This window comes from Papaver somniferum, chromosome 6, assembly GCF_003573695.1.
Source record: "Papaver somniferum cultivar HN1 chromosome 6, ASM357369v1, whole genome shotgun sequence".
NCBI lineage: Eukaryota > Viridiplantae > Streptophyta > Magnoliopsida > Ranunculales > Papaveraceae > Papaver > Papaver somniferum.
Window position 1 is genome coordinate 80736163 of NC_039363.1, and position 71674 is coordinate 80807836.

A 71674-nucleotide genomic window follows, 5' to 3' on the forward strand; every position below is an offset into this window, starting at 1 on the left:
TCCCTCCTTTCTTTTCATTTTCCTCGTATGAGAAGACTCATCGTCTCTCTCAATCTCTGTTACACCACCACCACAGCGTCTCCTCATCGCCTTCTCCCACACCACCACCAAAACCACAACCATTTATTAGTCCTTCACCAACAACGTCTAATTCTCTTCTTTCCCCAACATCACCTACTCTTCTTCTTCATTTTGGTTGTTTCGTAGAATCTAGGGTTTCAAATCACTTGAAATAGAAGATGAAAATAAAAGATACTGGATGATGAACTGGTGATCATTAGTAAAACAACAACAATTCAAAAAATTATGGATCGTGGTGCCTGTGAGTAGCAATTACTGCATCAATTCTTCAATTTGGTAAACCCACTCCCCTTCGTTCAAAATACTCTCGTCCACCATTTTTCTCTAAAAACCCAATTATATTAGGGTTTACTCATCAACTTTCACTACGATGATTCTTGAAACGTTGAAGAATATGCTTGAATCCCAATCTCCTAAGGTTAGTTTATTAGACATATTTGTGATTTTTTGTGATATTTCTGTTTTTTTTCTTTTGTGAAAATTGATTCATGATTTGTTGGATATGGGTTTGAATCATTTTTGGATACTTAAGTTTGGTACTGAATTCCGTTATTTTAAACTAAGAAGTTGAATTTGATTTTGATGAAATGAAATTTTATAATTACTATTCTAGGGTTTTGAATTACATTTCTGTTGATATGTAAGATAACAAACTAACCTTAGATGATTGTCGTGGATGCTTCTAAGGATGTTGATGGATCCATCTTTGCTTGTCATTTCCTTACTAATAAGTCTTTTTGATGTAATTTTTTGTTGGCGGTACTACTGTAGAGGATTGGATTTGATTTTCCTAAAGAAAAAATCATTTGTTGTGGCATAATGGTTACCTTTTACTTCCTAATTTTTGTTGTTGAAATCTCGTCCTTTACTGCATCGTGGTTTTTTATTGTCCCGTATCTTCAATTCTTTAATATCTCATTAATTTATTCTTATACTACTTGATCAGTATATATTTTCAATCTATTTTTCTTGAACCGAAACTTTTGCTTCCTCTTTTTAGCTAAAATTGGGTTTCTAACTCTAAAGCTAGGAAATTAAATTCTTCCGGTGTCTAATTAATTGGCTGAACTGAATAACCAAGGTTGTTGCCTTGTAAAAAAAAGGTGATGCTACAACCGAGGATAATCCACCTTTGATTCTGCCCCTGATTTGGTATAACATCCTAATTTTACTATAGTTTTCTGATGGAACAGGTTTTGGTTCATCTTTTATTTTTTCAAATTTTCGTCGACAAAACCAATGTTATTGTGATGGTGGCTTTGCTGGTGGCTATGGCGGTGGTGGTGGCAGTGTTGTGGCTGCGTATTAATTGGTAAAACCAATTTTTTTTTGTGATATGGATTGTTTTAGGCTGAAACTAGTTTGGTTTCATCTAATTTTTATCGACAAAACCAATTTGTTGGTGATATAATAATGTATTTTTTTGAATCTATGATTCAGAAGTTCAAGATAAAGTTAATTGTTTGAAGCTGCTGATGGAATTATTGTTTGATTATGTTATAAGGAAGTGATGGAGTTGTTATCTGTGTCGAGCTGGTTGTAGTGGACAAATCAAGGAAGCCGGAATCATCTACCTCGTTTTAGGAATTTGATGTAAGGTAATCTTATCCTTGCTTAATTTTTTTATCAATGTTGTAGGTGGTGTGGTCTATGTTTTTAATCTCTTCAGACTAGTATCATCCTTTTGGTTCATTCAAGTTTATGTTTCCCTTCTTGTTGCTTTTATCATTGATTTGCTTTATTCTTCGTTAATTAAGATGATATGATCTTAACAACAACAATGTAACTTAACAAGTTAGAGTCTTACGTACCCGCAGTACAATGAATTACCATGGTAGTTTTACCTTCTTTTGCCTGTATGACTTACCTTTGGGATTTGGTTGTAATGAATGAATTGAATTACCCTGTTCTGAATATTGAGACCTCTGTGTGTCCATGCCTTACAATATTTGTGCGAGTATCAAGTTATTGTTTTTATAGGCCAACACAAGTTATTGCTATTGGTGTCGTCAAACAAAATGAATCATGGTTTATAATTTTTCTTGCAGACTGATGAAACCAAAATTGGTTCCATCTAATCTTATCCTTACTTAAATTGAATTTTGTTTATGAGTTTGAATTGTTGTTGTGTTTGATATTTGTGGATTAGGATTTACAATGCTAGTTGTGATGGAGATTATGTTCTTTGAATCAAAGAAGTGGTATTTGTGTTTAGGTTAAGTCTGAAGCGGAAAAAAATTGAGTTACAAAATGTTATTGGTGGGTGCTTTACAGAATGTTATGAAACTGAATTAGTTGTGATGATGCTTAGGTAGTTGTGTGGTTTGAATTCTAGCTGTAACTAATTATGTTGCTGAGGTTTGAATGAAATTTTTGTTTCATCTAATATGTGATTTTTTTTCTAGATTTGATGTCGACGAAACCAATCTTGTTGGTGTTTTAGATAAATGGGTCGTGGAGTCAGTTATGGAGGAGGTCAAAGTTCTTTAGGATATCTCTTTGCTGGTCCTGGGGAATCAAAACCATCTGCACCTGGTATCAAGTTATATACCAGGTGAAGCTGAGTAATGGGTCTTGAGACATAACTGGTGGTATTGCTGTCGAAGCGCAGAAACCAATTATGGTTTCATCTTATTTATGATGAAACCAAAATCGGTTTCATCGTATTTCAACAATGTATTTCTATGCATGAAGATGTATAATACCTCTTAAAAAATTTCTTGCAGGTGATTTCTCACGAAACCAAGATGAAACCAAAATCGGTTTCATCGTATTTTTGGGAGGTGGTGGTGGTGGGCGGTCGTGGTGCTGGTTTTGGTCGGCGGTGGTCGACAGTGGTGGTGGTGGATGGTATTGGTGGTGCAATTACGTAGTATCGGTGGTGGTGGTGGTGGTCGAAGGTGGTGGCGTTGGTGGTCGACAATGGTGGTGCTGGATGGTAGGGTGGCTGGCAGTGGTGGTGCAATTGCGCAGTATCGGTGGCGACGGCGGAGCGGTGGTGGTCGGTGGCGGCGGTGGTGGTCGGTGGTGGCGGTGGTGGCGGTGGGTGGTGGCGGCGGTGGTGGTCGGTGGGGGTGGTGGTGGTCAGTGGCGGCGGCGGCGGCGGCGGTGGTGGTCGGTGGTGGCGGCGGAGGTGGTGGTCGGAGGCGGCGGCGGTGCTTATTGGTGGTTGTTTATTTCTTGTTGGGGGTGACAATATAATAAGAATTAAAGTGTTTATATTAGACTAGAAGGGTAATATAGACAGTTTATATTAAATGAGGTTTTTGTGAACAATTTGTTTTGTTGGATTTTTTGTATATGGATCGTGACACCTTTGGGGTTATAACTCGTGGACCGAAAAAAAGTAAAAAGTAAAAATCTTTCTGTGGGTCCCACAAGTTGTGGTATATGACATTTAAAGTACATTTAAGAGGGGTTTGGAACCAGTGACTTGTTTTTTTGTTTCGGAATACTTTAAAGCAGTTTATTATTTACGAGGGAGAGTGTTTGTTAATTTTTTACAAGGGTTTTAGATGATTGAAAATTACTTACAAGGGTTTTAGATGATTGAAAACTAATCATATCATAGTGTACCGGAGAAAAAGTTGATGTAAAATCCGGGGTGGGAAGCGAAGTCGGTATTAATAGCTTGGACGGTGCAATCATCGAATAGCTGGAGAAGCTGTAATAAAAACAACAGCCTCCTTGCGGTGGTAGCAGAAACAGAGGAAGATGTGAACCAGCTGAGCTGACTTTCACATCGGAACCCAGGTAGTTTAGTTTCTACTGTATTGTGTATATACAAGGTCTCCTGACTTGCATTGAACGGAACTAATCTCGGTTATTTAATTGATGAATGGATTGCCTCGCTGAACACACAAAAATGCTAGTTAAACACGTCACCGAAGTACAATTTAATCATAAAAAAACAAAACATTATACCCCAAACCTTTAATTCTACATTCCTACTCAACTAATCATGACCCAAAGTGTTTGTTTTAAGTCCTAAGAGAAAACTATTTTATTTTGCAATTTCTTCAGTGGGTAAGGTACATTCTACCATTCTTCCTTTTGATGTAAACAAATGCATTTCGGTGTAGGTTAAACTTGGCTACACTCACTGCGCATGTTAGCCACCTGTATGATTTGTTATTCAATCAAAATCTTTTGCTTGACTGATAAAAAATCGTACTTGAGTCTTTTGATTCTTTCTCTCTCTGCATAGAGTCTAGAAAGGAAACAAATAAACCCATCTTAAACAAGGATGGAGATGTCTTTTTCATCTTCCAAAAAGAAAAATTAAATAAAAAATATAAATTAAGGAAGAGTTGTTCCTGGGTGTATATAATGTGGTTGTATACTCTTTTTTTAAGCTATAATGAATTGAAATTCGTTTTCTGTTTACATTTCCTTAAATATAAGATGATGAGTTAATGATGTAGCAGGCCATATCTCTCTCAAAATAAACAAATGATAGCTTAGACTTTGAGGGGTGTTTTGCCATTGCCAAGCAACATAGTAGTAGTAAGTCAGAGACAAGTAAAAAAGAAGTAAAAAGAGAAGAACATCTTTTTATCTTACTGTCTGATCATTCGTATTCCCAACTGGGTTCTCAGTAGAGAGAAGGTGATGGTGTTTACACAGAGGCTTAGAGAGTGAAAGAAGCTAAAAAGTAGAAAACACTACTGTGGGTGTCTATAATATCCAGCTGCATACACTACTTCACAGTGTTTATGATTTCTTGAGGGGGGTTATCTCATTCTAAAATTAGTCAAGTGTTGATGGGTTTTTGTAAAGGGACAGAGATAGATTGAGCTATTTTAAACCCATTTGTCTTCTTATAGTAAGCAAGAACACTATCTTTTCTACAAATTGGCGAGTAATTCCTCTTAAGGTTTTTATTCAATTGTCTTTTGATGCATGAGTGAAGTTTCTTCCTTGTTGAAGGTTTCTATAAAGCTTTGTTCATAGATGAGTTTTACTTGCTTTGATGGATGTCTATTAAAGCTTCCCAAACTCTGCATGAAGATTGGTCAATGGGTTTTGGTTAGAAGTATGGCTTTAAATTGCATACCTTCTAACTCTAAAACAACAAGTACCTGTAAGCTTAGGAAAGATAAGGAGGAGCTAATGCAAGGAGGAGGATCTAATAGTGTTTTGAAATGGAAGGAAAAACTTCTTATATTGTGGGTTGTCAGTGGTTTTATTTGGGTTTTGTATAGTGTTGGCAGTAACTGGGATTGGAGTGAGGTATCAGAGATATCAAATTTTTGGAATGACAAAGCTCAAAGCTTGAACCAGTTTCATTCCTTCATGCAATCAAATCAGGTTAACTTACAAATTTTTTCTTGTCATGTCTTTTTAGTATACTTCTATGGGTACCTATCCTTATGATCCATTGATTATTCAAATTCTTGACTTGTGTCAAGTAGTGGAGTTTGAGTGATAAGATTGAAAATTCAAGTTGGATTATAGAATGTGCCGTTTTTTGGTTGTGAAGTTTGAGTTATAGGGTCACCTAATTCCACTAATGTTATCCCAAAATAGTATATATTTTTCTCATCTGCTTGTTTGAGTGACATTAGTTTCTTTGTAATTTTTATGGTTGTAATTCTCCTTTTCTTTTGGATATGCTCTTTTAAAGTTGCATTTGTTTTACTGTTAGATCACTTTACTAGCAATGTTTCATTGGTATTGTTGACTGCCACAAATGATGTTTACAGTTTAGAGTTTAGCTTTACTTTCTTAGGTACTGCAAAAATGTGAAGTAGGTAACATGAGCAAAGGGTACAGTAACTAGTTAAATCTGTCTAAATTTGTTGCTACGTTGATCTCTCCTTCCTCTCTTACTGATTCATGATTTGGTATTATTGACATGGTTAGAACACATCGCCTTCCACGGAACTTTCTGAGTGCAAAGAGGAGTATACTGGGAGTCTTACAGTGTGTTGGCTTAAGATCATTTGGTGGGTTATTGTTGGCATGCTGCTGAGTTGGACGATCTCTTACATTCGTGAAAGATGGCGTGTTAAACGAGAGAGAAAGCAAGTTCATCAAATTCAGGCTCAGGCTCAGCCCCAACCCCAGTCTCTACAATATTCTCAAAATGCAGCTCATAGTAGTGGGAAGTGGAGGAGAAAATTACTGGTTGTGCTTGTCTTGGCAGGGGTATTTGGATCTTTTTGGTTGCTTTGGTCCATGAACAGTAATATAAACTTGTTGAGAACGGAAATGCTTTCCAACATGTGCGATGAGCGTACATGTATGTTGCAAGACCAGTTCAATGTGAGCATGAACCATGTTCATGCCTTGGCAATTCTCGTGTCTACGTTTCACCATGGGAAGCAACCTTCTGCCATTGATCAAGTAACATTTCTTCCTCTTCTGTGTTTTTCTTGTTCATTTGATATGGCCACTGGAGATTTTATGCTTTTATGTTGTAGTATTTGTGATGCGTAATACAGCAACACTACTCGCTAATCTCTCTCTTGTTTTGTCAGAAAACATTTGCACAATATACGGAAAGAACTGCCTTTGAAAGGCCGCTCACTAGTGGTGTAGCCTATGCTGTGAAAGTTCTCCATACAGATAGAGAGAAGTTTGAGAAGCGTCATGGGTGGACAATAAAGAAAATGGACAAGGGGGACCCATCTTCTCCTCAAGATTACATCACTGAGAAGCTTGATCCTGCACCCATCCAAGATGAATATGCACCAGTTACATTATCTCAAAAAACTGTTGCACATATTGTATCCATTGATATGATGTCCGGAGAGGTGTGTCATGTTTTCATGTAGAATTTGTTTTCATATTCATCTTTTCTTTTCTTTTTTCTTTTTCTAATTAAAAAGCTTTCATTGTGCAGGAAGACCGCGAGAACATCTTGCGAGCGAGGGCATCTGGAAAGGGAGTCCTGACTTCCCCTTTCCCTCTATTAAAATCTAATCACCTTGATGTGGTACTCACGTTTGCTGTGTACAAAACTGACCTCCCTGCAGATGCTACACCAGATCAACGTATTGAAGCAACACTTGGGTATGTTTTTGTGGTTCTACACGGGCCCTTATTATTGCAGGGATTCTTCTTTAGCTTTATTGTCATACTATTTGTGTAGTTTATCAATAAGATAAAATGTGCACACCATCTTTTGTTAATTACTCCACTAATGTATTAAGATCTGTTTATTGAACAGATATCTTGGAGCATCTTATGATGTGCCCTCATTGGTTGAGAAGCTTCTGCATCAGCTTGCTAGCAAACAAACGATCGTTGTCAACGTATATGACACTACTAATCGATCTGCTCCAATCAATATGTATGGACCCAGTGAGACAGACGTAGGACATTTACATCTTAGCAAACTTGATTTTGGGGACCCATCTCGAAGACATGAGATCATTGCAGGTTAGCTTCTTTCCGTATAACTCCGCCATGGAGTGTAGAACCATGCACTTTTCAGAATGAAAGTATATTCCCATAGTATTGCAGATTTAAGCAGAAAGCACCTCCCCCTTGGCAAGCAATTATGGCATCTGCCGGTGTCTTTGTGATAACGTTGCTTGTGGGTCATATTTTCAATGCCGCTATAAACAGAATTTCAAAGGTGGAGGACGACTACTGTGAAATGATGATGCTTAAAATACGGGCAGAAGCTGCTGATGGCTAAATCTCAGGTGATTGAAGTTTATAGTGATACAATTGATCAATTTAATTTCCTGGGATTGATTACTCAACTTCTTATTTATGTGAACTAGTTAAACTAAACATTATTTTATCTTCTGTAGTTCCTTGCAACGGTTTCTCATGAAATCAGGTTCCTGAGTGCGGCAGTGCCTTTACATTTACTGTGAATCTTAAAAAGGGACAGATACAATCTAATCTGGAAACAAACCAGAGTGAGATTGAAACATTCTTGAAGTTCCAGGGATTGAAGGGACTGGTGGTTGATGGAAAGAGTATTCGTGCCCAGCTGACCAGATATCAACTTCAAAGGCTTGGACTATGTGTGGAACTCACTGCTGATTTGGAATCTGCTTGTTCTTATGCATCAGAAGCCAGTCAATCGAGGTATATTATTTTTTATATTTGTATTAAAGTTTCGGTGATCTCTGTTCTCCTATTACTGTATTTCATTGCTTTGTACTCAACTGAATGATTTGATTCACTTCCGCAGTGCAAACTTTCAGTTTGACATAGTGGTTATTGAAGAAGATGGTTTGGAGAATCGGACAGCTTTTGTCACTGGTGATCTGCTCAAAGAGCTCCGTCGGAATGGAAGACATAAGCCCTTGGGAAAGTGCCCAAAGATATTTCTATCGGCTAGATCAAGGTCTGCCAAGTTAGATGAGTTGAAATCAAATGGCTATGTAGATGAGATAATAACAAAACCGCTCCGCCTGAGTACGCTGTCCAAGCTCATCCTCGGTACTGGGACCAACAAATACTTTTCTAAAGCCAAATCTTCAAACCTTAAAAGCCTACTATTTGGAAGGAAAATATTGGTTGTAGATGATAATAAAGTAAATCGTAGGGTAGCAGCAGGTGCACTGAGTAAATACGGAGCAGAAGTTACTTGTGTTGAGAGTGGGAAGGATGCTGTTAAAATGCTCCAGCCACCCCATGCATTCGGTGCTTGTTTTATGGATCTTCAAATGCCAGAAATGGACGGGTAAATTGACAAAATCAAACATATACTCACTGATGCATCCAGAGGATATCTTTCTTGCCTGCTTCATTTTTTGTTTTATCTGTTCAGCTTCTAATAAGACTGTCTCTCTTTAGGTTCGAGGCTACAAAACAGATCCGCAGCTTCGAGAGTAAGGTTAATCAGCAATTCAAACAGCCGAATGGGCAGAACTGGCACACACCAATACTAGCCATGACAGCTGATGTATTCCAGGCAACACATGAGAAGTGCATGGAATGGGGAATGGATGGTTATGTAGCGAAACCTTTTGAAGAAGAGCAACTTTACACAGCAGTTAAGTGTTTCTTTTTGCCTGACCTATAGACCAAAGTCACATGGATGGAGGTAGACCGTTGGTGCAGTGCCAACTGATGAATCTTGAATGCTGTTCTATAATCAATATCTATTTAGCGTGATGGGATGGAAAGTTCGTATAATCTTGATCATACTTGGTTGGGCTCGTTCATTATCTGGTAAATCCTTTAACCGCCACTCAGTCAATGTTTATTCATGCAACCTTGAATATCTACATGTACAGAGCCTTTGCTTGTTTTCCTGTGTTATCTTTTTCATCTTTGTTCCATTGAGTAACATATTTTGTCCTTTACTACTGCTGGCTTCCAAAATATCACCGTACCATATACTAAGAACTCTGTTATTGTTTGCTGACAGACCAGCTTTTTTCTTGATCTATTTTCAGGGTTGCTGGATGACTGACTATTAAGTAATAACCATATTTATCGGTCACTTAGAGAAGAAACATTTTTTGTTCAGTTAGTTTTAATCTCAAAAAGAAAAAGAAAAAAAAAATGACTAAATGGTTAATGGAAAGTGTAACACCACTTCATGATGCTTCTATGTGCAAACAAGTGCTGGAAAAGAATTTCTCAGCGGATAGCTCTGCTCAACTGCTCCCTGCTCAAATGGTCTCTTTGCTGTTAGATGTGAACTGTGGAATCTATGATGCCTTGAATCTGTTTCAGGCGTGTTGTTGAAAAAAATCCATCCGTATCTTTGGTATGGATGGTACGTGCTCTCTCTCACAACTCGGTCATGGGTTCTAAGGGTTTTTATTAACCTGATGTCCCAAAACCTCTTACTTCGTGTAAGAGTTTGTAATATACAACTCTATTATGGTATGGTTCAAGTAATGTAATATATGTAGAGACCTAAGCTTCTCATAGTAAAATTTTCTGCTTTCAACTGGTGTCTTGTTCTGCAAAGTCATAATGAGGAAATTTTTCACTTTTAACTATTAAGGTTTTTCTGAATTAGTTGTAACCCATTAAAAGACCAAATTCAGCAATTATTCAGCCTATGATTATGCTCAACTGTCTCTTGTGGTTGTGGACTCACACTCACATGCTTCACTGGTCCTACTTAAGCCGGTGCTGGATTAAAAAAGACAAATCAAGGAAAGGTGCATGTAAACACAGAGCAAGGTTTCCCATTGCTCTATTTATTGTTTCCCTTGTTGTCATTGAAAAAACATGTTAAAAGAAGGCAATTTGGGCCAGAACATTTGGTAATAATAGAATATAAGTCGGTAGACGTTGACGTAAATTTGAAGGAATACGAGCACATTATTCAACAGGATCTGAGGCCAATTCTGTCGAGTCTAGACATTATTTTTCTGAAAAAAGACGTGTAAATTATTTTCTTTTGTTGGAATATATGGCACACATATTAGCCACTGAGGTGATCGAGGTGGTGAGTTAGCTTTTGGTTCATTGAACGGACGTGTGGAGAAGATATTTACAAGACCAAGTCATGCATAAGATTACGCATTCTGGCTATTAACTCCTTTATTCTAGCTGGATAAGTTAGTTTACCTAGTCAATGTATTTTGCTACTCTAGGTTTACTTTTGATTCAATAATCCTATAAATAGGACTCGTCATGTAACTGTAATATTATCCCAGAATCATAAAACTCTGGAGATCAATAATCCAATCCACCCTACGGGGTTCTGTCAACGTAGGCGTTAGTGCCGAACCACTTTAATTCTCCTGTCTCTTTTATCTTTGATTTAGTTTTGTCTAATCGATATCCGTCTCTATGATACCCATAATTTATTATGCTATCAGAGCGGGGAGATCCGCTCAGATTGCTTCCGCTTTCTAATTATTTTGCTGTCATTTTCATCTATTTTATTTGGACTAATCTTCGATATTAGTCTATATTTCTATAGATGATTTATATTCGGTATTTCCAACAGAGTTATCATCAAATAACTCTTCCTAATGATCGTTTCTATCATCATCATGAGTTTTGTTTTTCATTATGTCTATGGGTATCGTTCTTTGGACGAAAATCTATGTTTTTCTTCCAGTATTCAAATTTTGCTTACATCTAAATTTTTCCTTTTCCTTTCTTAAGCCGTCAACAGTAAAGCAACGATAGCATTCACGACTTTACATATAAGATTCGTGGGTTCTGTTATTATCTTCATCAAGTTCCTTTTGATGTTGTCTTATTCACATTACTGTATGTATGCTTTCAAGTCTATCTGTTGTACACATGAAGATATAGCTTTTGAGTCTTTGCCGTACACATAGACGTAGCTTTTTGGTTCATCTTTTCCAGCAAGATTTCCATATTTAAGTCAATCCCGAAAATATCTCCATTTTTCGGAATTCTTGCCAAAGTCTGTTAATCGATTAATTTGAAAATATTTTCCATATTTTCAGTATATATCCTTAATAAATAATCATCTTTTCTTTCCGAAAATTTTCGGATTAGGAATTTATTTTTTATGAGAATATTTTCTCTCCTTTAATAGCATGAAACTCACTAATGGTTGCCTCTATAGCTATTGCAGTGGTTATCAAATGAAAGAATCGTGTTCATCGATAAAGCAGTCTTTTTTGTTCTCATGCAATGTATAAGAGGCTGTATAACATTCACCTTCGCGAAAATCCTTTGGTGATTGCAAAGATGTCATTTTTATCAACAACTGTTTCCGTCAGTATTCAAGGCCAAGTTTATTCCATGGCCGCTCATATGTTGAGTGTAAGTTTTGATCAAAGTAATCTCTTTGTACTTCTGTCGATATTCATCGACTCTGCTTTTATCCAAGCTAATTCTCATAATCATCTCTAATGATTCTTGCCTATCAGCTGTGGATATAGTCTGCACCGTGAGCTGTGGATATAGTCTGCACCGCCAGTCCATAGTCCATGTACTCCTTTTCTGTTAATAGACCATACTCCTTTTCTGGTTTATGGAGTTCCAAACACTACAGAGATCCTTCCTTTTATTTTGCATCACAGATCACAACTATTGTTTTTATTTTTATTCTAATCCAAGACTAAAATAATTTTTCGAGATCCTTGTTTTAAATATCATGGGTTCGAATATATTTTCTGTTTGTAATATGTCATTATCTCACACCTTTATTAAGGTTTCTTCCTAATACCTAATGACTCTTGCGGATACACAGTTTTTTGTTTTCTGTTAATAGACCATACTCCTTTTCTGGTTTAACCCTTGTCAATTGGAGGAAGAATTCATGAAACAGAAAACTCTCTAAAGCCTGTGAAGGTAACAACTACTGTTCAATACATCAAGTTAGTTTTATATATCATCATTGGTTTGCAAATTCAGGAAACTATTTGACGATCTCTCAATAATTTTATGAAGCATGCAAATGCTTATATGAGTTATCTCTAGGTTTAGCTAAGCAAACCTAATCATCATCCTATATCTTGTTTACCTTTCCGTCTGCAATATTTATTTATTTTTGCTACATACTGACACAAAAGATTTTTGGTTGGGTTATCAACAACAGTGGTACTTCCGTTTCTCAAGTACTCACTAACACCATGGAGTTTAAGTTATCTGGATATACACTCACGGCATGAAGACCGTAAAAAAAAAATGATGAAAAGAAGATCACGAAGATCATAAAGTTCAACTGCCGCGGTCTAAATACGTGAATGAAGCATCCATGCCATGGTCGAAGCACGTCATGCAGAGTTTAAATTACAAGGTTTCTTTTCAAGATATTGTCCAAGTTGCACACTTCATTTCTCTACGTGTCCAACTTGAGGGGGGTGTTGGAATATATGGCACACATATTAGCCACTGAGGTGATCGAGGTGGTGAGTTAGCTTTTGGTTCATTGAACGGACGTGTGGAGAAGATATTTACAAGACCAAGTCATGCATAAGATTACGCATTCTGGCTATTAACTCCTTTATTCTAGCTGGATAAGTTAGTTTACCTAGTCAATGTATTTTGCTATTCTAGGTTTACTTTTGATCCAATAATCCTATAAATAGGACTCGTCATGTAACTGTAATATTATCCCAGAATCATAAAACTCTGAAGATCAATAATCCAATCCACCCTACGGGGTTCTGTCAGTGGACGTAGGCGTTAGTGCCGAACCACTTTAATTCTCCTGTCTCTTTTATCTTTGATTTAGTTTTGTCTAATCCGTCTCTATGATACCCATAATTTATTATCTTTACATATTTGACATCTCTCTAAATAAAGTACGTAGTATTTTATTGGGCTTAAAATTGTTAAAGTAGATTCCTGTTTTAGTTTCTTCTAAATTCTTCTAGTTATTGAGGCCTATACAACAAGGTATAAAGTCCTAAAGAAAATATACAAATTTCATCTTTTCTGGTGTTTGTTTTTATATACAGAGAGGTTTCACACAGTCTGTGGTGGTGAATAGTTGGAGATAAACACTTCTACAAACAACTGAGGAGGATGAAGACGTCACCAATTGTGGTGCTAGCAGTTCTTTTTTCTGCTCTCCTTGTTATGGTAATCCCACAAAATTCAGGTAATGTGATCAATAACCTTGTGTTCTTTTGTTTCCTTCTACATGTTTTCAGACTAGTTATCCGCAGCCTATAAGAGTTACAATTCACAGCATATTTGTTAAGATAATCCTTTTCAGTGATATCATTCTTGAGGTTGCCGGTTAGAGTGTTCGACATCAATTCCACGAGTGAAAAAAGTGAGGCAATTAAGAAAAAATCTTTTCTGATATCAAGTCATTAAATTTTCAATGACAGCTGAAGTTGTGTTCAGATTCAATGTGTATTTTATATTAGAAATTCCAAGTTATGAGCAGCAAAACTCTTGCCACTAAGATGAAGAAACTAATCAAACTCTTTATATTTCTATGTTTTTGGTTTTGCTTGGCAACAGTTGAGGCAGACGGGGAATTAGGACAGCAATGGTGTATTGTTGATCGTCAAGCCTCTAATGAAACTATTCAAGGGGCACTAAACTGGGCGTGTTCGCAAGGGGATGATATTTGCCTTAATATACAAGAAGGAAAGCCTTGCTATCTCCCAAACACATTGGAAGACCATGCTTCCTATGCTTTCAACAGTTACTATCAAAAATTCAAGAGTCAAGGTGCCACTTGTTATTTCAATGGTGCTGCCATGGCTAATGAAGAGGACCCAAGTAAGATGTTCAATTTCTTTCACAAAAGTTCTTGAGAGAAAAATATCAAATTCTTATTGTTAATCCCACTGCATTGCTGCAAACTAACAATACAATGCCAGTGTGCCATTAACAATAGTAATCAGAACCAAGCAAATCACATATCTATACCGATCTAATTCGACGGCGTTCATTCGGTATGCCAAGATACCACAAAAATATAAAGATGCCAGTTTCAGATCTAGATAGAGTTTTCTATGCAAATTCACATGGTACTGAGTCGCTCAACGCCCAACATAAAGAAGCAAGTGCATGTGCTTCAAAACTTGGGAAATCTTTTGAATTGGAACAACCCCATATCTTTAGATAAAACAATTATTCGATACACTGTTTAAACCTTTACAGTAATCATCTCTAGTCCTAACCCTCCTCTCTTGATCTTTGATTGCAGGTTATGGTTCATGCAAGTACGAGATACTTCCCTAATCTGAAGTGAAGAACCTACTGCCTTCGATCTGATTTTTTTATTGTTTTTGATAAGCTTCGTCATTCTATTACACAGTTTTCTTTCTTTTATTCTCTTTAAAGGAAAAATTCTCAATTATTTCCAGAATGGAATTCAAATCAATAATATTCAAATTTTCAACTTTTAGTCTAAATTCATGTTATCCAATGGAGTCAACTAAGTAAACTCCCAGTAAAGTAAATTCCCTGATAACAGGGAAGGATGCCAAAAATTAACCAGTGGTCACTGTAATTGGATACCTGCAAATCCAAATGACTGAAGTCTATTGATGCAACAAACACTTATTATTTTTGTGCCCATTCAAAGTACATTTACACAATGAGATTAGTAAATCATCATATTGAAAGTAAAGTAAATTACATGAGCAGCTGTTCAGTGAAAGTAGAGTTTCAAAAGGTTTCATCTGGTAACGTTTTTCCAGAGCCATAATCTTGAGAGTTTCAATTGCTTTCTTAGAACAGAGTATATTCATGTCATACAAACCGGTTACTAGAACAGTAGGCTTGCCCATGCAGCGATAAAAGCAAAGCCACCAGCTGGAGCTAAAGTAGAAAATTTTCTGTCCTCAAGAAGTGCAACAGCGTAACACCTGCAAAATCTCTCAGAAAATCAGTTTCTTCACATTGTGACGCAAACTATATAAGTGGTTGAAATAAAAAAACACATAAAACCATGATGGCATAATTACTAAGTGAAAGCGCACAGAGCAGGCATTGTGTTATTACAAGTGTAACTGAAAGTTCTTCGTCACATTGGCTGATCCATATTAACAATAGCTAGGTTGTCATCGTACACAGCAACTAATTGTAGTTCAAGCATTAAATTGAGGAAGGACACAGAAGCTTCGATGATGTAGTGAAAAGGAGTAAGACATGGTATTGTTCGACCTTTTGCGAGAAAAAACGATCATACATGGAGAGAACAAGAAATTCATAACTTCCAACCGGACTAGATGGAGCAAGTTTGGGTCCTTGCCAGTCTCCTAATGCAAGAACTAACATGTTATATGGGAAAAAATATGAAAGACGAAGAGGCAAATTAGAACTAGGCTAGTGACCGGTAGTGTTGTAAAGCTACATATTGCGTGCTTGGGGTGGGGTTCAGGGGTATCTTCTAAATATAGTCCATCTATCTCCCGAACCTTATCCTAGTGAACCTTAGTTACCTCAAGCATCTAAAAGAGTGAGGAGGTAGCCAGAAGGTAGCAGAGACACAGTATATATATTGTATATGGGAACAAAGTTCACTAGTGAAATGATTTGAATTCACCTAGTAAACCTTACTTCCGAGTTCAACAAGTATTAACAACAATGCTTAACTATAAAAGCTCGATAAAGAAAATCAAGATACGCAACAAGCCACAAGGGTATAATGAGGGTGTAACAAATAGTTAAGAAAGCATATCTAGCAACAAAAACATAAAGTGGCTTAACATTGAAATCCCAATTTCCAAACATGCAAAAACTCCAAGCACGATAATCAAAAGATAAATCACTTCAAAAGGGTACCACAATTATAACAGGAATTCGGCACTTACGTCCCCGAGAAAGCCATAATTCCAGTCGTTAGAAGACCTCCAAACTACATCAGGAAAAACCATCAAATGAAAAGTCAAACACATGAAAAAAGAGTTGAGGTTCCTATACATTCTCATAATCCAAAAATTGACTTACTACAGTAGGGTGTTTAGTGAGAGGAGCTCCAAGCAAAGCTGCTGTATGAACCAGATGATAGACAGATGCAGTTTGCCAAACCTAAGAAATTGATCGATTTCAGGAATATCAGTACTCGATTATGATTTTCATCAGATCAAATTTAAATAAAAGAAATTGGAAATCAATAAGTAAGCATACGTACGTCTTTGTAAGCAGGGTTTTTGGGTTTAAAACCATGAGCTCCATAAGCGCCCAAACCTATAGCTGCCATTCCTGTTTTGCATATTTCCGAATTGTGAGTAAAATCCTAAAACTCAAATAGATAACAGAAACTATTATATAATAATATAGAGAATTAGATAGAGAATTAGGGCTTACCAGAGATGGCAGCAACTTTGTGCCAGTGACGAGGATCCATTACTGGGCTGAACTGAGAAATGTCTTCTTTCCTCTCGATAGCCGTCTTTATATTTAGCAGCAGAAGAAAATGTATATTTTATATAAACCCTTAAAGGTAATACATTATTGAAGAGACCCCCTCGATGGAAAATGGTTTTGTTTAATCACTACTTGCAAGGGAGGTAGGTAGGATCACCGTAACCACCAAATGCACACAAATTTTGTCACCACAATTTTTCTTGATCAAAAATACACCACGATGGCACTACCAAAGTCTGTGATCTATTCTTCTTGTTTTCATTTTATCTTCTTGATTGGGGTTCAGGGGGGAACAAATTTTAAACTTTACACAAGAAAAAGGTACACGGTGAAATAAAAGGTGGTAGTTTTACTAGGAAATTTGACCATACTTCATTGCAAAATGGATCGTGATATTAATATATATACAACAACAGTACATGGACCAGAGTTCCTAATAGAAGACTTCAATTAGGGTAGTGTGCTGTTTACTTTCTCGCAATCTTTTTCCTGTTCGGCGGTTCAACGCGGCATGGTCTTCCAAAGCCTCAACAAAGAAGTCAAGAATTGTATATTAAGGGAATTGGGTGTAGTCAGCTTTAAGTAGGATTTTGTGAAGGATCTTCTGATGCCATTGTTCTGCTATTTCGACCAATTGATTAGGTGCTTCACATGCAAATCATCACACTCTGTAGTGTGAACTATTCTTCATTCTGTTGACGCCAATCAGCAAATGATATATAAGTTGAACTTGCTGCGATAGAAGAAAAGTAAAACTTAACACTTTAGATGCCAATACATAAAAGAACTAAACAAAACGGCATCGGTGACAGTTTTTAACAGTCTCAGTAGCTAGTGATTCAGGGTCAAAAAGAGAATCCCTAACACCAATCACAAACTTACCAATCAGGAGCCTGCTAGCTTAGGCTTTAATCTTGGTGAGATCGAGAAGCTTCTTGTTCTTGATGAGGAAGCACAAAATCAGGCACCTCATCTATATCTTCAAAGGGCTGATGAAAATGCAAAGACTAAGCAAAAAAGAAGCAAAATTGGGAAGGACAAGAAAAAAACTAGCTGAAAGAACACCGAAAACAATGAATAGTGCAGGCATTACCTGCCATAGTTGTAAGAGATGCCATAACAAGAAATCTATGATCATAACCAAGCAGAAAAGTTTGCCAGCCCAAGCACCACAAGTAAGGTACCTATAATAACATGACAATTTATATAAGCCACATGTTAGGCGGCACAGTTAGTACTTGAAATTGAGCATAATTCTAAATGGAGACTACCGTGAGAGGCGTGGCAGAAGATTCTCTTCAGAACATGTCAATGCACGATCATATACAACTTCAGTCCTTCTGGCCACATCATGCCAACTATATAATTGTTTCAACTGGCAGGAAAAGCAACGGAAATATATTAATATGAAGCAAAAATGGGGACACTAAGTTCAAGATAACTAGACTCACTCACACGAAGGTGCATAGCTTGGGGGTCAATATTCGGAAGTATGTCTATTGCCTTCTTTACTGCTTGCACCATGTCGCTTGGTACCGGTTCTGCCAGAACAATCATGCCATCAGGAAGTACCTGCGTGACAGAAAAAAGGAACATTCATTTCACAGAGGAAACTATTTTCATCTACAATCAATGAAGACATTAAATAGATTTAGTAAATAAATACACAGGCAAGCTAGAGAGAGGATGTGGCAAGGTGCATGCCTCTGGGACACCTCCTACTCGTGTACTGACGGTTAACAACCCACAACTAGCAGCTTCCAATATTGCTATACAGAATGCTTCTGTCAGGGAACTGCAAAAAAAAAAAAAAAATTGTGCCTTGAAAGTTTAGATAACTTGCTCCACTGCCCCAAGTCCACTTTGATGAGTTATTGTTGAAAATGAGTAACTGCATATGCGCAAATTCCATGCGTACCTATTCAAGAAGATATGTCCAGTAATCAAGACAGACCGTACTTGAGCATGTGGAACAGCCCCTAACATTTCGAAACGATCTTGAAGTGAATGTTTTTCCCTCATTTCTTCCAGACGCACTCGTTTAGGGCCATCCCCTCCAACAATGAATCGGACCTTCAGACAGATGTTTAGCGTTAGATGAATGACATCAGAGAGTTGCGAAATAATTTACTAAGCAGGGATTCCCTTTCACTGGCAGGTAGGTTTATCAAACTATCATAGTCAACAAATTATAGTTTAATACTTTTGACACATTTAACAAGAAACTATTCAGAGCTCGACAAACTTACATTTGGGTACAAACGGCAGACTTCAGGAATGACTTCTACAAGCAAATCAGCCCCCTTCCGGTAAACTAGTCTGCTTATCACAACAATAATAATTTCATCACGACTCAATTTCTCTGGTGCAGGTGTGAACATAGCCGTGTCAACAGCATTTGGTATCATGAAGACCTTTTCTGGGGGTAATCCGGACCTCAGGACCGTATTTTCCTTGCTTGTATGAGAAACACATATTGCCTGATTCACATCTGCCAAAGTAAATTGCAATACCTTATTCATGTGAATGCTTCCTACATCAGAAAACCCATAGAGTGAGTGATCAGTAAATACGACTTTGTATCCCATGGTCCGTGCATGCATCAAAGCTTCATGACAAAGAGTTGAGAAGGCTTGATGTCCATGCACCAAGGAAATTTTCTCCCGAACAAGGATTGTCCGTACAATTGGAAGTGTCCCATAGAAGGTTGGCAATGTATTCTGCATGAGAAATGGTTTCCACGGTATATAGTAGACTTTCAGACCACCAGTCATATACCGCACCCCAGAACGATTTCCATAAGCATGAGTCATAACAACTACCTAGAGAAGCCATGATCAGAATTGCGTAAATACCAAAAGAAAAACATAATGTAGTGATTCACTGTCATAGGACGAACAAAAAGGAGAGCTCCTTAAGATACTAAATTCTCACCTTGTGACCAAGCTTAAGAAGACATTGGGAGAGCAGATAAATGTGATTCTCCACACCACCAAAGTTAGGGTAAAAAAAATCAGATACCATCAATATTCTTAGGCGTCTCTTTTGATCCATTGTGTTTGATGGCATCAAGCAACTGTAGCAACAGAAAACTCGTTAGCAAAAACATCAGACTACTAGCAGTCTAGCACATTACGATGTATTCATGAATCAGCTTGCAATAATACCAGCATTTAAACCATCTTGGACTCACTAACAAATTGACGCAACTGAATTGATGAACTGATACAAGTCTCGAAAAAGGAGATGGTACAGTACTAAGATTCGAGACTCGGCTAAAACCCAAAATTCCATAAAGCTATCTAGAAGACCCCTCCAGTCACTTATTTTATTGGTATCTTTGAATGAATGAAGCAGGGCATAAACAGGTGGGTACACAATCTTGCTCCTTAAGCCACTTAATTTATTGCACAAGTCTAACATTTTGTAAGAAAAGATACCTCCATACAACTGCAAGAGCCACATTTTTTGTTGCGCAAGTTAATGGTTGCCTAAACAAACTTTTCATTTCGCTAATCAGCAGCAATTGATATTTTTTTAATCCATTTGGGTAGAGTCATACATAAAAACAAACTGAGGCCTTGCTCAAGATGTTGCTGTCAGCTACTGAAGTATCCTTTCTTCCTCAAACTGTTTAGTTACAAGTTCATTTATTCTTTTCCTTTTTGCATTTTCTGATATTTTTCCAGATTGCCATTATGAATTAGTCGGAGTTTGAAGTTTATGGTATGAAATTTAAAAATTCGGTGCATATACTAAGGCACATAAGTGAATAAGATAGGAAAATAATTCTACCATGCAAGTAGCCGCTGCTCAAAATTTAGAACTCAAAAAGTTGCAACAAAAAAAAGTTACACACAAAATGAGTACAAAGTGGGGTCTTAGAGTCTTCACCAATCGACATCTGGATAAGCTGAGCTGATCAGATCTCTACATAAAGAAAAGTCAGCAAGAATATCTAGAACTTATTCAGTTTCTAGTTGTGTTAGTAAAATGCTCATACCACACCTCATGCTAAAATTTCTCTTAGAAAGCATTAACCTTGCTCTTGCTCTTATACAAGTGCACTGAAAATGTTTAGTTGGTCTATACCTGAAGATAAATATATGTGTTACATTTAACCTATCGTATGGGAACATGATCTTCGGTCCTATCAGTAACCCATGTGAGTAATGAACCTAAGTGTCCTAGTTGTCTCCAGTTAAGTATCTTATGTATCACGTCACTCCAAACTCGTAATTACCTTCGAATCCCAATTGCAGGTACACATGTAAGCCCTGACGAAATAAAATCTCCAATTAATCAATATTTCCAATTTGATTTTAAGAACACAAATGCAAAGTAAAATCAATCGAGTTTTTGTTGAAATGCTCACAAACACACAGAATTGCAACATGATGGAGATTTAGCATCTCAATAAATATTCTAAATGGCACTAATTTAAAGTAAAGAAAAACTAACCCTAAACTGCTTATGCAAATTCATACCTTGAACAATTGATATTTAGGAGCATCAACGAGTGATACAATTTGGAGTAGGTGACCCTAATTACCAAAATCCGTCCGTAGACTAAGATTCAAGTTCTTTTCTGAACTTCAAAGCTGATCAAATCAGGGTTTTTTTTTTCTCAAGAACAGAACAAATCTAATTGGGTAACAATCTAAATTAACTAGATGACTGCTGTCACGGCGGGGGGCCGACGAAGAAGTCCTGATTTAAAAACTTCCATTATGGAGAGTGATTCTGATCATTGTGTTTTTTCGTAACTTGGAATATGGAACTACACATGCTGCAATATGGAACATGCTGGCTACACATGATGGCATTGTAACTGATAAAGCATTACCACTAGTCAACTTTCTTTTGTCCAAATGGAATACACGACTATGAAGATTAGTCATAAAATCTTCTTCTATGGTTTGATTTTTTCTTGGCCATAAATCAAACCAAGACAGTTCTATGCCATATATGCATTTAGGGGAATGTCATTCTAGCATTCTATGAGTTTGTCGGTACACATCAGTAAAAGAAAGGGGGATAATGGAGAAACAAAACAAAAAAATCATATACTTATTACAGGATATAAACTAGTGGGAGTCCAGTCTGCAGCTTATGTGACCGCTAAATGATCAATACCTTTATCTTTCTAAAGGTTGATTACCACATTCTCTGTTGTTAAATTTCCTAAATCTACTATCACTTCTGTATTTCTACACTACCATGTTCCTGTAATTGTTCAAGTGGGTGACATTTATTTGACAATATTAACAAACAAAAGACCACCTTTATAGTATATTGAAAGAGCTAAACTATGAACTTCAAGTCAGACCTCACTCTCATCCTGGAGGAGAACCCAATGTCTGGTAGGTTAGAATTCGAGTGGCACCTCGTTATATAAACAGGAACTCATGGCAAATTAAACACAAGTAGCTCTGCGAATGCTACAACTACTGCAACATAACCGAAGCAAATAAGCATACATAAATTTTAAGAAAGATACCTTACAAAGCTTTGGCTGTAAGCTCGCGTACTTCTCTGTGCTCGCCAGGACTTTGCTTTTGTGAATTGAAAAACCATATTATGTTTAGTACAACAGCATTTGTAGATATCATAATGTTACATGAAACTGTATCTGGATGAGCAATTTTCTCAATCAGTATTCGTGCAATCCAAATATTACAAAAGAATCAAAATTTCAAATACCCTTAACGATAACTAATGTTAAATCCCTTAAAAGACAAAACAATAGATGATTGCGATGGCATCCATACCCAACATTAAACCATTTCTAATAACCATTCACCAACACGTATAAATCCAGAGTTTCTAACATACAATAAATCCAGTCTTACACTCATCCTATCGAAAAACAGACGATGACGAAACTACGCAAACACAAAGAAACCAAAACTCAAGGATTCAAGCAAAAGTAAACAACCTTGCTTCTTTAAACAACCCTTTTGAACATTTCATTGAACATCTTTCGAGCATTCAAAAAAATACCCACATTAACAACACATTTTCTACAGAAAATTCCAAATAAACACCAGATGATAATTGCACAGACTTCACAAATATTTTATGAATCTTCTTTTTTTTTAATAAATATTTCATCTTTCAAAAACACACTCATAGGATTGAGTATTAACTGAGAAAGCAACATTAGCAAAACCAATAATAAATGTAACAGAAAAAACTATCTACCCAAATTTTGAAGCTTACTTGAATTTCTTGTTCCAATCAAGATCAAGCACAGAATCTGTGTGACTACCGTTTTCGTACACCCCTTTCTGTATTCTGGGTTGGTAAATGAACACAAGACCAAGAAACCCCCCCTGGCGGTAATAAAATTGTGGAGATTGAATTGCTGAAGATCAGTAAGAATCAAGATAACAAAGAGTAAAATTATAACCTTGCAAATTCACTTGATGTTTTAGATAAATCTCTTCTGAAGCAGCTCAGATCAGTTTTGCAAATGTGAAAACGAATAGGTCATTTTGATTAGCAATAGCCAATAGCCGTAGGTCGGTATGAGGGCCGACACAAATCCCTGTACTCGGTGAAGAAGATTTTTTTCCGTGCCAGTTACGTACTCTCGTTTCGATGACCCGTTTAATGGTTGGTCCGCCCATGATATTGGTTTTAACCGGTGGACCGGTGGCCCTTTTTCATGATTTTGGATCAAAAATCATATGGACAGGTGACAGGTCCAAAGCAGTGTGAAGCTTGCAAAATTTATTGGTTAAATGCCAAAACTACCCTTCATATTTCATATTAGGACTCCGGTAGTGATGAGACTCATGAAGCGAGCGAGCGAGTGACAAAGAAAAACCTAAATCCCTAAATAGTTTTCTTCTTCGATCTTTGTTTTTATCTTCTTTTTTTATAAAAAAAAATTATTTCGGTTGATAATACTCAAAAAAGAGGAATACATTTCAATCTACAGTAAAAGAACAAGAGTTTTGAAAGTGATTGTGAATACAATAAGCAGAAGAAGATTCAAGAATGGATCAGGATATTTGAAGAAGAAGACTCGAGAATGGATCGGGATATGTAAAGAAGAAGAAAGTTTCTGATTCAAGCTATTCGATAATGAATCTAAGTTTATAAATCTATTGTGTTGTTTTCGCTTAAGTATATATTTTGATTCAAGATATTCGACTGATTTGATTATTATATTTTACAGGTAATAAATAAAAGGGTTTCTTTATTGAAATAAAAGTGTTTTTATAGGAAGTTGGTTGGAAGCCTAGCAACAAAGTGGGCTCCAACCTCTTCTGAATAGCAAGTCATATTCTATGAAATAACAAACTTCGTACTTTAACATTGGCATCATAAATAGCTAAACAATGCTTTAGTCTCTTCAAGAAGATCTTTATATCTTCGCTGAGTTCACCCAAGATAGAAAGGCCAAGATACCAAAACCGTAGCTATGAGAGGTGCACTTATCGAGATATTTGTTATGCTTGTAGGTGATTGCGGACTTGTCAAGGGAAGTTTCCAAAGCCCCGGAGAAGCTGGTTCTGCATGGGGGTGATATACTCGCAACAGTTGGTACTTAATTATGTAGAATTTGGTCGAGGAGATCAAGTAAGAGACATTGTGAAACATCTTGCACCACTTCATTATCTGAAACCTCATCTGCAGTGTATGATATTCGTTTATCTATATCATAAATTAGAAAATCAGCGTCTACGCTATTGAAGGGACAAGCAGTTATGTCTCCTACATGGTCTCGACATGGTCATTTTCCAAGTGCGGAGTCGCATACACTTACCACATAACCGTATCTGTAATTGGTTCAATACTTCCTCCTGCTGCATAAACATCTCTGATATTGTTAATTCGATATCTGCAAGTAGATTTTCTAGTCCTACATGGTCGTGCAAATTTATTTTTGTATTTCTAAAATACAAAACAAAGCTTGGCTAAGTTAGGCTAGATAAAGAACGGACGAGATTTGTCTAGGAGGGATAAATCTACGGCGGTGGTTTTTTCAACTAACCATTATAGATACTTTAATAGTTAGTTTCCCATTAATTGTTCATGATGAATAAGTAATTAATATTTCATGATAAATGTTCATTTAATGAATCTAATAAATACATATTTTTTTTAATAAATAAGTTTATTAAAAACTATAAAGATTATCCACATAAATGAGGATGTCCGACTTCCTACACTCTCTCTAAAGATTATCCACATGAATGATATTCAAACTAAACATATACGAAGACTAAGGCAGACGTCTGGGTCATGACGACGGTAGCGGTGCCGGTGAAATATAAAACTTCCAAATGGGATTAAAGTTATTTTGACTATGAATGTAAAAATTTTACACGACTCAAATAAATATTTGTAATCAATCTTATTAATGGATCAATTGCGACTTTTATTCTCAAGAATTTGGTGCTGGCGAGTTTCGAACTCAGGTAACTGGTATCATCACCTAATATCTTTACTACTGTACTATGGTGACCCCACTTAAAAATTATATTAATAATTTTTAATGGTGGTAGTGAAAGAAGTTGTGGGTGGTGGAAACAGTGGCGGGTGTTGTGAGTGATGGAGGTGGTAACATTAAATGTTCATTTAATGAATCTAATAAATATATTTTTTTATTTATAAATAAGTTTATTAAAAACTATATATATATATATTAATTGGTAAAGAATTTGGTGCTGGCGAGTTTCGAACTCAGGTAACCGGTATCATCACCTAATGACTTTACCACTGTACTACAATGACCCCGGTTAACAATTATACTAATAATTTGTAATGGTGGTAGTGAAAGAAGCAGTGGGTGGTGGAAACAGTGGAGGTGGTAACATTACTGGTGGTGGAAAAAATAGTGGGCGTGGCTGGTTTTTATGTACGGTGGTGGATGTTAGTGAATAGTAGTGGACAATGATAGTTTTGTTTCTTCACAAAATAGGAACATTTTATTGTGATAGATGTAGTTGGATGTTTTTAGCACAACTGGTAAGGACAAAACACAAATATTTTGAGGAGGATACTAAATCATATAAGACAGTATGATCATGACCGCTGGATCACCCAAATGAAATCCCAGCTATTTATAGTACCCGATCGAATAAATCATGGTTTTTAGTATTAAAATAAAATTGATTACATTTCCAGAATACAAAACAAAGTTTGGACAAGCTAGGCTAGATAAAGAACGACCAATTTATACTTGCAGGACATAAATCTACCGCTATAAATGATAACGTTTAATTATAATTTAATAATAAATGTTCAATTGATATTTCATAATAAATGTTTCTTTAATTAATCAAATGAATATATTTTTGTCGATACATAGTAAATTTATTTGATATTAACCATATCAGTACGCATTAATGGTGGTTGTGATAGTGGGCAGTGGTGGGGATAATGATGGCGGGTATTGGTGAGACTGGTGGAGTGCTGGCAATAATGTGGTGGTGGAATAAGTAGTGGTAGTAGGGTGAGAAAAGGGGTCCTAAGATAGGTAAATTAAGCACCAATGGTGTTTTTCATGGTGGGTGGTGGTGGAGGATCGGTGGTGGGGATAATGGTGGTGGGTATTGGTGAGACTAGTGGAGTGGTGACGATAATGTGGTGGTGGAAGAAGTTGGTGAGAAAAGGTGTCCAAAGATAGGTAAATTATTTAGTCACCCTTTTAATTTTTCTTTGTTTTGTTTTAATTTGATTTTAGTTTTCAAATTACTTTTTTTATTATTTTTTAAAATTAAAACAATTTTTAAAGGCCAGGTTTTTCCAAAAAAGAAGATGTTGTGATTTTAAGATTTGCCGAGTAGGGGGCAGGAAGAAAAATGAAACCTATAAAAAAAATTGAGCAAACACAAGGTACACGCGAATTATTTGTAATCGGTTCAGTTTCTCGCATCTCTCTTTATTCCCATTTTTTGTCATGGTTTCTGATTGTGTCATTATTTCTCCCCTACTTCATGGGATTATACAAGGCTACGCGTGAATTAATTGTAATCGATTCAGTTTCTCACATCTCTCTTTATTCCCCTTTTTTGTCATGATTTCTGTTTTTGTCATTTCTCCCCAACTTCGTGTAATTATGCATGCTTGAGAAATAGTTCATGATAATAGATAAAGAGACAAGAAAAGAAATGGATCAAGAATTAAATATTACTCCCCCCGTTTCTGGAAAAGTGTTACTTTCACTTTTTCAATTTGGTCTATTTTTAGGCTAAAATGAAAAAGTGAAAGTAACACTTTTCCAGAAACGGAGGGAGTATTATAAATTTTAGGAAAATGAATAAACACAAATCTATGTAAATTGGGAAACCCAACAATTTATATCAAAGAGAAAAATTAAATTCTAATGCTAACATATTTTGCAAGATTAATCTAATTGATTTCAAAGTAATTTTAGGTGTTTTTAGTTTTGTTACAAGTTTGGTGAATGATCTTTGATGATATTTTTTGAAGTAGTGAACAAAGTAATGTTCTACTACCCATAGGATTTGCTCTAACGATTAACTTAGTTTGTCCCAAAGGGTTGTATAACTTACATACATAATATTAAAAGATTCGAGGAGAAGAACACGTTTATTAACCAACTCCTCAAAACATTTATACCTGGATTGATTGGTTCGATTCTTCTCAGACAATTATGACATGTATGAATCGATGGATACATCTGAAACACATATGCTTGCTTGTGCCGTTACGGCACGGGTTGATACCTAATTTCCAAATATGCCAGATGATGCAAGCTATTTTAGGACAAAAATCCCTAAGCCTGTTATCATTCATCCAGAAAGTAAACTACTATATTACGTCATTGATATGGTTATAATTCAAAACAAAAGCAAACGTTATTGCAAACCAAATAGTTTTAACAAAATTGTATTATACAAATAAGTGAATTTCATCCTCATGAAAATCAGAATTACAAACTAATTCATTTTTCTAGAGGCAGAACTCTAGACACAACTTTCCATTCAAACATTTATATCTTTAGTATAAAACTGAGTTTCCAAAGTTTTTTTTTCCAGAATCTCGCATCATTCTGATTATAAATATACCCAGAGATGTACTTATAAGCAGAGCTAATTGTAACTTCTCCTATAGGATTAGACTTCCATTTGATTTTGTCTTTCCTGGTGATATTAGGTGTTGTCAAAAAGATTTTATTAACAATAGATTGATCAATGTATTTGTTTATAAAGTATAAGTTCCAATTGTTGTTACTATCAATCAGATGGAAAACAAGATCAGAGGTGTTGTCATCAATTATTTTTGGGATTAGAAGAGTTTCTTGCTTTCGTAACCAGAAATCAGACTAATTCTCAATATTTTCGCCATTGTTAACTTGCCAAATATGGTTCTCACGTATGGTTTTTAGACCTTTCATGAAACTATCCCAAATCCAAAACAAATTACTTTTTTGTTTTTAATCATGGGTTAGTATTAGGATAATATTTTGGTTTGAGAGTTTTAACCCATAACATATCCTCGTTATTAATCATTTTGTATGCCAACTTGGTGAGAAGGGCTTGGTTTTGATTAGGAGGGTTATGGATTCCCAAACTACCTTGATCATTTTCAACACATACATTGTTCCAAGCCTCAGTGTAGATTCTTTTTTTTAAGGTTGTTTTTGTTCCACCAGTTTTATCTATAATTTTTTTTGGAAAAGCCAGGCATTGTATTTGATAAGTTGGATAATAAGATATAGCATTCTTAGTAAACATTGTTCACCTGTTTGGTTGAGAATTTTAGACTTCCAACCCTGAACAGAGTTGTAGTATTTACCCAACAATGGTCTAAAGTTATTGGTTTAGTTTTTATCAAAAAAATAGAGGAGTACCTAAGTACTTATCATTTTTTGATATTTTCTTAATTTTTAGAATTTTGGATATATGATTTAGTGTGTTAATTTGGAATCTTAGCAGAAAAATAAACCCTTGATTTCTGAAGATTGACAATTTTAAGGATTTCTATTAGGTTTTTAGAATTTGACATGCTTACTTTAGAAAAAAGAAAGCAGTCCTTGGTGAAGAAAAGATGAAATACAATTGGTACATTCTTAGCAATTTTGATTCCAGCTATATCTCCTTTTGATTCAGCCTTTATAAGTAATCTAGATAGAATTTACATGGTTAGAATGAAAATATAAAGGGAGAGGAGGTCACCTTCGCGAATACCCCTCTCCACCATGAATTGTTCCCCTGGAGAGCCATTAAGTAATACCTAAAATGAAGTAGTGGTAATGCATAATATTACTAATTGATAATAATCCTTACAAAACTCAAAGGCTAAGAGGATATTTCTATCAATTTTAATTCGACTTTGTCAAAAGCTTTTGATAGGTTAATCTTAATGGCCATGTATCCCTTTTCATTTTTTGTAGTTTTCATAATGTGAAGAATTCATGACCTACAATAATATTGTCAGTGACCAACCTTCCAGATATGAAGGCAGATTGATTTGGAGCTATTATCCTATCAAGAAGGGGCTTTAACCTGTTAGCGAAATTTTTTAAATTATTTTGTAAGTTGTATTACTTAATCTGATTGGTCTAAAATCCCTTTTGGAATTAAAGTTATTTAATAGATCGTGGTGGGTATTCATCTGGACTCGGGGATCTTGATTTATAGTCTACAATTAGTTAAGTCTCGGACTAGGATAGAAATGTAGTTGAGAAATAGAGGATCACGACAATCATCATTGCATTCTACCGTTTAAAGGAGAATATCAATCGAAGCTTTTGGAGAACTTCATCAACAAAATGTAAGTGAAGACTGAACCACCTATTTCTCAGGTTATATTCATTTTTCTATTAGTTGAGACGATGTCGCATAACTAATTAGACTATATGCATAGACAAGAATTTCGAGCCGAGAACTAATTATAAAGTTAGCGGACTTCTCGAAATATAATGATTAAGCTTAATGAACATTTGTTCATGATTGATGAATTTCGGTTAAGGACAATTTATTGTTCGCAATCAAAATCATGATTCAAGTTTTATCATTCGAAAATATCCTGTAACAATGATATGTATCATTGATGCTATTCATGAATGTTTTAAATCGATTTAGAGAGAAATATAGAACTATTATACATTTAGATACAAGACGATATTATCAGTCTTACAAACTGGGAAAATTATTATAAGTCTGAACCCGTATTACATGTATTCGTATACAGAGAGGAGTAGCTATATATCGACTTACAGATTTGTGGTATGCATATCTTTATGCACATCATGTGAAAATCTGTTTAACTCGTGAACCGTATCGGTATGCATACTCGTATGCAGACCATTTTTGATATGCGGTTACGGAACTGGGATTAGTTTCCAAACTGGTGCGCAACCTAAAATAGTTGTGTGTTTAGTAAATCATCTAACCAGAACGTATATCTTGCTTATGTAAATCATATTCAAAGATTCATCTAAAGGTGGATATTGATTACTTGGTTCCAAAGTTATCTTAGCTTAAACCTAAAGCAACCTATGCTTTGAATGTCTGTAAAAGGGGAATTTCAAAACTAGAGTCGTCCTTGTTAGAGCATTGCTCGGTCGAACTCGCATGCGTTGCTATCTCAAGCATGTTTGTCAATGTTAGTGATCAAAACTATAAGTCTTGATTTCTAGTATATTATAGCTAAGTCTCGGACTAGGATAAAAAGTGTAGTTGAGCTCAAGGACTTCATGGCGATTCATCATACAAGTAAAAGAACTACTCAAGGAAACGGTGGAACTTCTCGACAAAAAGGTATGTGAAGACTTGAACTTATCTATCACTCAAAAGTCTATCTACTATATCTCATACTCTTTGAGACAAGAAGTCGTATGCTATATATATAGACTTTGATTATACACATTTGGTATTTCGAGCCGAGTATACCTTGCCTATCTATATCTCGAAATATGTGTTGGTAAGCTTTTCGCTTCGATCAAGTTTATCTTTACCATGTGACGAAAGTCATGATATGTTTCAATCATCTTGAAAATTGCTTTGACGAGAAATGGTGTGACAACTATATAAGGTCCTCTAAGAATGTTTCAATGATTGAAATGAGAGTTTATATTACATAACCAATGGTGGACATAAGCATTGTTTTGGAAACACATTTATGTATAAGTCCTATTCCTTGAACCAAAGTTTGCGAACTTTGTTGATCAAGAGAACCGGAAGAATGGCGTGAGCCAAGTCCACGAACTTCCGAAGTTCTCAAACCCGAGAATTTATGCTGGAATTGACAAACTACTTGCGTCAAGCTAAGTCCGCGAACACGAACTCAGTCCGCGAACAGGCGAAGTTCTCATACCCGAGAATTTCTGCTGGAGTTTGTAAACTCTGCCCGGTAACTTAAGTCCGCGAACCTAGTCTGCGAACTTGAGAAGGTTATATATCTGAAAATGATTTATGAAGTTAAACTTAAAAAGACTAAGGAATGGAGTTTGCAAACCGTGGCTATAAAAGTTCATGAACCGATTCAAGATAATCAAATCATCTTTGCTTCAATTGTGTCTTGTGTAGTACATAAGATTTTCTTGCAATTGCACAACTCTCTAACTAGTTCATTTGAAGTCATTTGAACTAGTTATGGTGAAGAAGAACGTGGTTGATATGAAATGCTCATATGGCTAACCTTTTGGTTAACTATTGTTGAACCAACAAGTGCATACGTTTGGGTACGGTTAACAAACTAGAAGCGTGCATTGTCAAGTGTGTGTAACAAGCTAAGTTTTCGATCTAACGGTTGAGAAATATTAGCTTGAATCTAAATCAGGTTTTCATATAACAGTGAATATTAAATGCTTTGTTACTAAGATAACATTGATTGCAAACCCTGATTTGAAAGACTATATAAAGGAGACATCTAGTATTGTGCAAAACTAATCCCCACACCTTACGTGTGATACTAGTTTGCGTGCTAGAGTTGATTCTCCTTTAACCTTTGGTTTTCTTCTTCTAAAACCAGGTTAACGACTTAAAAACTTCATTTGGATTGTGAAGCCAGACCGATACTACTTTTATCGTAGTTGTGTGATCTGATCTTGCATCTTCTATCGTACGAGTACAATCAGATTGATTGGCTTGAGATTGATATGTCTAATAGGCAAGATATAAAAAGTAATCACAAACATCTTCGTCTCATTGTTTGTGATTCCGCAACATCTTGTTTCACTACAATACGATTAAGATTTTTGTGAGGTGATTGATAACTCTAGGATGTTCTTCGGGAATATAAGACAGGATTATCAATTGGTTCCTGTTCACCTTGATTATTATCAAAAGACGGAACAAAACCTTTAGGATTTATCTGTGGGAGACAGATTGATCCTTTGATAGACTTGTCTGTGTGAGACATATTTGTTTATTGTCAAAGCCTGCAATTTTGGGTCGTAGCAACTCTTAGTTGTGGGTGAGATCAGCAAAGGGAATCAAGTGCGTAGTATCCTGCTGGGATCAGAGGCGTGGGAGCATAACTGTACCTTGGATCAGTGGGAGATTGATTGGGGTTCAACTACAGTCCAGTCCGAAGTTAGCTTGGAGTAGGCTAATGTCTGCAGCGGCTTAATACAGTGTGTGTTCAATCTGGACTAGGTCCCGGGGGTTTTCTGCATTTGCGGTTTCCTCGTTAACAAAATTTCTGGTGTCTGTTTTATTTCATTTTCCGCATTATATTGTTTTATTCTTATAATTTACATAATACATGTTGTTCGTTAGATCATGAATTAGAGTAATCCAACCTTTGGTTGTTGATTGTCAATGATTGATCCTTGGATATTGGTCTTTGGTACCATCCTAGTTATTCCTTGTGTTTAATTAAATACTCGCGGATTTCTATTAGCTCGAGTAAATCAAAACAAGAGAGAGATATTAACTCCTTGATATACTTTAAGCTAGATTGAATCTGACTGTCTAGTTGATTCTCTAGCAAAGTATATTGGAGTTAGTCCATACATATTTCTAAGCGAAATATTGGGTGTTGTTGTTAGACCCCCGCTTTTTCAATTGGTATCAGAGAAGGCAAACACGTTCAAGACCTTACAAGTCTGTGTTTGTAGCGATATGACTCTATGGACAGAGGTGTTATCTCTATTAACGTACCACCAGTCTTCGATGTCTCTAATTACTTATGGTGGAAAATTGATATGCGAGATTTTCTTCAAGCACGTGATTTTCAATCATGGGTTTATGTTGTTAATGGCTATGAGGTTCCCGTCGTTATAGTTGAAAATGGTACCATGCCTAAAAACATCGGCACATATACTGCTATCGAGTCACTTGCTGCAAAGCAGAACTCCGACGGTTTGAATTCCATCATGCATGCCATTACCCCAGATTTTCGACACTATGTGGCTTCATGCTCCATGTCTAAAGATGCTTGAGATACTTTAAAAACTGTATTTGAAGGTAACTCCGACGAAAAGGAAGCTAGGCTTCAAAACCTTAACTCCGAATGGGAAAACCTTCATATGGCAGAAGAAGATTCATTTGATGAATTTTATCACAAAATTTCTGAAATTGTTAATGTATTATGTGCATTGGGTAGGACCGTTCCTGAAAGGGAAATTGTGATGAAGATTCTCAGATCGCTGCCATCTAAATACGAATCTAAAAAAGGCGCCATCATTGAGGGAAATAACCTTGATACTCTTTCGTGAAATACGCTTGTCGGGAAGCTTAAAATTTTCGATCGCGAACTTAAATCAAGAGATAAACATCACTTGTCTAGTAATCATGTTACTACTCCTGATGGAAAATCTCACCGTTCTAAATTGATTGATAAGAAAAGTGAGAATTGCTTTATTTCTACGTTGTCTCTGTTTATACAACAACTTAAGAAAATTCTTAGATAAAGTAAAATAAAGTCTCAAAAAGAAGTTCGATCAATCAAAAAGGAAGATAAGAAAAAAAATGTACTAGCGAAACTGGTCTCGTGTGCTGTAAAAGTATTCATACTTCCAAAGGTCCAGATAATAAGGTAAATAAGATAACTAAAGCATGGATGAATACTCTTGATTACTGTCCTGAGGATGAAATCTGTGATTGTTCTCTTAATCTCTTTGATGAAAATCACAATCGTGATCCTTATACAACATGTCGAATAACTCCGACTGTGTCTCATAAGTGGTGTCAGTAAATGTCACCTGGTTATGTGTCATTCTCCAGTCATCTTGACAACAAGAATGATACAGGAAAACACAAGATGCTACCAAAACCCTAGGTTTCCATGTGTAAAAATCAGGATCATCTTAGCACGAATGATCAAAAGCAGTCCTGCTCTGCTAAACGCTGTGTGCAGAAAAAGAAGAAGAAATATCCAGGGAAATCATTTTTCCCTCCAAAAGTGATTTCTAGAACGGTGCAGGATTTACGCAAATCAGCAATCAAGTTCTTCAAAACTGTTATTAAAAGAGAAAAGAATGATGTGCATAACTCTTCTTCACTAAAGAATAAGCAAAAACTTGGATTAACAAGTTCTTCCTCCCCTCACGAAATATATCCCAGTCCTATATTGGATTGGAATGATTATGATCTTTAATCTTGTTGTTCATGATTCTTTCGTCTATCCCTCTTAGGCAAGAATCATGATTTTCGAGAGGGTTGTGTTGGAATGTGTCTGTTAATTCGGTTTTTGTTTATTCTCCTCTTGTACCGTTATTGTTCATGTACGGTTTTTGACTCTTTAAAAGTCTTTTTCTGGAGAAAACCAAATTCTGTTAGGGTTTGGTAAAAGGTCATTTTTGGAAAATTCTTCATCTTCATTCCTTTAATATGAAGTTTCTCCTCTTCTGTATGATCATTTCATTTACCTTCTCTTCATGTACTCCTCTAGTCTTTCTAGCAAAGAAAGTGATGTATGGACTGTTTTGTTTCCCTCTAAGAATATTCGTTTTGATTCCTCTAACAATGAGATGCGTTATGACAAGTGTATCTCCTCTTTTGATGAGAATTCTTCTGTCTCACAATTTGATAAGCTCTCGTTAACCATGAATCTAGTCTTGGAACAAGTACATGCCCTGAAAAGTGAACTCGAAGCCTCTTCCAAAAGACTTGAAGAAAAGATGGATAGTCTTGAATCTAGGACTGATCTAATCGAAGATGAGCTTGATGAATACAGGGAATATGAGAAGAATGTTCAAAGTAAGTGAAATACTTCATAGAGGTTTAGTTGCCTAAAATGTCTTCTTTTTGATTTAGTCGGAAGAATAACTAGTGCTTGAATAACAATGATTGTGACTACACATAGCTATTATGTTTCATCTTCTTGTTCTTTTTTTTTTTAGGTTTATTGGTTTTAAATTCTAAAAATATTTGGAGGATGATGTTTTGCAGTATTAATCTTTATGATTTGATATATTGCAATTTTTTATGGGATATTGGTGTTTACGTCCGTGAACTATGTTTGTCCCATACTCTGTCAAAAGTAAAGTCGTTTGTGACCGGTATTCACGTACTGGTAAAAGAATGAGTAGACTTTTGACGAATACAAAAGTTAAGCCTATATTATCAAACATTTGATGTAAGATAGGTTAAAATCTTTTGTTTTCAAGGATTATGTCTATTAATTTTCGTTATGCAAATAATGATTGAAGATATAATGAATCCTTGTGTATTATGCAGTATTGATCATCCCTGATCCATATTTTATGTGTTATTGTGAGGCTCTGTAATGTATCTTGTGTTGAGCACTATACAACCAAGTTGATCTTTTATCTTAGTTGGTGTTTCGTGAGATATGTTATGTCGAGCATTTTAAACTAAATTAATCATCTTGTTTGGTTATTTAGTTATTGCTCCGTAAGTTTCTTATGTCGAGCAAAACAAATGACAATTAAATTGATTACTTTTGTGATTAGTTTGGTTGTGTATTCCAATTAGATTAATTATGGGTTCTCTTATAATTAATCTATTTGAGTATTTTCGTGTCTCCATAAGTTCTCTTATGTTGAGCATAATCAATTGAATTGATCATCTCTTGTGTTTAATTTGATTGTATATTCCGATTAAATTAATCATGGGTTTACTTGTGATTAATTTGATTTGAGTTCTTTGGATATAGAAAATCGTTCTCATGGTTTTTGGTGTCCAATAAAATCATTCTTTTCTTTTGAAATTAAGGTCGCTCTTGTTGCTCTTTCGGGAATGACATCTAATGAGGGAGAGTTCTTTTGAACTTGTGCTTAATGGTCATATATTGAGGGGTGTGTGGATGTGGAATTTTAGAGGGGTTATCTTGTATCTTTAGACTCCTTGATGAATGCATTTAGCTTCGGCTTTATGATTGCATCTAAATTAGTTGGTATGTATTTTTTTTCCCTTTTGTCATGAAATGTCTCTCTCGGAAATTTCATTATGATCCCGTTCTTGTACCTTTGCCAATTTTATTGACAAAAAGGGGGATAATTAATATGTAGTTCATACTAAAAATACATATGGTTTTCGGATCATTATGTAAGGGGGAGTGATTTCCATGTGAGATGGAGTATTGACTAAGGGGGAGTAGTTCATACTACAATTTTATATTTTTTTTACCCTAAACATACCCTTGTCTTTATCTTGGTTTGACTGGAACTCATGGTTAAACATCTTTATTTTCCCTACTAGAGAAAATCTAGAGAGTTTGAAAAGATCATTTGCTTCTATGATTGGGTGCTTCTTAGACTCGTAACTGGATAGTAATGATCTGAGAATTTTATACACCATCTCCTTGTATGAAATTGTTTTACCATGAGAGAGAGGCATTTACTATCTCAGAAAGTTTAAGGTGAAAAGTGAGGATTCAAAGTCTAGCTTCCTTTTATGATATGTTATCTCCAAATACAGTTTCAAGCGTATCCCAATACTTTTTGGATTTTTTGCACGTGGATACATGATGCTGGTATCTCGGCTTACTGCATATACCATTCAAACCATCTGAGTTCTTCTTAGCGAGATGTTCTACTTTTCCAAATCCTTTAATTCGGAAGTTAAAGTTTTCAACCTTTGGACATACATAACCATTGGAAACTAATAACGAAGTATTAAAGCAACGGGATTGAATAAAGACCTCGTAGCAGACTTCCGCTACAGAGAGTTAGGACCATCAAATATTGGTGTATGTTTATTGCAATCAAACACATATTATTAGATATTTATCGTGTTTGCATGCTCTGGTACCAATTACAAAATAGGAGGGTATCAAGTACACCATCAATTATTTATTTTTTTAACCTATTTAGACAAACCATATGTAATCTTTTCGAATATGTAAAGATGAACTAGACAAGGCTACCTTGGATATAATCTACAATCCAACCAAGTAATAGATTAACATGGTAGTAAATGATTACTTTGTTGAATCCACCAAAGGTTGGTATGTCAAGTTTGGTTGTTAAGCTTAGTTTCAAACCTATCACCGCTTAGATATATGTTTGGATGGTAAAATATTTTCACCTTCAAACTCGAATATGATGATGTTGATATTGATTGAACTACTTCCTTTCTCTTCACATGAACAGTGTTGGTGTGTGTGTGTGGGGGGGGGGGGGGGGGTAGGTACCTTCAAAAAAACCTCCGATGCTTAAGTTACCTAGAGTTTTTCACGAGAGTTTTAGTAGAGAAGATTGCATACCTTTTAGGGTTGTAAACCCATATATATATATATATATATATATATATCTTGAAAATTTAGGTCTTACTCTAATTTCGAGGTAAACATAAATTGTATTAACTTTCACTACATGCCTCCTAGCATAAATTGTATTCATTTTCCCTGCATGCCTCCTGGCTTGGATTGTATTAATTTGCCCTGCATGCCTCTTAGAATATTCCTTGTTGGAATTAGTCAAAAAATTTTCTAGACATTTCCAGAACCTTCTTCTAGGGTTATGGAATTGCCATGCAAGAGGTTCCATGTAGCTAAAGCCAAAAAATAGGTGTCTTAAGGCAAGCCCACAAAATAGGGCGAAAACGTCCTCATGCCAACTGAACTGGGGCTGATAAATCCACCGAATCACTAGCTCGGATCGTCTGGTGAATTGGATCGACTGAGTTGACTCAGATGGGGCGTAAATATCCAGCAGCTCAAAGTAGTGGGGTTAAAACATCCAGGGGCCACAGAATTAAGTTACGCCGAGAAGGACAGGAATCCACTCTCTGATGTCGGACGAAATCGGACCGGCCGCCGGACTGCTGATGTTGTCGCTGGAGAAGATGACCGGTGACGGAGTAGACGACCGATGCTGGTACAGATACCGGCAAACGGTGATGTCATGCTGATGTTGTTGACGGTAACGGCGTTATCTCTGAGCGATCTGATTCGCTGAAGTACTAACGGCGTTAGAGTAAACTGACGACGTTAAGAATATGTCAACGACGTCAGGAATATGCTAATGACGTCAAGAATATGCCTACGATAACGAAATATTCTGTATAGAAACAGTATTGCTGACCGTGACTCGTCGACTAGACCATCTGCTAACGTGGCAGTCGCTGTTTGGTCATCATTGTTGACGTGGCACGCTGACGTGACAGTTTTAGTGCTGACGCGACAGCCGCTGGTTGGTCATTATTGCTGACGTGGAAGCCACTGGTTGGTTATTATTGCTGACGTGGAATTTCATTGCTGATGTGGCATTGATGATGTATGCTCTTCTTGCCCTGACATGGATCTTTGCACATAGACTTATATGTGTAGTGTTTGTGAAGCCTAGTGAGCCATACTTGACTAATAAGAAGAGCATATTTGGCCCAAGTAAGCCTATTTCTAGTGTAAATTATTAAGGTACAAACATCGCCCCCTCTTAATCCATAACTTGTCATGGGTTAAGAAATTCGGGTTTCCCAATTCTGTCTGCGACTGAACTTCGCATTGTTCTGGAGTGTTGCATAACTCGCCCCCAAGCGCGTTATGGAGTGTATGCAACTCGCCCCCAGGTATTGTCTTGTTTGTGAGCTGAGGTGTTACATATCTCGCCCCCAAGTAATTGAGGTGATATGAAACTCGCCCCCAGTATGTAATTGTGTCATGCTGCTCAATGCTCGCGCAAGGGTGCACTTCCTTACTGTATTTTGCTCGCAAATGGAATGAAAATTTGTTTTTCTACTATCTTGAATTTGCGCAAGGGGCCAATCCTACTATTCAAGATCAACGCAAAGTTGAGATGTGTATACTTTCCCATGCCTGGACAGGAGAAAATGTTCGCTACATTTTTTGATGTCCCATATGATGGGGGTATGTTTGGAATAGGGTAAAAATGCTCGAACTGTGCATTTTCCCTATTTGAAAGGTGTTGGAGAAGTTGTTGACAACAGGATCGAAGTGCACTGCTTTTCCATTAGGGACTGACTGCGGATTCGAACCGTCTACAACAGCTTATAATTAAACATGAACAATTCTAACAGAGCGTGTAGTACCAAAATAATGTTGAATTAACTGTCTGAATAGGAATAACAAGATAAGTACCTATTGCCCGACCACAACTGTCTCGTTAAAACCTTTGCGTGGAAAACCCAGTGGGATAAAACCACCATAAAGGAAAAAGAGTGCAGTATACCAGGATTTGAACGAAACTACTCCTATGAGAATTTATCTAATGATAAAACTTCTTCAAGTGGAACGAATTCCATGGATTCCATGGTTTTGAATCTTGAGTACCATCGAGGTTCCTTAGGTAGTATGAGCGACAAGATGCGGGTCTGTCTACTATGTATGGGCCTTCCCAATTTTCTCCGAGCTTTCCGCAGTTTGGCTCCATTGTGGATGCTCGAGTTTTCTTCAACACAAATTCCCCTGGATTAAATGCTCGTTCTTTGACATTTCGGTTGTAACTCAGTTTGATTGCCTGCTGATATTGAACCAATTGCTGCAAGGCTGTTTCTCTTTGCTCTTCCAGCAGCTCTTTATCTAAAGCCAGTATGCTTTCATTGTTTCCAGATTCGACAGCACGGGTCTTGGTAGTCTTCAGGTGTACCTCAATGGGTATGACTGCCTCTGTTCCATGAGCCAGCGTGAATGGGGAGAATCCAGTGGATATTTTTGGGGTAGTCCGGTAAAACCATAAGACTCCATGGGACTCCTCTGTCCACTTTCCCTTCGCCTTATCCGGCCTTTTCTTGAGGTTGTCCATAATAACACGATTTGTTGATTCTGCCTGCCCATTGCTTTGAGCATAATATGGAGCAGAAAAGTTATGGCGAATGCTCATATTTCTGGCAGAATTCTTTGATCACTCTGGAATTAAACTGCTTTCCATTGTCTGACACCAACTCGTGTGGGATTCCAAATTGAAAAGGCGAGGGTACCCAAATATACCTCAAGCTAAAACTTTTCCGACCTATAAGTCATTTCTCTGAAAGTGACTGTCTATGGACTGAGTCGAGACAATACAACTAATCGGTTCACACTTTGTGTGATCATCTATGGATACGAGATCGAGACAATACAACAACGAAGTATGTTACTTGATAAAAAGGTCCGGACTTAACCAAACACAATAGGATTCACTTATCAAGTAAATAGGAATTAACGTTCGTGTAATTTACTTTAATTATAATAAAACAATTATAATGCGGAAATATAAAGTAAATGACACAGCAAGGATTTGTTATCGAGGAAACCGCAAATGTAGAAAAACCCTGTTACCTTGTCTATAATTGAATACTCCCAGGATTAAGCCGCTACACAAAATTACACTAACTTCGTATAGTTGAAACCAAACAACTAAACCTATAGTTCACCTAGTTCCGTCTGTATTCCCACGCCTCCAACTTATAAATAAGTCACGTACTTGGAACAATTCCTTTGGTTCGTATTCGAAATAGTAAAGGAGCAACAAATATGTTTGGTATCAACTCTCTTCAACCAAGTGATATGAGTCGGACAAAGGCTCTTCCGTTTATCTTAAACATAAACTCCTTCGTCAGATCCTTAGATCTATCTTATGTTCAATTACTGAAGTAAGCGTTTAAGATTAAGCCAACAACACTCTTAATCCAAAGAATTGTGTTGATGCTGATCTACTCAATTAATCAATCCAATCTACCACAAGGATAAACTGATTATTAATTGGATCCTCTTTTACCAAAACAAGTATTGTGCACACTAAAGATTATAAACCCAAGTCAGATCTTCAATATCTTCTTTGTCTTCAAATCTTCTTAAATCTTCAATAAAAACCTGCACACAATCACTTGAATCTCTTGTGATCAATCACGCACAGAACGGAATCTGTTAACAATGGATTATCACAAGATCGTCTTTAGAACTAACAACAGTCTAAAGATCCCTGTCGAAACTCTGAACTAGTTTGAGTGAATCTTATATCAGAAGAGAAGATCCTCAAGCATAAACAAACTAGGTGCAATCAGATTTCAACCACCGTTAGTCAATCAAATCAATCAAAAACAAAAGATAAACCGCAATTATCTAGTTTCCCACCAACGGTACACGCTAGAGCTTCTCAATCCCAAATAAGACTTTAAACTGAGCGGTCGTAAGAGATTTCACCTAATTAGGTTACTATCCTCTCCGAATAGGCGGCTACATCAGTAAGAACAACAAAAGAGGAAGTCTGTTGTTACGAAGGATTAGTTTGTTAGAAAGGCAAACTTCAAGTATTTATAGACAAGGAAGTTTGGACACCAAGGAATTTACAAAATCGAAAATATTCTCAACATATTCATTAAAGCACAAATTCGGTTTCCATAATTCCTGGAAATGCTTTGTCCAAAAATAACGATCGAAATCTCTCGGAAAATCTAATTAGTAAATGCACATTACTAATTCTGGAATTTCCCTACAAAATGAAATTAACAACCTTAATTAAAAGATTCTTAACTTACTTATGTTTCGATCCTGGGATTCTCTTCCCTTAGCTGTTAAGGAATATCTTTGAACAATTAATGTTAAACATTCATAGCACGTGTTCAAAGTATGTCGACATCCTATCTTTGTAAGTTCTGTTTCACACTTACAACCTTGAAACCGATTTGCCACACTTTCAAAGAATTTTAGAATTGGTTCATATGACTTTCAAGAACTATGTTATTGATCAAACAAACATTCAATCACAATCATGAGTTTAACGGTTCTACCAAAACAAGTTTCGGTTCTAGCTCAATGTGAGTACTGTGCATAGTGATACTATCTAGCTTTCCAAAATTCGGTTGAATAGGTACAAGGATCGGTTCCCCACATATATATGGTATCTAACTTATATGTGTTGCACATGTCCGTAGGATCGGTTCCCCTTTCTGCTATAAACCATGTTGCACCCCATACAAGGATCGGTTCCCCTTTGTGATGTACTGCACCTCTTACTAGGATCGGTTCCCCTTTCCTAAATTTGGTCAGACAAAACACAAACCCGATCATACCATCTCAGGTGATTACTTAAGATTGGTTTCACTAATAAAAGTCATACCAATACATAAGTCAGGCCTTTGTGAATAGTTCTACCAAGAACACAAACAAGTTGTGAGCGGTTATACTCAATCACACATATTGGTTGTTCATAAGATATGCAATGAATAACAAAACCAATAACACCTGGCAATTTCCTTTTCGGTTCACAAACAAGTTTATGAACTTACTTCCTTATAACACATGTAAAACATTGTTCCCTAGGATGAAATCTTCACCTCATACCCATACATAATCACAATAACATTCAAATGATTATGGCGATGTCTTATCTACAAAGTTTAATGGTAAAGAAATAAACCTCGCATTGTATTCCTTAATACTATGTCTATCTAGAGTTCAAATAAGCTTCGCAGTTATTTCAATATGCACGACTTGAAATATACGTTAGGGAATGAAACAGTTCAAGTCAAATATCACTAACCTCAAGTGGAAGGATGATTATTGTCGTTGTAGCTCCTTGCTTCTTCACATCTTCAAGACTTCGCAATACTTGTAATGTCTCATATCATAATACTTTCAAGCTAACCTATACGAAGTTGACTCTAGTACATAATCAAGCGACTCTTAACATGATTTTGATTCACTAAAATATGACAACCAATCTTGACATACCAACGCTTGGTGGGTTCAACCGAGCTATGCTCTAACACAAATCTGTAGACGATGTTCTCCCATATGAACCTTTTTACATCGTATCTGGTAACATGTACCAATGCCACTGCATCAACCCATTTTATAAAATAATCAGAGCGACCAGTACATATTTCACTCTTCCAGGAGATCGGGGGAGTAGTCCGACGACATCTAGTCCCCACTTAGTGAATGGCCAGGGACTTAAAACTAGATGCAATTCGTTGGCGGGCCTTTTAGAAATTCGAGCGTGCTCTTGGGATGGCACACATTTCTGAGCGTATTTTTTAGCATCTTTTTGTATGTATGTCCAGAAGTACCCCTGGGTAAGTATCAAGTGCGAGAGACTGCGCTCTCCAGAATGGTTGCCACATATTCATTCATGAGCCTCCGCCAATATCTGTTGTCCTTCTTCGGCTGATATGCATCGCAAAATTGGCTCCAAACCTACATGTTTGCAATATACTGTCCCTCGATCATTGAATATATCCATGCATTTTTTTCCACTTTTGAAGCGAGTTGCTCATCTTCTGGGAGTTCACTGGTTGTCAAATACCGGATATAAGGTTGACGCCAGTCTGAAGCGTTTTCAGCAGGGTTGCCTGAATCGTCTATCATTGGACTGTCAACATCCATATTGTTGTCAATGTTTTCGTCATATTCTTGTGATGATGTAGTTACCCTTTCTCCCCCATTAGAGTGTTCGAGAGCCAGAACAAAGTGGCTGTCGGAGATGCTAGGTAGCTCTTGGAAATCCACTACAACAAAATGGGTGGTATCAGTATCGACTGCAGAAGACAGATTCGCTAAAGCGTCTGCGTGTCTGTTTTCCAACCGTGGTCGCTGCCCAATGGAGAATTGTTTGAATTCATTTACCAGCTCTCACATACGATCTAAATATAAGGCCATCCTCTCTTCCTTGGCTCTGTAGGTCCCCAGAAACTGGTTAACTACTAGCATAGAATCAATTATCAGCTTCACGTTCTTCACATCTAACTGTTTGACAGCTTTTAAACCGATAATTGCTGCTTCATATTCAGCTTCATTTTTTGATGCTCGAAAGCCTAATCTAGTCGCTTTCTCGATCCTTGAACCTTCGGGAGTAAGGATGACACATCCAACTCCAGCTCCACCAACATTTAATGACCCATCAGTAAATACAGTTCATAGTGGCTCAGGTGTATCAACCTCCATTGTGGACTTTCCCCCAGTCTGATTAGTGGTTGACTCTATGGGTTTGTTCAACAACTCATCTTCTTCTTCGATAACCGTTTCTATGTACCCCACAGGAAAATATGCTAACAGTGCATCCAGAGCGTGTCCCTTCTCTACAGTTCTAGTTTCGTACTTGATTTCATACGCCTCCAGGAAATTTGACCATACGGCTAGTCGGCTGGAATCATCAGCACGTTCAAGGATTCTCTTCAGCGGATATTCAGAGTAGACTACGATCTGTCTCCCTTGGAAATATGGTTTGAGGCGACGAGATGCATGCAACAATTCAAGTGTTATCTTCTCAATTTTTTTGTACCATGTTTCTGCCCCTGTCAAAGATTTATTGACGAAGTAAATAAGCTTTTCATGTGGATCCGTAACAAATAGCACTGCACTTACAGCGTTCTCCGTTGCAGCCAGATAAACTACGACAGGTTGTCCAGTTTTTGGACTCACCAATACTGGGGGAGTTTACAAATATTGTTTGATCTCATCGAATGCTCTTTCACACTCATCCGTCCAATCAAAATTTACTGCTTTCTTCAAAACGTCAAAGAATGGTTTGAATCGATCCGACGAGCGTGAAATGAAACAATTTAAAGCTGTTAATCTCCCCTAGCTTCTAGACCTCCTTCTTCGTTCTTGGGGATGACATCTCTCTGATGGCTCTGATTTGCTCCGGATTTGCCTCGATTCCTCTGTGCGCCATCAAGTATCCAAGGAACTTTCCCGAGGATAGCCCGAATAAACATTTTGCTGGAATGAGCTTCATACAATATCGCCTCAAGATATTGAACGTCTTCTGTAGATCGAGAAAATGCAACTCCTTTTGCTCAGATTTTACTACCATATCGTCGGTATATACTTCCACTGTTCCCAATCAAATCTTTGAACATATGGTCTACCAAATGCTGGTTGGTCTCCCCTGCGTTCTTTATCCCGAACGGCATTACAGTATAGCAGTAAACTCCTATGTCAGTCACAAAGGAAGTATGCTCTTGATCTCCCTTGAACAAAGGTATTTGGTTATACCCCGAAAAACCGTCCATGAATGACATTCTCCCATACCCTGAGGTTGCATCCACCAAATCTCTGATCCGCGGAAGTGGGTACGGATCACTTGGACATGCTTTATTCAAATCAGTAAAATCAATACAGACACGAATTTTATCATTCTTCTTTGGAACGGGAACGACATTGGACAACCATCGAGGTTACTGTATCGATCGAATAAAGCCTGCTTCCAACAGCTTCTCGATTTATGCAGCAACTCCATCTTTTTTGCTTTGTGCCATATTCCTATTTTTTCGACGAACTGGATGGAACTTCTCATCGATATTTATCCCGTGGCAGGCTACGTTCGGATCTATACCAGGCATTTCAGCAAAACTCCATGCGAAAACGTTAGCGTTTTCCCTTAACAGTGTAATCAAACCACCGCGTTCGTCCGCGGGTAGATCTGCCCCTACGAACGTGGTTTTGTGCTTCCCATCCCCAACCTGGACCCTGATAAGTTTCTCGACTGTTGGGGGTTCAGCCGCGTCCTCTCCCATATATGATTCTGGAGGGAGAGGGTTCTGTAATTGTTATTTTTGTTCGACTCGCAGGATATGGTTCCCGCCAACTTCTGATTTCCTGTATTCATCCATAGGGAGATCGATAATCCAGCAACAAGAAATTTCCTAGAACGGAATTGCCAGCCGCTGTTATAGGCATCTTTACTTTCCCAATAGCCTTTGTAACTTCACCACTGAAGCCGATAATTGGATTTTCGTCCTCCTCGATCAAGTCGTGTGAGAGATTCATATAGGAATAGGCTCCTGAAAACAGCACGCTCACTGAGCCTCCCGTATCCACTAGAATACGGTGTACACGGAATATGCCAATCCAAGTTGTTATAACGATAACATCATTGTGGGGAGAATATACACCTATCATGTTTGCTTCATAGAACTCGATCTTTGTGCATCCAAGCTCCAGAATTTCTGCTCCATCTCCATTGACAAAATCGATGTGATTGTCACGTACCATTCCTTTAATTGCCTGAGCTTTCTCCTAGTCTCATCTTCCGATGCCCGTCTGGTCGTTGAATGGATCCTGGTGTGACTAACATTAATAACATGTGCATTAATCACATGTGTTGTGCCAAATTATCCCGAACCTTTCCCAAATCCTTTTTCACGTACTCTTGTAGCTTTCCAGCGTCTATCATTTGTTGGACTTCGATCTGTAAGGAGCGATAATTCTCAGTCTTGTGACCAATGTCTTTATGATAATTGCAGTATTTGCTTTTATCACGTGTCTCCGCTGGCAAAGGATGTGGAGGGATCAAATCCTTCCTTATTTTCTCATACAACTTTGTAAGTCGTATGTTCAATGGTATCAGCTTCATATCATGATGTTTCTAATATCCAGTTTCCATTCATTCCCATGGTTTTTCTCTCGAACTTGACCTCGATCATTATGCCGCTCACTCGAACGGTTCTTCGAATTGTCTTTCTTCCTATCATTTGGATGATTGGGTGATCTTTTAACTTCTCTTGTTTCTCGATCTTTTGAATCATCCTTAACTCGAGCGTATTCTTCTGCTCGATCATATTGTTCTTCCAGAGTCTTTGGTGCTCTCTTAACCAAGGAACCGTACACACCTCTTTGATCATACTGGTATGCCTGTTTGTAAGATGCGATGATGACTTGATAATTAGCACCATCCACATCGGCCAACTCTTGCTTGAAGCGCCGAGTAAACTGTCTGATGCTTTCCTCCTTCCGAATTACCAGAAGGAACAATGCGTGTTGGCATCCCTTCCGATCACGTCTGTTGTATTTTTAGTGAGAGTAGAATTCGCCAACCAGCTCGTGGTAAGTGCCGATCGACTGTTCCCAGAGCTGATTGAACCACATTATTGCTCCACCAGTCAGTGACTGTGGAAACATCTTGCACATCAACTCATTGTTGTACCGCCACAGAGTTATGACAGTTTCATAGTGTAAAACATGCTGATCTGGATCATCTATTTTCTCATCGAATTCTGGCATCTTGAGAACTTGAAAATTCATTGGAGGCCGGAATTCTCTGATATTCAGTTTGAAGGGATCTCCTGCGGCTCGATGCAATTTGTTTATCTTTTCCTCAATGGAGTGCTTTTTCGACATTACTTTCTCGATCATCTTGCAGAGGTGAGCATCCGTTATTGCGTTTACATCGCCATCAGAGAAACTGTCTTTCAGCTCATAGTCCTCATCCTCTGGAATATCAACTTTGGATTTTATTCTTTTCCTTTGGGTTCGAGTGGACTCTCTTCCAACTATGCCTTGCTCCGACCGAGCGTAGTAATCATGCGAAAATTCTCTCTCATGGTGCCAATCTCGAAACTCATCTTCATCATTCCTGAGACGTTTTGAACGGGCGGTGGTTCTGGCCGTACTCTGCTGAGTTGTAGTTGGTCGTGCTTGGGTTCCTTCTTGCCGATCTCTTACACTCCTTCGTCTAGGTAGATCTCCAGTGACCAACAAATTTTTCTCTGGTCTATCAAGATCGATTACCTCTCTATTTTGGTCTACATCTCGCGGGAAAACTCGACTTCCAAGATGCTCCCATACAGACCGACCCTTCTGGTTGTTCAGATTAATAGTCATTGGTCGAGACTGATTCCCACGTTCTAATCTCAGAAGAGCATTCTCTTTCTCCACCTCGTTCAGATGACGACGCAACAGTTTTTCCTTCATACTAGGAGTCGCGGTTCATCCATCACGCAGATCATGTCGATCGTTATTCCTCCTTGACGGGATGCCGAATACAAGCCCTCTGTCTGCTCGAACCCGTGGGTTTTCTCCATCAGGTATGGAATTAACATCCATTCCTTTGTCTTCGATCATCGGTCGTTTTTATTTTCTCCGATTATTCAGATCTTGGGTTCTGTCACGAACACGATCTCGATCGCGTCCACGATCTGGGGTTTTGTCATGAACACGATATCGATCTCAACCACGATCTAGAATTCTGTCATGAACACGATCTCGACCCTGTCTGTTTCTGGTAGTCATTGCAAGTACTGATTGAACTGAGTGTCGAGAATTGCCAGCAGAAATGATCTTTCGTGCAGTCTGTCTTACTTTTGCCATAATCTCGATTCGGGAAAAACACGATCTCTTTTCTCGAATCCCCTTGGGTCGGCGCCAATATTTGAATGGTAAAATATTTTCACCTCCAAACACGAATCTGATGATGATGTTGATATTGATTGAAATGATTCCTTTCTCTTCACGTGAACAGTGTTTGGGGATACCTGCAAAAAACGCTCCGATGCTTAAGTTAGCTAGAGTTTTTCGCATGAGTTTTAGCAGAGAAGATTGCATACCTTTTATGGTTATAAACCCATGTATATATATCTTGCAAATTTAGGTCTTACTCTAATTTCGAGGTAAACATAAAATTGTATTAACTTTCCCTGCATGCCTCCTGGCATAAATTGTATTCATTTTCACTGCATGTCTCCTGGCATGATTTGTATTAATTTTCCCTGCATGCCTCCTGGAATATTCCAGAATATTCCCCCTAGGAATTGGTCAACAAATTTTCTAGACATTTCCAGCACGATTTATAAAGGGTGATATCAGACCTATTAAGTGTTGATACCATTTCATCGATCCAACGGCCATGATCGGTGGGTTCTTTTTGTCCTATATGAAATGGTATCAACACTTAGTAGAACTGGTATCCCCTTTATAAATCATAATTTCCAGAATCTTCTTTTAGGGTTATGGAATTGGCCATGCAAGTAGCTAAAGCCCAAAAATAGGTGTCCTAGGCCAAGCCCACGAAATAGGGCGAAAACATCCTCATTCCAACTGAACTTGGGTTGATAAATCCACCGAATCACTAGCTCGGCTCGGCTGGTGAGTTGGCTCGACTGAGTTGACTCGGATGGGGCGTAAATATCCAGCAGTTCAAAGTAGTGGGGTGAAAACATCCAGGGGCCACATAATTAAGTTACGCCGAGAAGGACATGAATCTACTCGCTGCTGTCAGACGGAATGGGACTGGCTACCGTGTATGGCCACCGGACTGCTGATGTTGTCGCTTGAGAAGATGACCGGTGACGGAGTAGACGATCGGTGCTGGAACAGATATAGGCGAACGGTGACGTCATGCTGACATTGTTGACGGTAACGCTAACGACATTATCTCTGAGCGATCTGATTCGCTGAAGTATTAACGACGTTAGAGTAAACTGACGGCGTCAAGAATATGCCAATGACGTCAGGAATATGCTAACGATGTCAAGAATATGCCGGCGGTAACAGAATATTCTGTACGGAAAAGTATTGCTGACCGTGACTCGCCGAATGGACCATCTGCTGACGTGGCAGTCGCTGGTTGGTCAGCATTGTTGACGTGGCAGTTTCAATGCTAATGTGGAAGCCGTTGGTTGGTCATTATTGCTGACTTGGCATTTCAGTGATGATGTGGTGAGCTGACGCGACAGCCGCTGGTTGGTCATTATTGCTGACGTGGCATTGATGTTGTGGGCCCTCCTTGCCCTAACTTGGATGTTTGCACATGGGCTTCTATGTGTAGTGCTTGTGAGGCCTAGTGAACCATACTTGGCTAATAAGAAGAGCATATTAGGCCCAAATAAGCCTATTTCTAGTGTAAATTATTAGGGTAATATTTTCTACAAATTCAAATTTTTTTAGTCGAAGTTGGTCTTAGTAACATTTTCATACTTCACCTCACCTTCCAGGAAATTAAAGTTTGACATGTCAAGTGGTCTTTAGATGAATGTCCTACTTCTGCCCAGAGGAAGAGATTGAATGTGAATCAATGAAATCCTGTCGAACGTCTTAAATTTCAACTCCCAACGACTACTTTTCTCTACAATTGCTCTTTCTTTGGCGATCAAGTGTCTTAAAGTTGAAAAACATGCATGATTGCATTTCACTGTCAATCCTAAAGATAGAATCACAGAGCGGGTCTTAATAAATTCCACCAAACTCTCTTCCATGGCATATCTCTTAACCCCGATCCCATCCTCCGGGATCCACACACTGCTTCCATCCTAATATCAGCAGTTACTCAGTGTCCACTCTTTCCTGGCCCTGTGCTTGGTGTAGCAATTAGAACCACTTGTAGATGGCCTGCAATTGCATGAATGGCCAATATCAAACGTAAAAATATTTCAAACATCTCAATAAAATCATGAGCCGGTCTTAATAAATTCCCCCATACTCCTCTTCAATGGCATCCGCATATCTCTATCCAATCCTTCTGGGATCCACATTGTTTGGTTTCCAATTATTCCCATGAACATAATGGATTACGGGTTCAAATCACGCTTCCACAACAACAATAACAGTTCTTTTGGGACCTAATAATACATTGAAACGTCAATCTAGAGTCCACCCAAGCCAAAGTGTTTGGACCTAGGAGAAGCTATAATACCATATTGCTTATGTAAACATCAACTGAATTATGTAATATATAACCGAAAAAACAATTTTCACATGTAGATTTTTGTTCTTTACCAACCTATCCAAGGAGATTAAAAAAAAGTATGCTATGGTAATGGTATTCACCAAATAGGAAATAGCTTACCTCATCATGTTGCAAACATGATTCACTAAGATACAATAGGTGAGTTGTGCATAAAATTACATCAGATGTCTTACCTTACCAACCACACCCAAAAGATAACCCAGTTTGCTTATACAACATTGCTGTTGGATATTCTAGTAGTCATGACTAAATTTATCAAAAGACAGTGCTTAATCAGCACCAAACTACACAGAAACCCCACCACTTGAAAAGTGTAAATTCTCAAAATGAAAGTAAAGTTATCAACTGATCATTATCACTTCCACTACCAAAACTATCATCATTTCATTATCTTTACCATTTCTTTAATTTTTTTTTCTATTCTATATCAATTTTCAAAGTTCTGTCTCACTGAGACACCTATTAAAAAACATGCAATTCTTTTTTTGGTTGCAGACTCAATCCAAGATAGAATCAATGGGTGACAATAAATTACATTCAATGGCAAATTTATGACAAACAGTGTTGCCATCAAAATCAATATCCCTCTCTTCTTGGGCCTGGTAATAACATTTATATATAAAATTCTTGCCCATATGATATCTAATCTCTAATCTCATCTTATCTCTCTCTTCTGCATCTGTCTCTCTAGATCTCTGTGTTATGTTATCCAACCCTTAAATGCAAGAAGAGTGAAGCAAAAGGATGACTAACTGGTGGTGAGGGTAATGTGGCCATTGCTCCTTTCAACACAGTCATTTTCCGTACAGGTTGTGTGTGTCTTGTAGGGCCACTTGGCAGGTTTTACACAACGCATTGGTTCGTAGGAGGAAAAAAAAAAGTGAACACAAAAGTATCTATAAATAGTGGGCGTTTGTGAGTTCTGTTCATATTGTACTAGTATTTCTGTTTTGAGGGAGTGTGAGTATATTTTTGTTTGCTTCCCTCAGAAAAGAATATCTTTGTGTGGAGAAGAAAATGAGTTCTACTGCACCTGTCTTTGGAGTTAGTCCAGGAAATGTTCCAGTGTTTCATGGAAGTGATCTGAAAGTGGTTGACAGAAGAGTAAGGATAACAGAGTTGGTATTGAGGTGTGTGATATTTGGACTAGGTGTTCTTGCAGCTTCTCTTGTTGGGTTTGATGTACAGGTTAAAAAGATCTTCTCTATTGAGAAGAAGGCTCAGTTTACTGATATGAAAGCTCTTGTGTAAGCACTTCTTTCTCCTCTGTTTAGATTGGTTATGATTTTGATGAAACCCATTTAGAAATGGATGTTATGATAATCTAATTGAAAAAATTTCCATATTTTGCGAAACAGGTTCTTGGTGATTGCAAATGTGATAGTTGCAACATATTCATTGCTTCAAGGGTTAAGATGTGTTGTGAGTATGCTCAGAGGAAATTTGCTCTTCAACAAGCCTTTAGCTTGGGCCATCTTCTCCGGTGATCAGGTACAGACTTTTACTGTCTTCCTCCACTTGTAAAACATGTATTGAAATTTTAGGAAGGGAACAATTAAACACGTAAACCTTAGACCCATGAATCTGTAGTGTACATGTCTGCCACATGGCTCCCAGAAACACTAGATCTACGGTGAACATTGGAGCTATTAAACGTTGGTCCCAACAACCCAATCTTGCATGTAGCCGTTGGTAATATGTACTGCAAGAAATAAATAAACTTGAGAAAAGTCCGAGAAGGATAAATGAGTCGTTGGGTGGAGCATTCAATAGAGTATTAACTATGGTGGGTAAAACCTATATCTTGTGAAGCAAACCCTATATGAAGGCATCACACAGGCTCTTGACAGGTCTTATTGGATGGTTATAGTTATGGGTCTCAGTTAATTTCCCTAGGGTAGCCTTAAATTTGACAGAACTGACCCAGGAGGATGGATGAATTCCTCTACTTTCAGAAAAAGGCAGATAATGTTTCATTGTTTGCATATATAAAAATAAAGAAGAAATTAGATGGCTGATAACTTTTGATCAATGACGCAGATGATGGCTTACTTGATATTTGCTGCGGTGGCGGCTGCTGGACAATCTGCAGTGTTTGCCGAGTTGGGTCAACCAGAATTGCAATGGATGAAGATATGCAACATGTATGATAAATTTTGTACTCAAGTAGGGGAAGGAGTGGCAAGTTCCCTTATTGTTAGTCTTAGTATGCTGACTCTGTCTTGTATATCAGCTTTTAACCTGTTCCGCTTGTATGGAGATAATAAAGGCAAAAGCAATGGAAGATGGTAGATAATCATAATCCAGCTTTGTAACTTGGTTGGGAGTTTTAACATACAGCATAAGTATGCTTTTGTTAACTATTTTGAATGTAATAATAAAGGGATGTTTTCTGATGAAATGTAGTTGATTTTATGATTAATGAATCTCCTGGAATGTAATTTGCCAAAAATGTCCATCTTTTTTTTAATGTATTTTGTTGGGGAAATCTCTTTCTCATCAACTGGTCAAGGAGTTTCTCTGTTTAATTTCAACTCACATTAGAAGGCAATGGATTTTGCTAAGAGAAAAAAAATTGATCAGTAAAGAGGTGCTGCCGTGTTTTGAGTAGCTGACATTACCACTGTACTAGAATGACATCGGCTACGATCTGGTTTTAACGAAATGAACTTTCTATAGGAATTTTACAAAACAAAACTGTAAAATGGTTAAGTAGTACTCATCAATCATCATTTAAAAGGAATGGAATACTAGCATTGGAAGATCAGAGAAAAAGTAAAGCATCAAATCCCATTTATGAACTTATTTCTAACAGGAACCAGGGTACAACAATTGATCTCATTTTCAGTTGATAAACTGATCTGAATGACAGTCACGTCCCAATATAACATGTGGGACTATATATTTGTACATTTTCGTAATCTAATTGTCTCAAATACTACAGATTTGATGTCATGAAAGTAATCTAATGTTTAATTGGAATAGAAGTGAAGTCAGTTTTTATTACCCTATGATATAGTTTGAAGCAGCTCTTCTGGAATCGCTGCTGGGTCAAGGTCACAGCACCCATCTGGCAAATTAGCTTTCCCTTCGATCAACCACGACGGTACTTGATGCGAAAATTGTAGAATCTCTTTACTCGGAATCCATCGAATAATGTCTTTGTCTGTCCTCCTTTGATATACAGTCCTGAACCCGTCCAGCTTAACAAGTGGGTTAACACAAACCCCTAGATTTTCAGTGTAATCATCAAGAACTTCCACCATTTCATATTTGTTTGTTGTTTTCTCTGTAGTTATATTATTCCAGTCCGATGACCAATTCATATACACGGCCCATATTTCACCTCTTTTAGGGACAATTTGGATGACTCCCCCCTTTCCAGTCTTCTCCCCACAAACAACATGAGAGAAAATATTGACCGTGCCAATAACATCAGAGTTACCTGCCTTGAAATATCCACATGCTTTGGCCCCTTGCCCATGTTCAGCTTCACTCTGGAAATTCAAGTAGCTTACACGAATTTTGAATGGTTTCAAGGAAATTACCTGCCGGGTCAAACAATACAAGCGTGGCATGCCATCTTCCTCATCATACAAAGCCCATATCTGTTTCGCCTTGAAGCAACCCTCGGATCGTTCCATGTCAAAATCATGGAAGTCGGGGTCAGGAACCACTATTGAGATTGTACCAGGTATTGCTGATTGATCAGTAGAGACACCCAGGTCTGCCGTTGTAGTTACTAGCTCTGTTGTGGTCATTAGCTCTTCAGACTTGCCAACTACTTGTAGAGCCTTTGCCTTCTCCACAGCGTCAGCCAATTTCATCTCCTCCAACTTCTCCCTGATTGCTTTGCTTGCCTTGTCAATTAATAATTGACGAGCATCAAATGCTGGCACAATAGTGGAATGTCTAGCAGGCGCCACATTTGCTTTCCGTGCTTTGGCACTACACTCGGCCTTTCCATTCCCATTGACCAATCTGACATCTGGATTCATAGATTCTGGACCTATTTCAACATTGGCATTTTTACCAGTATATTTTCCATCAACCTTCCTTTTCTTCTCAGGTCTTTCAGGCTTCGGAACACTGGCTATCGCGACATTCTTCTTAACCATAAGATTTTTACCGTTGGTTGCCGTCTTCTCACCAGTTACTCTTCGTTTCTGCTTGGGTTTATGTAATACACCAGAAGTAGTCATGGATGCCTGACCACCTACAACCTCACCAGACGTTTCGCTGAATGAGTTCCATTGAAAAGTCTGATTCACGGTAGTCAATCCAGAATGAAATCCAGCACTGGCCCCTGTTAAAACAAAACTATCTGTTGGGATGTATGTGACCTGGTTACCATGCCCATATTCTGTGTAAACAAATTGCACCGATCCGTTTAAACAAGGCTCTGTTTCTGTAGCCAAAAAGGTCTTCCGGCAATTCTTACAAGTGAGTCTGTTATTCACGTACTTACGAAGATACTCATACTGAACACTGCATGAAGTGCAGATTGTCCAGAAAGTAGTCGATTTTGCTATGTTATGAGAATTCAGTGGGCTAGAATAATGGTTCAAACCTTGAAAAACAGAAGTTTGAACGGCATAATAAGCTGGATGGAAAAATGAGGCTACTGTTGCTTCACTTCTCCTCAGATCATAAGAAGCTCTTTTGTTACTATCGGATAGCAATGCCCAAGCTTCAGACACAAGTTTGAAAGCTCCATCTGCTCCTACAGTCTTGTTCTTATCAGGGTGAAGAATCAAAGCCAATTTCTTAAACTGTTTCTTAACCATACTGTCATCTGCCAATGGAGTCAATCCAAGAACCGCATAGAAATCAACCTCTCCATGAATGTCGACCTTAGTAGAAGCTAGATGCACGTCAAACGTGGTGAGCATTTGAGAAATGCCTTTGAGTTTCGGATACAGTTTTTGAGCTTTGGCAGCATACTTCTTTGCACCAACGAAGTCTTGCTTAGTAAATCGCCTTTCCGCAATTCCTTTAGCCCTTAATGCATCCTCTTTGCTGGTATCCATATATAAATCTCATACACTTAAAACAACACTAGAAAATGAAAACCCAGTTAAGCACACCAAAAAACCTGGATCAGCAAAGCTTTGTTAGCAACACAAAATAAATTGTCTAGGGATTTTACAAGTTCCAATTTACAAACATAACAGAAATGTCAGCATCATAGTAAAAGTTTCAATTTTTTCAGAACCTGAAATTGGGGTTTCCAATTGGTCAAAGAACTTCATTGAAAGATGACAAACAAGAAAATTGTTTTCTAGGGTTGATGATATGCAAACAGAAAGACCCAGAGTTCAAAAATGAAAACCCATTTCACACTGACCAAATAACACACATTACCAAACAAAAAATTCCAAACTTTACCAAAAATTACTGTATAAACAGAATAATTAAGCTTAACTTAAACAAAAACATCAAGAATTAACCAAAAAGAAAACACTTACAGAGGACAAATTCAAGTGAAGGTGGTCAGGAAGATGAAAACCCAGATCTTGAAATCTTCATTGATGTGGTTTCTGCTTTCATAATTGCTCACTCTCTTTGTCTATAACTTTCTGTCTCTACTCTCTAGTGTTAAAAGAAACTGACATGAAAACGGAAAACACAGAAAATCATGTAAGCGTTTACCATGTCAAACACAAAAGTGGAATAAGAAAAGAAAATGGGACGACTCTATTTTTGTTTCTGGAGAAAATGTGGGTCAGATCCCGATGACCGTCTGGTGGAATGTGACAAAGATTCCGTTCATTGTCAAAACGAAACCTTGTTCTTTTAGTGAAAGAAAGACGCTGAAATTAAAGAAAGTTTGTTACTTTAACGGATTATTATTGGATTGGGTTTTCCCAAATTGCGAGGCAGTAGTATCCAAGGACCAAGTTATACTGTTTCCAGATTGTATTGATATGACTTGGGGGAGTTAGCCCATACCGAACCGGTCCGGACTTCTGACAAACTCCATCACTATTGGGGACTGACACCACTTGACTACTACAGGACAACAACGTGTTTGGTACTGGTAGATTCCCGTCCGATCCAATGCTCCAATGTTGTTCATTACTTGCTAGATTATGGAAGTGCTTTGAATGACTTCTTCTCTTTTCATAGTGGTATGGTATTGTTAGAATAAGTTCATTGGCATTTGCGAGAGAGAAATACAATGGAATCATCAACTAGCTTAAATTTCATTGCTCACAAACAATGCCTACTTTAAACTTTAGGAGAAATGATAGTAAAAGGTGGAACACTAAAATTCTCCAATTTAAGAATCGGTTATGTACATTTTGACTTTATTCTTCCTCTTTAGATGATTTGTGTTATGCGGGACAATGAGAGAATTGAAAACCAGAAAGGGAGGAATAAAGATAGATACTTTTGGTGTAATAAAAGAAAGGGAGGAATCTGTGACCAATTTGATCCATATAAAAGATAAAAAGAGAGATCTACCGTGGTCCAACAATGTCATGTCCCGTTTTAATGCCTTTTCACCAAGTTGAAAGTGGATCAAGGCCTGGTAAGCAATCTTTATTTAGGTGTAGAATAAGGTAATACAAGTACGATGCTTCAGGACGTCACGCTGCTCGTTGTTCCCTGATTATACACCCCCTTCGGAACGAGTATGATGTTTCAATTATCTCATATCTCAATTCTGTAAATAGATTAATTCTAGCGCGTCATTCATCAACTGAATTCATAGAAAATAATCTATTTTATCTCATTACTCTGTTTCATGACTAATCCTCAGCTGGATTCCATGGATTAGTAATAGATGCTCAACTCATTTTATTACTCTGTTTCATGAATTATTCTCAGATGAATTTCATGAATTAGTAATAAATATTCACTGATCGGGCATCTGGGCCACCACCGAGTAAACCCCGAGAAAACGGTGCGAGTGTATCTAGCAATAACGCACAATCGAGCGCCCGAATGCACCAACGAGTATTCAAAAATATGGACAAACGAGGAAACCTTTGCAAAATAGGGAGGAAATAACATCAATAAAATAATAAAAAGGCACCTAAGGGGACCGGGCCCACCGGCTGGCCGGTCCCGCACCTTTTTAAATTATTTTGTTATTTTTCCTCATCTCATGAAGACTCCTTCATATGAGCAAACTCCCTCGTTTGAGCGAAACTCTTAGTTTCTCCATACTTTCCATCAAACGATGAAAAAATAGTGAAAATAGGGAAAGGTGTCATGGGATCGGGCCACCTAGCCGTGTCCGGTCCCACACCTTGCAATTCCTTATTTTCTCATATTATTATTTCCTTAATCTCATGAAACTCCATCGTTTGAGCGAAAACCCTAGCTTTTCAATATTTTCTCAAATATTGCTCAAACCATGAAAAAGCCAAAAAGTCAAATGGTAACATGACCGACTAGGCTTCTCACATCAAAAATTAAAATATTATTATTTTAATATTTCCAAAATATTGGTCACGCGAGCAAAGTTCTACTTGCTCATTTGAGCAAAATTGAGAGTTTCAGTCAAGATCAAACTCTTCTGAAAATCCAAAATATTGCTCAAACGTGCACCAAAAAATACCAAAACTCTTACGACCGAGACGCGGGAAGTATGGTGACACGGGCATGCCACCTTGACCGACCAAAGTCGTCCCTTAGGCTTGCAAGGAGCCGGTCCCACATTCTTTCATAATTTTGACCTAATTATCTCTCAACAGTTCATATTGGGTCCAAACTCTGTCCAACCAACTTGGGATTTGCTCAATTGACCATCAGCTGGTCCCACGACCACCAAGGGCTGGTCCCGTAACCCCTTGGTCGGTCCCTCATCTCTCCATGACTAGGTTTTATTACCTAACGCTCAGACGAGCATTATTTTAATAAATGATTAAACCAGCATTTGATCATCCTTTCACCAACTGGTCAACAAAGGACTTTGGTGCATGCTCACTCGAGCACTTGGGCGCTACATGGTTGACCATCATCCCATGTAGCTGGTCCCTCCTTCACTCAGTGGCTTATTTTCAGTAAATCATCAATTGATCAACAATTAGGGTTTCAAACAAATACTCTGCAAATCATATTTCTGAGCAAGTTCAAACACTAATAATTTTATGTTGATCCAGCAATCAACATCTGGGTTAATATATAATATTCCGTCCAGCTACCATTATTTTAATTAATATTTTATTTGTCCACGATACCAATAATTCATCGAATGAGCAATATTTTCTCAATTCGAATATTAATTCAACTATCAATATTCAATAATTCATCGAATGAGCAATATTTGTGTTTGTACCATAATATTTGGGCGTCAATATCGACTGACGCAAGCCTTATTAGTAATCCAACATGTTCTTGATGCTCCACTTTATCCCGTAGTAATTGGGTCTAAATCTTTTAAACCGACTTAAGTATCCTCCAAATAGATTTGACACACGCAAGTGGGTAATCAACTTGCATACAACTATGAAGGAAGAGCGGACCTCACCTCCATAGTAAAGAAAATAAACTTATTATAGTGTCCCCAAATATTTGGTTTTGAGGGCTCACAAGATGAAAGTATCGGGTCATCAAATATTTATCAACAAAACCCCTATCCCAATAATTTTTTTAATGGTTACAGTGCCCTTGATTAATTAGTGTTGATGATTATATTAACTTAACTAAGGAAGGTTATTGATTGAAAACGCGGGGGTACCAAAATACACCAAGAAATTTTTCTTAGGCAATCTCTATGGACAAACTTAATACAATTCTGAGAGTTCAATTTAATGAATCTCAATCAAGAAATAGTATCTAGAGTTATATCTCTATCTCTCACAATCAGAAAGTTTACAGAGACTAATCCGTAAACCTGATTTACGTGTGAGAATACTTGGCTGATTCCAAAGATCAAGATCCAAGTAATCAATCAAGTCGTATCCGACAAACAAGGTCGGACTTTTCTACTATGATTGATTTACGTACAACCTGTGATAGTTCAATTATAAATATAAACAATATAATGCGACAAAATAATAACACTGACACCAGAAATTTGGTTAATGAGGAGACCGCAAATGCAGAATAACCCCGGGACCTAGTCCAGATTGAACACCAAACTATATTAAGCCGCTACAAACACTAGCATACTACCAATTAACTTCGGACTGAAATGTAGTTGAGACCGAATTAAACCCCCCAAGAAATTCAGTTATAGTCGCATTTCTTACGCCTCTTGAATCCTAGCAGGACTCCACGCAATTGATTCCCTTAGTTGATGTCACACCAACTAAGAGTTGCTTCAACTCAATTAAAGACTTTAAACCAATCTGCCTCCTACAGATAAGCCTATATATGTGATTTCCTAATTGATTGTAGATCAAGGTAATGAAAATCGGTAACAAAAAACGAAGTCTAGCTAACCTCAAAACCAGGACTTATGCAACTCGAAGTGCATCCTAGATTACTATTCACCTCACAAGTATAAAAATTGTGGAATCAACAAAGTCTGAGACGAAAAGAACTTTGATGATTACTATCTATCTTGATCAATTGAGCATCTCAACAATCGATCAAGATCAGGATACTCGAGTTATCAGATAAACAATGGCTGGACCTGGCTTCACGAATCCATGTAGTCGCTAAACCCTAAAAGGTTTCTGGAAAGGACGACTCTAGTTATAACTAGGACGCACCGAAAAGTAATGTCGGGATTCAAAGATCCCAGTTGTTTGAGGTTCCCATTATATAGACATTCAAAACATAGGTTGCTTTAGGTTTAATCTAAGATAACTTTGGAACCAAGCAAACAATATCCACCGTTAGATGAACCTTTGAATTTTTTACATAATCAAGATATACACTCTGGTTAGGATGATTTGTAACCGAACTGATAGACACATTTTTGTGTCTAATTTGTCCTCAATGTTCTGTATTGTTGGTACTCGATTCCGTACTTATTATGGTGTTTTATGTGTTTGTAGGTATTTTTGGGAAATAAACATTTTTGGAAAATTCGGCTCGAAAAGTTGCTCGGGGAACCCCCTGGAAAAGTACTAAAGGCACCCTCATTTTGGATAAGGGCACCCCCAGGCACCCCCACTGTTAAAGGCGCCCATACTCTGGATAGGGGGCAACCATCATCTTTCTCATTTGAAACTGAATTTTGGCGGGAAACTTGTTTCTCACCTGCAAAATTTTTTGTTCGAGATTTGAGGACATTTTAGAGAGACTCAATGGCTGAGAATTGTTGGGATGATGTGACTGATCTTAACAGACATGGTATGGCTTATGTTGTCGGATAAAATTGGATAGATTCTCGTGTTGAAGAAGACAGAGGCGTACGTGCATGGGAAGATATTCTCCATTAAACTCATGGATATTTGGTCGGATTTTCTCTTGTTTTGGGTATATACCAGCATGTTATACTACAACAGGGTTGGAAAGTGCTTTCAATTCGATCAAAGAGGAAGATAAACGGAATCTCGTGAAACAGGGGAAGAAAATATTCCCGAGAATATTTTTCTTCAATAATGAGTAATGGAAGATTTGTTGGAGTTATGGAGGATTATTTTCGGTTCTGGAAGGCTATTTAAGGTGTACGTAGAGAAGCAGAGGCAGATATGGAGTGATAGGGGAGCGAACAGAGGGTTGAGGATGGAGAAAAATCAAGTTGCAGAGATGAATCAGTTTTGCTGGTGAAGAAGAACACGAAGAACATTAGACCACAGAAGACAGTCGTATTGCTACAGTGCCAGCGACATTTCATATTTATCGTTCTCTGTAACAGTTTGGTTTGTAACAAATATAATTGTTACAAACCCGGTTTTAATTATTTCTCACCTTTTCCATCATTTGTAAACACCTTTTTGAGCAATGAAAAATTCCTTGAGTGTGTTTTCACCATGCGGAGCTAGACCCATCATTGGGACGACGGAGGAGGCTGTGTTTCGTTCATGTGGTAATTAAAATAATTCTTTTATAACTATTTGCATAGAATTTAATTGTTTTATGATTTCTATTAATTATTTATTATTTTGTTTGATGTCGCATGCTTGGTTTTAATTACTTTTGATGCGTCATGCTCACAATTTACAACTAATGTTTTATGAAATCTACTCTGGCAAAGAATAGAGTTATTGTTTCTTTTGTTTTGAGCTATAAATGTCTAGGATTAATTTATGAACCCCATGAACATGAAAATCAGTGGAATCCCGAGTCCCAGTAAATTCTTCACCCCGTGACATATTTTGTATATAATTTATTATTTTTAGTATTTTTATATCTAAGCCTAGAATCAATTCAACAAAGTCCGAGAGAACGACAACCTTCTTACCACTATACAAAATCGATCACGAACCGTGTATAAGACCACGCTCATGAATGGTTAGCCGAAGCTAGCCAACTGAACCATAAGTTTGAACATTTACATAAACAGTTAAGACTTAAATCGAAACACAATCAAGTGATCAAATATGTCTATGGTTTTTTATAAATATAAATAGAGCTATTCAAATGCTAATTATCTCGGAGAAATAATTTTATGTGCATAAAAATTTAATCGACATGGTAAGTAAGCGTACAAAGTACAAGTACCTAACCTGTTTGTGAAAAATTATGTCATGGTACGTGTACCGGTATGTATTCTTTATTATAACATAACCGAGTTCCGGAGCTCATGGAACTTTTCCAGAACGTGTACCTGTATGTAAACCATTTAAACATAACCGAGTTCCGGAGTTAACACAGAACTATTTAGGTATGCGTACTAGTATGGATACCATTTAAACATAACCAATTTTCGGAGTCCACAAAACTTTTCTGGTACGTGTACCTGCATGGATACCAAACCGGTTCCTTAACCAACGGTTCCTTTCTAGTACGCGTATTGGTTTGCGTACCTATCTGGATTCACGAGTTCCAGACTTTTAAAGGTGTGCATACTAATATGCGTACCAAAAATATGTTTGTCGATATATAGCTACCCCGCTACGTGTACTTAGTACATTATCACGGCTTCAGACTTATAACAGTTTTCCCAGTTTGTAAGACTGATATGCACACTGTGTTATATCTAAATCGATTTGAAACATTCCTGAATAACATCAATGACACGTATCACTGTTCCAGTATATTTTCGAATGATAATATTGAATCATGATTTTGATTGCGAATAATAAATTGTTCTTAACCGAAATTCATCAAGTATGAAATGTTCATTAAGCTTAGTCATATTTCGAGGACTAATTACAAGAAGAATCTTTACTCAAAATTCTTGATATGATTAAGATAGTCTAATTAGTTATATGACGACGTCTCAAAGATAGAAAGGTGAATATAAATTTAGAAATAGGTGTTCAGTCTTCACTTACCTTTTGTCGAAGAAGTTCTCCAAAAGCTTCGGTTGATCTTCGCCTTCAAACGGTAAAACACAATGATGACTGTCGTGATGTCCGTTTCTCAACTACATCTTCTAGCCTAATCCGAGAATTAACTAATTTTAGACTAGAAATCAAGATAAAGTTTCGACAACTAAATTTGACAACAAGCTTGAGATAGCAACACTTGTGAGTTCGACCGAGCAATGCTCTAACAGTGATTAAATTAGACTAATAATTTGATTTATAGTTAGTGTTTGAAAATAAAAAATCAACAATTTTTTTTTTATTTTTTTCTGAAAATTTTTCATACCTAACCGTAAATAAAATAGATGGTTGGGTTCCCAACTGTAGACAAAGTCAGGGTAATGTACTGCTGGGATTGATTCCCTTTTTATTGAAAATTTTACATATCGGTTAGGTTTCCTAACCGAAAACAATAAATATGGTTGAGAGATTTCTACGTTTGGGAATTTATATTTTCCCAACCGTATAATTGGTTTAGGGTTATGAATATTTCCCAAATGTATGTAGTTCTGAAAATAATTTCTAAATCCTTAATTTAATGAAATCTAACATATTCATGCAATCAAAAAACAAAAAAATCATAGTTTTTTTTATTTTTCCCTATATGAAGTCATTGCTGGCTGAAAATCGACGATTAATTGTTGTTGGCATTGGCGGAGAAGAAGAGAGGAAGAAGAAAAACCAATTAGTTTCTCTTCGGTTTAGGTCTAAATTTTAGTTTTTATTTTGAAATGACGAGAGTACTATGTACGCCACAATATTTTCGGTATCAACCTACAAGTTCTATAACTTGTGTGATTGTCTATGGACAAAGAAGTCAAGACGAATAAACAACAAGATAATCATTTGATAATAGTTAATGTACAAGACCAATTTAACTATAGGATTAATATCAAGTACTTGGACAACGTACAAGTGTCATTTAATTTATTATAACTAAACAATTATAATGCAGAATTAATGACATAATAAGATATTGTTAACGAGGAAATCGCAAATGCAAATGCAAATGCAAATGCAAAAAAAAAAAACGGGACCTAGTCCAGTTTTGAATACTCTCAGAATTAGGCCACTATAAAAAGACACTACCAACTTCGTATAGTTGAGACCAAGTAAACTATCCCTAGATACCTAGTTTCCTCAGTATCCCTGCACCTACAACCAATTTATCTGACCAACACAACTGAATCCTAAGATAGATTCCACTATCTTAAGTTGCTTCAACCTCTCTGAAGATTTTCCAAACAGTAAATGACTAATATGTTTGGTAACCACTCTTCTGTCTTAGGAAATCAATCAAAGATATGTACGTTGAGTGTGATAAAGGCTTTTCTGTTTAAAATCAATTAATCTCCTTTGTCGGGTTTTAGATTTTCCAAGATTTAGATTAAACAAGTTAACCAAATCGAGTCAAACAGAACTACCATATTCGGATACTGAAGAGTACCACCAAATGATAGTTTGTTGATCTGAATTATGACTAGCAATGATAAGTCTATCAAAAGATAAACCGATCTAGTCGGATCCCAGCCGACCAAGTTTGTGCATGAAGCAAATCACGGAGATACAAAACCAACAAGAAAAATATCGATGTCTTCAATCTTCAATAGTCTTCTGTACCTGCACAATAACAAACTTGATTCATGACTTATGATCGATCACGCACATAATAAAGTCTGTTAACAATGGATGATCACAAATGAATGTTAATCCTTTGATCTAGTTTGAGTGAACTTATGTAAGAAGAGATGGCTCTCAAAAATAATCAAACTAGGTGCAATCAAGGGTTAACAACCGTTAGTCAATAAAATCAATAATCGAAAACTAAAATAACAATACGATTTTATTTTCCCACCAATGCTACTAGTAGACACTTCTTGATCCCAAAGAAGTCTTTAAACGAGCGGACATAAGAGATTTCACCTAATTAGGTTGCTCTCCTCTCCAAGATAGTATTACAAGAATATTATTAGTTGGCTACACTAAAAATAACAAAAATGAAGTTTGCCTGGTGCAGGATAAGTTTATAAGAAGAACAAACTTCACTATTTATTGACCAAGGTAGTTTGGACAGTAAGGAATTTCCATAACCGAAGATATTCTTAAGATATGCAATGAAACCCTAATTTCGAAAATCTCAAAAATATTTTACACTATTTCGGTTTGGGATCTCACCTCGAGTATCAAGGAATATCTTTGGACAATTAAAAAAATAAGATTTTAGCACATGTTCAAATTACTCATTACATCCCAATTTCAAAAATCACACAAACCCTAAAGTGTACGTGACTTATGTAAATCGGTTTTTCCTATTGGAACCATTTCTACCTTGACTCCTAAAACAAGTTAGGATCGGTTCAACTTTAACTCCAGATATAGGTAGGGATCGGTTCTACCTTGAATCCCAACATAATCTAGGATTGGTTCTACCTTGATTCCCTATATAGGTTAGGATCGGACTAACCCTAATATCTTCAATGAACATAGGACCACCAATCCTTTTGATTTCCTTTCGACTACGGAACAAGTTTGTACGTGTACTTCCTTAAACTCATGTAATTAAACATAATTTTCCAGATATGAAATCAAACCTATGTTCACTACGCAATCTAATTACGAGTTACAAAGATTATGTTGATGTCACAATTACGAAGTTCAAAAGATAAGCATTATTCTTCATAATTCAATATACCAATATAAAACACTTATCACTATTGATATATTGTTCCATGACACTTTTGATCACACTATGATGATCAAGTTTATTATATTAGAGTTTCACATATATAACTTGTATGTTATGTTTTCAATCAGAAACGACTTGAAAGCTTACTATATAGAAATGGAAACAAGTCAAGTCATGTATAACTAACCTCAAGTGGAAGGATGATGCTATCGTCGATGTCGATACGTCTTCAGAGTAATACTTCTATGTCTCAACATTTCTAGACTTCCCAGTCTAACCTAACAAAGTTGACTCTAGTAATCTAATCAAGCGACTTATGAGTTTTCATATGAAAATATGACAACCAACCTTGACATACCAACGCTTGGTGGGTTCAACCGAGCAATGCTTTAACAATCTCCCATTTTGTCAATTTTAGTAACAAAACTCTATTACATATGGATAATACACGAATTAAAATATACAGATGTTACATTTCATAACATTTTCTTAACTCGTTCTTCATACGCCTTATTCCAAGTTTCAACATCTCAATAGCATGCACATATTCAAAATAAATGTTTCTGTTGACGCATTTGAATAACAAAAGCTTTACTCACCCTAAAGGAAAGCTAGGTAGGTATTCAAACCGAATCTATTTGATGTTCCTCTGTTATAGTATAAAATACTACACAACAAGATGATATGATTCTCCGCCTTAGTCTATGCTTTACTCTCTCGTTAGATATACACTTTCAGCACATATATCCTTTCTCGGTGATTGTAAATCACCAGTTGTTGATGGTGGTTTTTAGTTCAGCGCCAAAATTGTAAAACCCTGTATTTAATGTGTTGTCATTCTGCAAAGAAATTGAGCCATTTTAAGTGATGAGTGCCTACGCCTCTTTACTTACATATGTATTAAGAAATTCAGTATACTTATATATGAAATTTACTTAAGAACAATGTTGGTTGCAAAAATACCAGATATTCTGTAAATTTTATTAATCTCCCGCTTGCATTATTCACTAATGTATGGCTTGCTGAGAATTTTTCCTATGCTATGTTCTCTAGATGAACTATTAATGTTGACATGACATGACGATTAATGTTCGATCGCAGCTGAGTAGCATGAATTTTCCGAAGTGTCGGGATTAAGATCCGCATGAAAGTACTCAATCGGAAGCACGCAAACTACGCTGCTCTCTGAGAATAAAATTAGTAATTTTGTGTCAACACATAGAATTCATCAAATTTGATCAATTTTGTGTCAGCTCACAAAATTCAATTTTTTAATCTAATTTTACCAATTTACAAAAATTAGGTTTTTGCAGCCTGCGCAATATCTCGAACCCTATTGGTCGAGACTAAACCTAGGCAAACAAGGAAATTAGTCCATCATGGAGCTAGTAGGAGCAAAATCCTATTAAAAGTTGGAAAACAAGAAATAAAGGCAAACCGCGGCACATAAAGGCAGTAGCAAAAGGGGCGCAGCCGCGCCACTTGGCCGTCCAGTTTGCCCTAGCCGGCGCCTCCCATGGCCGACCAACGATACCCTATCTTGATGCCTCCCGACCCCTCTTTCCCACCGACAAATCAAATTGTTCTAAATGCGCAGCCTACACTTTTAATTAAAAATGGCAGTTGGATGGTCGACACACTTAATTGCTTAAGGAATCGAATATAAGCTGCCTATGTCGGTCTTAAAACGATCACGGCCGCACGTTTTGGCCGGTTGATTTGTCAAGCTTAGTTGCCTCCTGACGCGACCGGACAAGCTCTGTGGTATATACCGGCGGGCCTACTCATACTTCAGCCAATCGAAACCCTCATAGCTTGCAAGCGAGCCTCAAACTGATTGTTCAAAGTGGGTTGGCTGTGCGGCATACAAAACCCTAATTTATGTTAGCGGCAGCACGTTACTGTCGCAAAACGATCTCGGCCGTCCAAATTAGCTAGCCAAGTCGACCGGCCCAGATCCGATTTTAGGCATCTAATGAGGTACCATTGTAATCACCGGCCGCCCCCCTCTTATGGGAACCGATCGACCCATCTTCAACTTATTTGAATGGTTCCTGGCAGCTGCGCAAAGATGGCTAGCCGCGCTGCCTACATGGGCCTTAAATGGATTCAACGGCAGCCAATAACTGCCGAAAATGATCTCAGCCAATTAATTGGCTAGCCAATTTAACCGGTCTAGATCTAATTTAGGCTAACCAATAGGATGTCAAAATGGTTACCAGCCATCACCCTCCTATAAGGACCGACCGACTCGTCTTTAATATACGTGGATAACTCCTGGAAGCTTCCTGAAGATGGCCGGTCATGCTCCTTTTAAGACATTAAGCTCCGCGACTAATTTAAACAAGATTTATACAACGATGCTTAATGAGCATCGATTATTTTGAGCTGATTGTTTAAAAGCGATGCTTTATATGTATCGATCACAAACGATGTTTTACAAACATCGATTTCAAAAAAAACTTAGTTATTCGACCTAAAAGCATTTTATGTGCTATTTTTTGTGGCAAGTCTCACAACTTTACTTGTCACAAATGTCTACCTGCCGCCTAGCTTGCGTGTGATTGGTCAAAATAATTAGGTCTTGCAAGCAAGACCCACTCAGCATCCTGCTGCATATTTTTCTACAAAAATACTCGAGACATCGAACATGTCACAAACTGGGGATGTTCATCAGGTTATTGGTCTGGTAATTTACAGCGTGCGGCGTGCAATACGCCCATTATGAGAAAGTGTCAGGAAAGGCGGACAGTTAGTGATAGTAGAGAATTAGTGGGAATGAAACCAACCAGTCTTCCCCTCATAATAGGGACATGGTTTTCACTATTCTACACGATCTCCACTTCTCCATCACTCAACTACTTCCACTTCCTATGAGATCAGGGTGTGTTCAACCATGACTTGTGTAAATATGTTTTCAACCTATTTCAATAGACAACAATGTTATTAACACAAGTATCCAGAAAACACTAAGAACTTACAGCTTACATTCTGTAAGAAAGTTCCACATTCTGATACAAGTCATAAAATAATCACACCTTAATAATTCACCATTGTGATCTCAACACCTTCTTCGCTTCCCTCCTAAGATCAACCCTTTTCCTTTATTTTGTGACGAAGCAAGATTGGAACGACCATTTCTTGGTTTAGGCCAGAATTTTACGGATTGATCTCTCGAATCTAAAGTACCCATGTGCAGTACATTTGTTTAGGGTTTAGATTCGTTTCTCGGCGGCACACCCAATTTACCGTTTCCAGCAGAATCATTGTTTACCCCAAAACAACTGGCGGCCACAGTGGGAGATTAATCTCTCGGTTGAAAAATCAATTTCTCAATTTTCATTTATATTTTCTCAATTTCAAAAGGCTCGACCTCAAGTCTAAATTCAGTCATTAACCAGAACTCACTTTAACCACCAATCCCAACTTACCGCTTTAGCATGTACCTCGGCCATCCAAACTCTTCCAAGGCCGCGAACGCTCGGAGTCCGATCACCATGTAAGGCATAGAAAAAGTACTAGAAGATGTTGTCGTAAATCAAGCCGATATCGTCAAGCTACAAAATGAGACGTTTTGTCTCCTAAAGAGTATGGAAAACTGGATGTGGCAAGAACCAACAAACATTCACTCGGGGAACGCCACCAATTTTAGAGATAACACAAAAATTATTGAATCCTTGTTCGAAGTCTGTGCCACCGCCAACGACAATGTAGGAAAATTACGTATCTGTATCCAACTAGAGCGGAAAAAAAACGACCAACTGAGTCTAGCTAACAACAAGGATCTGGAGCAGTTTCCCAAAGCTAAGAGAAGAGATACACCAGGTGTATCACAATATCTGTATAACAAAGGTAAAGAGCCGGCTTCTGAAGCTTTGTTGGAAAACCTATATCTTCAGACTCTCGCGGAAGTTCAGAGAGTTGTCCAACAATCTGTAACCGCGATCGGTATAACCTTTCCAAAAAGAGGAGCACTTGAAGAAGGGGAGATCTACCAAGGCATTCAGGAAGACGAGAACTGCATCAACGAACATAATTCGGTTCACCCACCTCATATCGTTGTCACTGATGCAGGCGTTCAAGAGAAGTTGAACTCCAACAAAATTGCCGAGCTAAACGGTCCGTTCCTGTATCAATACTCGCTCAAGTCTCGACCCCACCCTCAAAACGAGCTTCTTGCCAAAACCTACGAGATTTTTCACAGAAGTAACTGCAAACTCGAGAAAAACCATACTCGAGGTACCCATGTTTCCTACTCCTAATAAGAAAAATTCTAGAGTTACTAGAAGCTTGGGTACGAGAAGGGGTTATTCTACTACCTCCCGTATGGCATCCCCCAACTGACCAGGAGATGTTAGACTCGAGATATTTCCACTATCACAGATTCATCCATCATCCTACCAGTGAATGCAATGGTCTGAGACGCATTGTCCAAGAAAAGATCAACTCGGGAGAATTACATCTAGGAACCAGAGATTCTCCACATTTACGCAGATCAACGTAAAGATATTATCACGTCCCTCAATCATGACGTCTCCCGCGGGCGCCTTTTATTTACTGAGAGGTAACAACTCCGTCTGAGCCGATCCCAGACGTTACAGTCAACAAGAATAATTGGAAACTGATTGGGGACTTCTCACTAATGCCTGCTGTAGATGGGGAAAAACGGTTCGCTGGTTTTTTAGGAAAGTGAAGAGACGACCGTGCGGACGAGACTCCTCAATCGAGCAAACTTCTTAACCTCAAACAGATGCACTGCACGGGAGTGCTTTTAAGTTCGAGAGATCAATCTGTAGGACTCCGGCCTAAACCAAGTCAATGGACGTTCCAGAGACAATTCGGTCACAAAGAGGGAGATGGGTTGATCTGTAAGAGGGAAGATGAGAATTGTGGGGATCAATGATGATCAAGGATTGTGGATGCGTTGTGGGTTTCTGCAAATGATGAATAAGTTTGAATGTTTGAGAGAGTGTTGTTCACACGATGATTCTTGGTTAGACAATGGATTGTATGTTCAATGTCTCGTGGATTTTCTGTGTCTTGTTCAATCATGTATTCAGAGAGTTATTTATATTGTCAGAGTAATGAACACATTGATCCCTGTAAGTGTGACGGTTTCTGGAGTGAAAGAGTGGGAAAGTGGGAGATCGTGGTAAAATCAGTTCCATGTCGTGCGGAGACTTAATTGATCATGCACCCACCACTTTGCTAACTCCTTCAACAGTTTGCATGACTTAGTCACGTTTCTCATCGTAGATGAACACACGTGCCGTAGGCCGCCAAACCAAAACCCTAATTGATACCCCCCCCATGTGACGTGATTGATGTCTCACGAATGTGGAGTTTGCAAGGTAGACGTGTATTAGGTCAGTTGTTGACTTTTAAACAATGAGTCTAAGTTTTGTTGAATTGAGCATGAGTGACGAATGCTCAGTGATTCATGAATTGAAAACATGTATAGTTCTTATGTTGATAGTGCTCGTCTGAGCAAATATTGTAAATTCGAGCAACTGAGCAAGTATTGCACGATTCGACGAATTATTTAATATTGATAGTTGGATCAATATTCGAGCAACTGAGCAAGTATTGCTCAATTCGACGAATTATTGAATATCGGTAAATTACTGAATATTGATAAATTACTGAATATTGATAGTTGGATAAATATTCGAGCAACTGAGCAAGTATTGCTTAATTCGACAAATTACTTAATATTGACAGATCAATATTTGATCAACTGAGCAAGTATTGCTCAATTCGACAAATTATTTATTGGTAACGTGACCCAATAAATATTAATTAAAATATTGGTAGACTACCAAATATTATATGACTAATCTAGATGTTGGATCAACATAAATTTATTAGTGTTTGAACTTTCCCAGGATGAAGATTTGTGGAGCGTTTGTTCGAAACCCTAATTTTTGATCAATTGTTTGTCAATTGATGATTGCTAAAAATAGGTCATGAGTGAGGGAAGGACCGACCACATGGGATGATGGACGTCCATGTGGTTCCCAAGTGCTCAAGTGAGCGTGCTCCAGGGTTCTTAGTTGAACGGTTGGTGAAAGAATGATGAAATGTTGGTGT

The 71674-nt window shown here is 37.4% G+C and overlaps 5 protein-coding genes and 1 pseudogene across 9 annotated transcripts; 3 read left to right on the forward strand and 3 right to left on the reverse strand.

Moving 5' to 3' along the window:
* Positions 1–4387: 4387 nt before the first annotated feature.
* LOC113290978 lies at positions 4388–9952 on the forward strand (annotated as a pseudogene).
* A 1617-nt stretch (positions 9953–11569) lies between these two features.
* On the forward strand, positions 11570–14815 carry LOC113288138 (glucan endo-1,3-beta-glucosidase 4-like). Of its 2 annotated transcripts, XM_026537094.1 has the most exons (5): positions 11570–12291; positions 12539–13247; positions 13404–13546; positions 13918–14181; positions 14612–14815. In XM_026537094.1, the coding sequence occupies exons 3-5, from the start codon at positions 13471–13473 to the stop codon at positions 14644–14646; spliced, it is 375 nt and encodes a 124-aa protein (XP_026392879.1). In that variant the 5' UTR covers positions 11570–12291; positions 12539–13247; positions 13404–13470; the 3' UTR covers positions 14647–14815. The 2 variants fall into 2 exon arrangements, with proteins under 2 accessions (XP_026392879.1, XP_026392878.1); XM_026537093.1 differs by lacking the exons at positions 11570–12291; positions 12539–13247 and having other exon boundaries at positions 13314–13546.
* A 114-nt stretch (positions 14816–14929) lies between these two features.
* LOC113288139 (transmembrane protein 256 homolog) lies at positions 14930–16863 on the reverse strand. Its single transcript, XM_026537095.1, has 5 exons — positions 16720–16863; positions 16544–16614; positions 16360–16440; positions 16224–16267; positions 14930–15275 (listed from the first exon to the last, which is right to left on the reverse strand). The coding sequence occupies exons 1-5, from the start codon at positions 16757–16759 to the stop codon at positions 15176–15178; spliced, it is 336 nt and encodes a 111-aa protein (XP_026392880.1). The 5' UTR covers positions 16760–16863; the 3' UTR covers positions 14930–15175.
* Positions 16864–17108: 245 nt separating this feature from the next.
* On the reverse strand, positions 17109–23314 carry LOC113288136 (phosphatidylinositol N-acetylglucosaminyltransferase subunit A-like). Of its 2 annotated transcripts, none has more exons than XR_003330480.1 (11): positions 23002–23314; positions 22280–22411; positions 19714–19855; positions 19029–19601; positions 18698–18852; positions 18484–18574; positions 18231–18351; positions 18051–18154; positions 17873–17963; positions 17662–17768; positions 17109–17471 (listed from the first exon to the last, which is right to left on the reverse strand). XR_003330480.1 is itself a non-coding variant. In XM_026537092.1 (11 exons), the coding sequence occupies exons 2-10, from the start codon at positions 22354–22356 to the stop codon at positions 17688–17690; spliced, it is 1431 nt and encodes a 476-aa protein (XP_026392877.1). In that variant the 5' UTR covers positions 22357–22411; positions 23002–23312; the 3' UTR covers positions 17109–17512; positions 17662–17687. The 2 variants fall into 2 exon arrangements, 1 of the variants encoding a protein (XP_026392877.1); XM_026537092.1 differs by having other exon boundaries at positions 17109–17512; positions 18235–18351; positions 23002–23312.
* A 27856-nt stretch (positions 23315–51170) lies between these two features.
* LOC113285800 (CASP-like protein 2B1) lies at positions 51171–52912 on the forward strand. The gene is made up of 3 exons (XM_026534557.1): positions 51171–51765; positions 51877–52009; positions 52559–52912. Exons 1-3 carry the CDS (start codon positions 51536–51538, stop codon positions 52808–52810), a joined length of 615 nt encoding a protein of 204 aa, XP_026390342.1. The 5' UTR covers positions 51171–51535; the 3' UTR covers positions 52811–52912.
* A 370-nt stretch (positions 52913–53282) lies between these two features.
* On the reverse strand, positions 53283–56389 carry LOC113288140. 3 transcript variants are annotated; one of them, XM_026537098.1, is made up of 2 exons: positions 55987–56389; positions 53283–55576 (listed from the first exon to the last, which is right to left on the reverse strand). In XM_026537098.1, the coding sequence occupies exon 2, from the start codon at positions 55546–55548 to the stop codon at positions 53527–53529; it is 2022 nt and encodes a 673-aa protein (XP_026392883.1). In that variant the 5' UTR covers positions 55549–55576; positions 55987–56389; the 3' UTR covers positions 53283–53526. The 3 variants fall into 3 exon arrangements, with proteins under 3 accessions (XP_026392883.1, XP_026392882.1, XP_026392884.1); XM_026537097.1 differs by having other exon boundaries at positions 53283–55613; XM_026537099.1 differs by having other exon boundaries at positions 53283–55537; positions 55987–56388.
* Positions 56390–71674: the final 15285 nt, after the last annotated feature.

Bases quoted from the DNA above. Each gene is read 5' to 3' on its own strand.
- LOC113288139 (XM_026537095.1), bottom strand. From the start codon at position 16,759: ATGGATCCTCGTCACTGGCACAAAGTTGCTGCCATCTCTG. The intron at 16,615-16,719 runs GTAAGCCCTAAT...TATGCAAAACAG, and splicing joins CAAAGTTGCTGCCATCTCTG to GAATGGCAGCTATAGGTTTG. The intron at 16,268-16,359 runs GTAAGTCAATTT...TTCCTGATGTAG, and splicing joins TCACTAAACACCCTACTGTA to TTTGGAGGTCTTCTAACGAC.
- LOC113288136 (XM_026537092.1), bottom strand. From the start codon at position 22,356: ATGGTTTTTCAATTCACAAAAGCAAAGTCCTGGCGAGCACAGAGAAGT. The intron at 17,964-18,050 runs GTAGTCTCCATT...ATGTTATTATAG, and splicing joins CTTCTGCCACGCCTCTCACG to GTACCTTACTTGTGGTGCTT. The intron at 17,769-17,872 runs GTAATGCCTGCA...CATTTTCATCAG, and splicing joins ATCTCTTACAACTATGGCAG to CCCTTTGAAGATATAGATGA.
- LOC113285800 (XM_026534557.1), top strand. From the start codon at position 51,536: ATGAGTTCTACTGCACCTGTCTTTGGAGTTAGTCCAGGAAATGTTCCA. The intron at 51,766-51,876 runs GTAAGCACTTCT...TTTGCGAAACAG, and splicing joins ACTGATATGAAAGCTCTTGT to GTTCTTGGTGATTGCAAATG. The intron at 52,010-52,558 runs GTACAGACTTTT...TCAATGACGCAG, and splicing joins CCATCTTCTCCGGTGATCAG to ATGATGGCTTACTTGATATT.
- LOC113288138 (XM_026537094.1), top strand. From the start codon at position 13,471: ATGAAGACGTCACCAATTGTGGTGCTAGCAGTTCTTTTTTCTGCTCTC. The intron at 13,547-13,917 runs GTAATGTGATCA...GCTTGGCAACAG, and splicing joins GGTAATCCCACAAAATTCAG to TTGAGGCAGACGGGGAATTA. The intron at 14,182-14,611 runs GTAAGATGTTCA...CTTTGATTGCAG, and splicing joins GGCTAATGAAGAGGACCCAA to GTTATGGTTCATGCAAGTAC.
- LOC113288140 (XM_026537098.1), bottom strand. From the start codon at position 55,548: ATGGATACCAGCAAAGAGGATGCATTAAGGGCTAAAGGAATTGCGGAA.